This window comes from Mauremys mutica, chromosome 6 (assembly GCF_020497125.1).
Source record: "Mauremys mutica isolate MM-2020 ecotype Southern chromosome 6, ASM2049712v1, whole genome shotgun sequence".
NCBI classification, from domain to species: Eukaryota; Metazoa; Chordata; order Testudines; family Geoemydidae; genus Mauremys; species Mauremys mutica.
The window spans coordinates 118,921,853-118,993,505 of NC_059077.1; the positions used below are offsets into that span (position 1 = coordinate 118,921,853).

The following is a 71,653-nucleotide window of genomic DNA, read 5'->3' on the forward strand; positions in this document are numbered from 1 at the left end:
TCAGCAAAGCCACCTGACTAAATTTCACAAAACTCTGCTTCATAGAAACGTGCTCACTCTTTAAGGTCCTGCTCCCCGGGTCTTTCCATTGCCTTCTGTAGGCTCTGGGGCAGGCCCCAAAGGAAACAGCTGCTCTGACAAATTGCTCGATTTAGGGAGGGCCGGGGGGCACCTGCCCCTCCCCCAAGTTTTGTACCACATTTGGGTGAAGTTTGCAGTAGGAAGGAAGATGCTGCCTCACTGCTCACCCCCCGCCCTGCTCCACTGCCCTCTGCAGCCACAGCGCTGCCCCTGTCCCCCTCCACTGGCCAAGCTGCTGGGGACTGGGAGCCTCCCGATCTGCTGCACAGAAATGGGAGGGACACAGAGCCAGCAACTGATTTTCACCAGTTTTTGTTGTTGTGGCAATAAACACTGATAAATTCCCTGGAAAAATGAAATAAAATAAAATAAAAATTGAAAACGAAGGGCCCTACTTATAACGAATAGCTCTTCTACCCTTCCCCAGCCTCTTCTAGTCCCTTAGTCAGGAATCTGCTCTGCTCTCTGTGGGCGCCTCAGCCGACCTTCCTCAGGCTCTTCCCAGAGGAAACCTCCCCTTTTTCCTCCCTCGAGACCTTTCGGGTTTTCCTCCTTGTCCACCCCTCACCTCTGGCCCTTTCCATCGGGCCTCTGCCCCGCGAGCCCCCTGCCCCGGCCCCCTCCCCTCTAACCCAAGCCGGCTACATGACCCGCAAGTGGTTCACTTCTGAACCGCGCCTAGATAACAACTATACACGCTCGTGCTCTACACATTTCATTTCCTCATCCTTGTGTCCCACCCCAAAATTAAGTGGCAGGACCTTTTACCACCTGTGGAGGGTGAGGAACCCTGGTGGGCCAGCCTGTATCCCACCTTGGTCTCATGGCCCGCCAGGGATATCCGTTGGTGGGTCCTTCATGGAGCCATGAGCACGGGCGTGTGCCTGGCACGGTTCACCCCATCCCCGACACCTGTCCCTTTTGTGGCATGAGGGAGACCCTGGCACATGCCTATTGGGAATGCACCAGGTTGCGGCCCCTTTTCTGGCTCTTCCAGAACCTCCTTTTGAGGTTCTGGCTGCACTTTTCCCCACACCTTTGCATATACCGAAGTCCATGGCCCCACCAAGCCATGAGACCTCCTCGTCAGCCTCCTCCTGGGCCTGCCCAAAGTACCCATCTACAACACCAGGAGGAGGATGGTAGATGAGGAGGCACTCCGCAACTGTGGGGCCTATTTCCGCTCCTCCCTGGTCTCACGCATCTGGGCAGAGCTCCTCTGGGCGGCATCTGCTGGCTTCCTAGACACTGGGGAGGAGCAAAACAGGGGAGGGGTAGCTCAGTGGTTTGAGCATTAGTCTGCTAACCCCAAGGCTGTGAGTTCAATCCTTGAAGGGGATCACTTAGGGATCTAGAGCAAAATCAGTATTTGGTCCTGCTAGTGAAGGCAGGGGGCTAGACTCAATGACCAGTTCTAGGAGTCAGGTATATCTCCAATTATATATATAATCCAGGGCTCTCTGCTCTGTCCCTCACTCTGGATCCCTAATTTTGAACCTATGACCCTCACTCCCATCCCTGTTTAATCATTTGTTGTCCTACATGATCAGTTGAACCCTGGGTTTAGTGGCTTCTACCCTTACACTGGGGGAGGGGCTCTTCTGATAAGGGTGGGCTCACACCTGCCCCTTTCCCAGAATTCAATAGGTATTTCTCCCTCCAGAGTCTTCCTTCCTCTACTGAGGGCTCGGCTCTACTTAAATAGGGCTCCTCTGCTTCGCCCTATTAGTGAGACGCGTAGCAAACACACCGGAGGGTTAACTGTGTTCGCAGCTGAGCAGGTCATGTGGCAAGAAAGGGTTAAATGCCAAGTTGCTTCCAGTTCCTGAGAGCTGCATGGAAAATTGGGGGCTAAAAGGGCTGGCACATGCAGGCCTAGGAGATCGTGGGATACCATTGGTGGACTCTCTGAACATGGGTCCAGTGACCTGGGCTTCTGCTACATCTACACTGCAAAGTGAGTGGGTTTGGACCTGCATACCACGGACTCAGACCCATACTGCTGGGTGAATCTGCAGGCCCACATCCCGTGAGAGGCTTCGTGTCTGGACAGTAGTGGGGTTTGGGTTTAAGCCTGACTCAGAGCCCAGGTTTACAATGCCCTTAGGCATATGCCATTTCCCTGCATTACAAGGGATGTGAAAATCCACCCTATAATGGGAGTGTGGTACTTTACCTCCCCTTCAACATACAGAGTACCCAGTACATAGGTCTCTGCTCTTTGAGCTAAAGAAAGCTGATCAAAGCATGCTACCAGGGAGCTGTATGCTACTCCTAAGCTGCCACTAGCCAATGTGTTCTCCCACACACGTTACCTAATCTGGCTGTAAGGGAAATCGGTTGTAAAAAACCCCTCCAATGGAATGCAGGATCCTGACGTTCTCACTGAAATCAATGGAATGGAACTGGGCATTCCAAAGAAAAAACATTAATAACTCTTTAATTACAGCCTATTTTCTTCAAAAATGGGTGGTGTATGAGATTTCAAGAACATTTAACTCTGTGGAAAGCTTGAAGGGGTAGAATCAAGCCTCTTCTAACCTAAAGGGTGACAAGAAATATTACACACAAATCAGAATCAGACTTGCCAAACCCATAAAAAAAACCCACAGAAATTGGGCTTGTTTTTGGCTTAATTGGCTCGTGAGTTGCTTGTTGGCTAGTTTTTGGCTAGTAGCGTGTTGCTTGGTTGGCTTGTAGGTTGTTGCTTCTTTTCTTTGATCGGCTCCCGGCAAGCAGGGGCAAGGCGGGGAGAGAGTCAGGGGTGCACAGTGGGCCCACCACAGCCCCAGACTGCACGCCGGGGGGATCTAGTCACATAGAGTGTTGGGGTTCTTAGGGACTGGCTTGTTTTGAAACGGGACTAGCTTGATTTTTGGCTTATTGTGAAAGTCGGGGTGCTTATTAACTGCGTGAAAGTTGGTAACTGTGCTCAAGATCCTTTCTGAACATCCTGTAACTCATTGAATAACGGGCCTACCCTGTCCTTGGTCTTCCCCTTGCTTCTAATGTATTGGTAGAATGTTTTCTTATTACTCTTTATGTCTCTAGCTAGTTTGATCTCGTTTTGTGCCTTGGCCTTTTTAATTTTGTCCCTGCAGACTTGTGTTATTTGTTTATATTCATCCTTTGTAATTTTACCTAGTTTCCATTTTTTGTAGGACTCTTATTTGAGTTTTAGATCATTGAAGATCTCCTGGTTAAGCCGGGATGGTCTCTTGCCATACTGCCTATCTTTTCTACGCTGTGAGATAGTTTGCTCTTGTGCCCTTAATAATGTCTCTTTGAAAAACTGCCAACTGTCTTCTATTGTTTTTCCCTTAGACTTGCTTCCCATGGGATCTTACTACCAACTCCCTGAGGCCTTGTCTACACTACAAGACTATTTCGAATCTACTTAAGTCGAATTTGTGGATTCGACCTTATGAAGTCGAATTTGTGTATCCACAGTAAATACACTAATTCGAATTTTTGAGTCCACAGTAACGGGGCTGGCGTCGACTTTGGAAGCGGTGCACTGTGGGAAGCTATCCCACAGTTCCCGCAGTCCCCGCTGCCCATTGGAATGCTGGGTAGAGCTCCCAATGCCTCCTGGGGGAAAAATGTGTCGAGGGTGCTTTTGGGTAACTGTTGTCATTGAACCGTCAATCACGCCCTCCCTCCCTGAAAGCTCCGGCGGGAAATCTGTTCGCGCCCTTCTCTGGTCGGTTACAGCGCGGACGCCACAGCACTGCGAGCATGGAGCCCGCTGCGATCATCGCTGCACTTATGGCCGTTGTCAACTCCTCGCACCTTATCGTCCACCTCTTCCACAGTCAGCTGCTGAGAAATTGGGTGAGGAGGCTCCAGCAGCGCGGTGAGGACAGGAATTCACAGAGTGGCGCAGACCTCTCACAAAGCAGGGTACGCCGCGCCGTGGAGATCATGGTGGCAATGGGTCAAGTTCATGATGTGGAACGGCGATTCTGGGCCCGGGAAACAAGCACAGACTGGTGGGACCGCATAGTGCTGCAGGTCTGGGATGAATCACAGTGGCTGAGAAACTTCAGGATGCGTAAGGGCACTTTCCTTGAACTCTGTGACTTGCTGTCCCCTGCCCTGAAGCGCCAGGACACCCGGATGCGAGCAGCCCTGAGTGTGCAGAAGCGAGTGGCCATAGCCCTCTGGAAACTTGCAATGCCAGACAGCTACCGGTCAGTAGCGAACCACTTTGGCGTGGGCAAATCTACCGTGGGGGTTGCTGTGATTCAAGTAGCCCACGCAATCGTTGAGCAACTTCTCTCAAAGGTAGTGACTCTCGGAAACGTCCAGGACATCATAGATGGCTTCGCCGCGATGGGATTCCCAAACTGCGGTGGGGCTATAGATGGGACTCACATCCCTATCCTGGCACCAGCCCACCAGGCCAGCGAGTACATTAACCGAAAGGGCTACTTTTCAATGGTGCTGCAAGCACTGGTAGACCATAGGGGACGTTTTACCAACATCTTCGTTGGGTGGGCGGGCAAGGTTCATGACGCGCATGTGTTCAGGAACTCTGGTCTGTTTAAACGCCTCCAGGCAGGTACTTTCTTCCCGGACCACAAAATAACGGTTGGGGATGTGCAGATGCCTACAGTGATCCTCGGGGACCCAGCCTACCCGCTAATGCCCTGGCTCATGAAGCCCTATACAGGTGCCTTGGACAGAGAGAAGGAACTCTTCAACTACCGGCTGAGCAAGTGCAGAATGGTGGTGGAGTGTGCTTTCGGACGTCTCAAGGGGAGATGGCGGAGCTTACTGACTCGCTCGGACATCAGCGAAAAGAATATCCCCGTAGTTATTGCTGCTTGCTGTGTGCTACACAATCTCTGTGAGAGCAAGGGCTAGACCTTTTTGTCCGGATGGGAGGTTGAGGCAAATCGCCTGGCTGCAGTTTACGCTCAGCCAGACACCCGTGCCGAGAGAATATCCCAGCGGGAAGCGCTGTGTATCTGGGAGGCTTTGAAAGCAAGTTTCCTCAGAGAGCAGGGTAACCTATGACTCTCCACTTGCTTTCAAGAGAAACTGACCCTGGGCCTGTGTCTGTATGTGTCAATTTCGATCTGCGGTTACATACCCCGTTCTCCAAGTTTCCCCCACTTCCAAAGCACGTTTTAAAGCAAATTAATTGTTACACTCATTATTAATAAATCTTTGTTTTACTTTGCATTTCTGTTCAGGTGTTGAAACATGGACGCATACTGTGCTGGGCACGGTGTGCACTGATGTACAGACCGCTTGTTCCATAGAGGAATGACATCCTCCTGCTCCTACATAGGTCTCTGGGGTGGGGGACGGTTGGAAGTGGTTGTGCATGAAGGGGAGGGATTGCAGGAAGGGGTGGGTTTGCAGGAAGGGGCGAGTGGTGCCTTCTTTGGATAGGGGTTTGGATGACGGCAGTGGGCTGCGGGTTTGGGCGTAGGAAGGGGTGAGGGGTGTGGGGGAAGGGTGAGTATCTGTCTGTGGATGAGGGCTCTTGTTGGGGCTCAGGGCAGCGGAGAGGCTCGGTGCTACGGTGGAAGTGCATGGTAAGGGCAGCATGCCTTAACATTAAGGGGGTGGCAGGCGCTAGGACCCTGGACAAGCATACACATCACAGAATGACCCGGGGCAGCATACACCACACAGAGTGACCCTGGTGCCTACTGACTGCAGTGTGTGTGTGCCCTGCAGTTGATCATGCCCCCAAGTCTGTACCCTGGTAATGTAGGCTATACCGTGCAATTATAAATCCCCTCCCCCCCCCATACACAAAAAAATCCTCTGACACGAAAGACGTGACCGAAACAGTGAATAACAGCAAACAGCTTTTAATAATCTAATACACAGTGGGGGGATGAAACTTGGATTTGGGACTGGGTGAGCCTGTAAGGGAAGCACTTCTACAAATGTATAGCGTGAGAGGTGTGTGGTACATTAGCGCTATGCAGTGGTGCAGTGACAGTTCTCACGGCCCCTACCGCCCCTCCGTCTTGTACTTTTGGGTGAGGGGGGGGCAGGACTTCTTGGCGGGGGAGGGCGGTTGCAGATACACTGCAGGGGGGCTCTGTCCTCCTGCCTGCGGTCCTGCATAACATCAACAAGGCGCCGGAGCGTGTCCGTTTGCTCCCTCATTAGGCCAAGCAGCGTTTGAGTCGCCTGCTGGTCTTCCTGCCGCCAGCTATCCTCCCGTTCGATGTGTGTGCGATGCTGTTGACATAGGGTCTCCCTCCACTGTCTCTGCTCTGCCGCCTCGGCTCTGGAGCAGGCCATCAGTTCCGCAAACATCTCGTCCCTAGTCTTTTTCTTTCGCCGCCTAATCTGCGCCTCTGCGAGGGGGATGCCGGGGCAGTCCGGGAAAGAGCCGAAGCTGTGTGATGGGAAAAGTAACTGATTTCCTTGAACAGATACATGTTTGCGAACAGTGAACACAGTCTAGTCAGTTTCTCTGAACAAGACCATGCAGGGCAACAAGTCTCACGAGATCTCAGGACAAGTTCGAGATTTCGGAATACGCTCTCATTGGCTGCGGCATTGCACAGGAGAGCGGACAAGTGGGGAGAGACAGCTGAATCCGTCTAGCAGACAGTTCTGGTAAGCCTTACAGTACATTCTGCTTATCAGTTAATGGATAGCTGTGCCCTCCCGCTAAAGGCAATCTGGAAATCATATACTCTGACCCTTTTCCAGCCACTCCCGCCAGTGCACGGGAAAGATCAATGTATGCTTTTCCTATGTGGCCTACAACACGTGGCTGTTAAGCGAGGGTCATTGTTATGCAAAGAAAAGGCAACCATTCACAACAGTAACAATACACTAATTGCCCTAATTAGTTGCAGCATTTCATGAACGAGATCACCCTGATGCGGGTCCCTCGGAGTCACAAAGAGCGGATGCTAAGGGAAGCCCTGCAGAGACCAGGACCATATGCGGCCATGCTTGTGGAGGTGATGATTCCCATCTACATAAGGATGTCCTGGCGTGGAAGAGTGTGCTTCCACGGAGCACCCAACAAGGCACCTCTCCCCAGGAACCTCCTGCAGAGGCTTTTCGAGGACCTAAATGAGACCTTTCTTGAATTGTCCCTGGAGGATTATTGTTCAATCCCTATATGTGTGGACCTACTTTTCGTATAGTTTTTCATTGAAAATTTTATATATAGCATTTCTATTTTTTTATACCTGTTTTATAAAAAATAAATGTTTACATGTTTATAGCACTTACCGCCTGATCCTTCCCCTGATTCAGAGTCCGGGTTAACGGCCGGGGAGGGTTGGTAGGGGATCTCTGTGAGGGTGATGAAGAGATCCTGGCTGTCAGGGAAAGCGGTTTTGTGTTCGCTGTTCGCCTGCGCCGTCCTCCACAGACCCTTCCTCATCTTCCCCATCGGCGAACATCGAGGAGGAACTGTCCAGGTTCACTATGCCATCCACTGAGTCCACGGTCACTGGTGGGGCAGTGGTGGCAGACCCACCTAGAATGGAATGCAGTGCCTCGTAGAAGCGGCATGTCTGGGGCCGGGCTCCGGAGCGTCCGTTTGCCGCTCTGACTTTTTGGTAGCCTTGTCTCAGGTCCTTGATTTTCACGCGGCACTGCATTGCATCCCGGCTGTATCCTTTCTCTATCATTGCTTTGGAGACCTTCTCGAAGGTCTTTGCATTCCGCTTGCTGGAGCGCAGCTCCAACAGCACAGACTCCTCGCCCCACACACCGATCAGATCCAGGACTTCCCGGTCTGTCCATGCTGGGGACCTCTTTCTATTCTTGGATTGGGCTGACTCCTCTGCTGGAGAGCTCTGCATCGTTGCAGGTGCTGCGGAGCTCACCCCGATGTCCAGCCAGGACGTCAGATTCAAAGTGCCCAGACAGGAAAATGAATTCAAATTTTCCCGGGTCATTTCCTGTGTGGCTGGCCAGAGAATCCAAGCTCCGACTGCTGTCCAGAGCGTCAACAGAGTGGTGCAGTGTGGGATAGCTCCCGGAGCTACTAAGTTCGATTTGCATCCACACCTAGCCTAATTCGAGCTAGCCATGTCGAATTTAGCGCTACTCCACCTGTCGGGGTGGAGTACCGAATTCGAACTAAAGAGCCCTCTAGTTCGAATTAAATGGCTTCCTGGTGTGGACGGTTGAGCGGTTAGTTCGAATTAACGCTGCTAAATTCGAATTAAAGTCCTAGTGTAGACCAGGCCTGAGTTTGCTAAAGTCTGCTGCCTTGAAATCCATCGCTACAAACAATCCCCTGCCACTGGATTAGCAAACTCATTCTCAACAGATGAGTAGAGTGGGTAGCACACTTGCACTGGGGTCAGACCTGCAGTAGCACAGCCAGGGCTGGTGTACAACTCAGATGGGGCTGTGGCAAAGATACTGCAGCTTTAAGCAAAGGTGCCAGGGTGAGTGACTCGTGTATTTTTCATTCGCTAATGTGCCAAGCAGGCAGTATCTGCCATGACTTGAATTAAGCAAAGAGAAATTCAGAAATAAGAAAGGGTATTTTGGAGGGTGTTTCTTGCAGTAGGACTGAGAGATAGTTTTGAATAGATATGCATAACCGTTACCAGAAATCCACAGACATCCAAGCTCGGTGCTGCAGCATCTGTGTCTGTAGCTTCCACTTCCACTCCTCCTCCCCATCCCATTTGTGGCTTGACCCTGGATTCCTTCTGTGCCTCCAAGTCTCATTGATTCAGTGGGACAAGGAGTGGAACCATAATGCAATTGAGAAGGAGACTTCTTCCTATTTAAATAGGCCACCAGCTTCCCGTAAAAAGCTCGACCTTCATCCCACTATAACTTTGCATCAGAGCATTGAATTGTCCAGAGGATTATTGCATTTACTCTGAATACAGAGGGGAAAGTTTCTGCAAAATTCAAAGAAAATGGATCAAAGCATTTTTAGTAAGTAGTAATTGGAGATGTACCAATCTCCTAGAACTGGAAGGGACCTTGAAAGGTCATTGAGTCCAGCCCCCTGCCTTTGCTAGTGGGACCAAATACTGATTTTTGCCCCAGATTCCTAAGTGGCCCCCTTGAGGATTGAACTCACAATCATGGGTTTAGCAAGGCCAATGCTCAAACCACTGAGCTACCCACAGAGAGCAGAGTAGACCAGACTCCTGACTAAGGGACTAGAAGAGGCTGGGGAAGGGTAGAAGAGCTATTCATTATAAGTAGGGCCCTTTGTTTTCAATTTTTATTTTATTTTATTTCATTTTTCCAGGGAATTTATCAGTGTTTATTGCCATGACAACAAAAACTGGTGAAAATCAGTGCAAAAAGCTATTTTATTAATTTTTCTGGGTAAATATCAGGGTTTATTTTGGTGGATGGAAAGACGGGGGAGAGTATTCAGTAGATTTATGCTTTGAATTCTGTTAATCAATGTGGGTTGCCGCAGAACTAGAACAGAACTCAAAATACAACGCCACCGCTGAGTTTAAGAACATAATACATCTCTAATCCCCAAATACAACTTTTCATTTTAAAAAACAGTTTACTGTTGTAGGCTTAGAACTATTAGCCTATAAATATTTACCTGTAATAATTGGATCACCCCATTTGCAGCACATGCACTCAACTTCATCCTTTTCTCCTGTTGTTGTTTTTTAAATTTTGACTTCCTTGTGTTCTGAAACAAATTCTGACACAGATTTTCATTTTCTTCCCATTTTACTGTGTCAAATCTTTAAACGGTTATCTGCTAACAGCTTGAAACGTGCCTGTGGTGGGCGTGAGATTCATCAGTACGTTCAGATGCACGCACAGTTCAGAGCTTGCGTGCTGCCTGTTTTATTGGATGTATCTTCTAGATTAACACAGAACCTGACTTCAACAGGCAGCTTTGCATATCCACACAGACTAATGTGTTATCGTAAAACATATATCTCATGCCATGTACTGTATTTTCCTAATAAAACAAGTTATTCTTATATATTTGACTGATACAAAAGTAGAGGAAAAATCAGAAAAAAACTGAATAATACTTTTTGTAAAACCCAGGGAATTTTGTGGTAAAAATCGGTGTAAACTGAAAACAAAGGGGCTCTGCAGCAGGGAGACGACCCCCCCCGGGGAAGCTGTTGGAATCCCCGTGGAAGGAGAATCCTGTTGAAGAACACACAAGCTGGGAGAAACTGCAGGGGCCAAGAAAGAGGGGACTTTAGGGAAGCCCATGAGGGGCAGAAGGCTTATTAGTTTGGGTATTTTATTTGGACTTTGAGTTAGACCTTTGGTATCCTGAGAAAGGGATCAAACCACTGTGTGTGGGGGCCAGAGGGCAAAACCACAGAACACCCAGGGAGTGAGTCTGGGGAAGAAACCAACTGGGAGTGGTCACTGTGGCTGAGAAAGTGGCCACGACAGGGGGTGTGAGAAGGGAAGCCCCCTGCAATGTGTCCAGGCCTGATGGGGCATGGTAGAGGTGAGGACATGTGGTTACAGGGCTCTTCAATCTAGCAGAGAAAGGTGTAATGTGATCCAATGGCTGGAAGATGAAGCTAGACAAATTGATGCCAGAAATGAGATGTAAATCTTTAATGATGAGAGTAATAAACCACTGGAGCAACTTGCCCAGGGTCATGGTGGATTCTCCATCACTGACAATTTTTTAATCAAGATTGGATGGCTTTCTAAATGATATACTGTAGAAATAATTTTGGGGTAGCTCCATAGAGTCTGTTATGCAGGAGGTCAGACTAGATGATCACAATGGTCTGTGAGCTGTTCGTTTTAGGTGACAAATCTGTGGAACTGTCCCAGATTGAGGTGTCAATAGAGGAGGTTTGGGAACAAATTGATAAATTAAACAGTAAGAAGTCACCAGGATCAGATAGTATTCACCCACGAGTTCTGAAGGAACTCAAATGTGAAATTGCAGAACAACTAACTGTGGTAGGTAACCTATCATTTAAATCGGCCTCTGTCCCAGATGACTGGAGGACAGCTAATGTGATGCCAATTTTTGAAAAGGCTCCAGAGGAGATCATGGCAATGACAGGCCAGTAAGCCTGACTTCAGCACTGGGCAAACTGGTGGAAATGATAGTAAAGAACAGAATTATCTGACACACAGATGAACACAATTTGTTGGGGAAGAGTCAACACAGCTTTTGTAAATAGATCGGTGAGGCATGATTTCCATTAGAAGTCTCTCCGGGGGTCAACAAATGTGGACAAGGGTGATACAGTGTACTTGGACTTTCAGAAAGCCTTTGACAAGGTCCTTCAAAGGCTCTTAAGCAAACTAAGCAGTCATAGGATAAGAGAGAAGGGATATGACAGAGATCTATAAAATCATGAATGGTATGGAATAGGGTATCAATTAATTGCAGCTAACACCTGTGATTAAGAGAAAACAAAATAAACATGTTAATATAAAAATATTAATTGCATACCCCTGGGGGGGAGGGAGGCATTGGCGGTAGGGGGCTAAAGTCCCAGCCCACAGCTCCATGGGTGCCCCAAGCAGGGCTGGAGCCCAGAGCCCCATGCCCCCAAGAGGGGCTGGAGCCCCCCACCCTGAGGGTAGAGGGGTCACAATTTTTTCTAGTGGGGGGAGGAGGTCACAATTTTTTTTAAAGTCAAAATGGGGTTGCCAGCACAAAATGTTTGAGAAACACTGCCATAGAGAATGGAGGCCTGGCAAGCTCAGACCACCCTGCACTAGCCTCTCCTCCCCTGCCACACACCAAGTCCCTGAGGTAAAATCCATCTTCATTATTATACAATTATTAGACAAATAATAATTCTACATTTGTAAGTTCAACTTTCATGATAAAGAGATTGCACTACAGTCCTTGTCTGAGCTGAATTAAAATACTATTTTGTTATCTTTTTTACAGTACAAATATTTGTAATCAAAACTAACAAAGTGAGCACTGTACACTTTGTATTCTGTGTTGTAACTGAAATCAATATATTTGAAAATATAGAAAACATCCAAAAATATTAAAATAAATGGTATTCTATTATTGTTTAACAGTGCAATTAAAACTCAGTTAAGGAGTCATAGAATGACAGGGTTGGAAGGGATCTTAGGAAGTCATCTAGTCCAACCCCCTGCTTAAAGCAAGACTAATCCCCAGGCAGATTTTTGCCCCAGATCCCTAAATGGCCCCTTCAAGGATTGAACTCACAGCCCTGAGTTTAGCAGACCAATGCGCAAACCATTGACCTATCTTTCCCCCCAGGACTTGCTTAGGCTAAACCCAAACATTTTACTGTCTTGCGCTGCCCAGAGATCTGTACAGTGTAAGCCCATACAATTCGCCTCCTTCCTCAGTGTGGAGAGGAATACACACAGCTTTCTGCCCTGAGTTATGATTCCACACACACTGGATTGGACAAAACAAAAACAAGTGTATTAACTACAAAAGAGAGATTTTAAGTGATTATAAGGGATAGCAAACAGATCAAAGCAGATTACCCAGCAAAAAAAACAAACACACAATCTAAGCACAATATACTAAAGAAACTGGTTATAAATAGCAGATTCTCACCCTAAATGTCGATTTAGGCAGACTGCAGAGATTTCTGAAGGCAAGCTGCACTTGCTTGCAGTTTAAAACTCCAGTTATTCCTTTCACAGGCCAGACAACCTCCAGCATAGGCTCAGTCCTTCTCCCCTAGTCCAATCTCTTTGTTCCCAGGTGTTTCCAGCGGTCCTCTTTCTTGGGCGGGGAGTGAAGAATGAACCACAATGATGTCACTCCCCTGCCTTTAATAGTTTTTGCATATGGCAGGAATTCTTTGTCTCCCAGTTTGATCCCCACCCCCAGTCAATGGAAAAATACTAGTATTGTCATGGAGTCCAGAACCAGGTGACTTGGTCACATGTCCCTGCAGCCACAACTCAGAGGCTGTTTGCAGCATCCCCAGGAAGGTGAAAAATTAGCATCTTCAAAGACCTATTGTTTTTCCCTAATGGCCCTTTCCAACCGGCCATCCAGACTGATTGCATTCTGTCTAGTGGGCGTTCCCCAGGTGTAAACACATTTGTAACGGATGCATAAACAATATTCCTAACTTCAGATACAAAAATGATACATTCATACAAATAGGATAATCAAATTCAGTAAATCATGACCTCTCCAATGACATCTCACATGACCCATCTTGCATAAAACACATCTTAGTTATGCCATAATAATATCATAACAATATCTCTCTGAAGAACATGGGGCGTAGTGTCACATGGGGTATTTGTCTTATAACACATCCGGCCACCCTGGACTGTCTTCCTGGCTCAGCTGAAATGTCCCAGGCTGCCTGTTTTGTCAGTTCAAATGGTAGCAGCGGATGTTTTCAGTCCAGGGCTACCAGTCTGGGCTGTGCAGAAATGCAGGGTGATTGTAAAGAATGTGTCTCCATCCTACATCCGCATCTTATTGACTTTTGTCTCGAGTTTCTGGCTGGTGATGTATGTGAACTTCACCTGGGATAGAAACTCTAGATGGTCAGTTAAATTCCAGGGCAGGGCATACTGATTACGTCTGCCTCTCTAGCCCACGACCCCACTGCATACAGAGATGTGCTGGTCAGATACCAGACACCAAAAAATCTCCTGAGCACAGGTGGATGGTTGTCCTCCATTAGCCTGGAACAGAAGTTCTCATTCCCACTCAGGTGCCCTGCGGATAACAATGCTTCCAGAGCTTGTCCGGCCTGAAGGGATTGTAAAGCCAAAGTTAGTAAGAGGGGCCTTGAGGAAAGAGGGGAAATGAGATTGATGAAGTATGAGAAAACTGACATACCCAAATTAAAATTATGTGCCTTGGCTTGCTGGAGCTTCTGAAGAGGCCAGTGGATAAAGTCTGAATAAAATAAAATTAATCATAAAAAGTCTCATCCTGTGACCTTGAAGAGAGACAGCCTCTGGAAAAGGAGAGAAATCCTTTTTCCTCCTGGTCCGACAAGGACCACGGCAGGCCCACCCCTCTCTGCTGGGCTGAGACAGGAGCCAGGGGGAGTGAACTGTCACCCAGCGTGGGAGAAGGGAGAGAATCAGGGCCGAAATGATGCAGGACGTTTTGGCCAAGGCTGAGGAGGAGGTGTCAGAGAGCCAAGGAGCACCCCAGCATGAGGTGAGATTGGCGGCGCCGCTCCTGGGGCAGACGGCAGGTTGAGGGAGGAGGACAGAGCACAGCAGAAGCAGCTAGCTCTCATGCACACCAGGGCTCCCTGCCGCCCTTCTCCCGGCCAGCTTGCTGCAGCTCCCTGTACTTCCAGCTGTTGCTGAGCGAGTCCCGGTGCGGCAGAGCGGAGGGAAGACAGGCTGCTGGAAGTGGGTGAGGCCAGCTCCTGGGGGGAGCCCTGGTGCAGGAGCCAGCCCCATGGCAGCAGCCTGATTGCCTGTCCCATTGCCCGGTCAGGTTGGATCCTGGGGCTACCCCATCCTGACAGCAGGGCTGCTGGGCCAAACCTGAGAGGGACTGACCCCTCCCCCTGTGCACCAGGCTGCAATGCCACTCACTGACAGTAGGTCCTGTGCTGCCTGCCCCCATCCTGGCAGAGGGGCTGCAAGGCTGCAGCTGTGTGGTACTGGGGCAGCCGGCACTGCTGCTCCTTGCCACAGCTGTGAGGAGGGCCCAGTGCTGATGATTTGGCACCTGCCCTGCCTATAGTTCACATCGTGTGTAACGTGCATATAGCTGCAGGTGCCACTGTGCTGCAGCCTGTGCAGCCCTGCGACTGCATATGGACGCCATGGCCCATGCAACGAATGGTACGCGGAACAAGCAAACTCATGTTCTTCTTAACCTCTGAGGATAGGACAAGAAGCAATGGGCTTAAACTGCAGCAAGGGAGGTTTAGGTTGGACATTAGGAAAAACTTCCTGTGTAGGTGGCTAAGCACTGGAATAAGTTGCCATGGGAGGTTGTGGAATCTCCATCATTGGGGATTTTTAAGAGCAGGTTGCACAAACACCTGTCAGGGATGCTCTAGATAATACTCAGTCCTGCCTTGAGTGCAGGGGACTGGTCTAGATGGCCTCTCGAGGTCCCTTCCAGGTCTATGATTCTATGTACCCCGTACATCAGTCCACTCCTGTTCGACCACAGCCGAGCCTGTGAAGTGCTGTAGAACGGCCAACGAGAACAGGAAGACAGGGAACACACAGAAACACAGGGGGCAGGCTGTCCCTGCCTGGGGCGGGGGGGGGGGGCGCAGGGGCTGGGCTGTGGAGGGGGGGAAGGGACCAGGATGTGTGTGGGGTGGGGCTGGGCTGTCCCTGCCCAGGGTTAGGGGTGGGTGGCAGGGGACTGGGCTGGGGGGGGGGGCTGGGCTGTAGGGGGGGGCAGGAGGTGGGCTGTCCCTGCCAGAGTTAGAGGGGGTGGGCTGGGCTGTAGGGGGGTTGGGGGCAGGCTGTCTCAGCCCCGGTTAGGGAGTGACAGGGGCTGAGCTGTGGGGGGAAGGCAGGGGCTGGGCTGTAGGGTGGGCAGGGGACGGGCTGTCCCGGCCAGGGTGGGGGGAGCAGGGGGCGGGGGCTGTCACAGGCAGGGTGGGAGGGGACGGGGGGGACTGTCCCAGCCGGGGTGGGAGAGCAGGGGGCTGGGCTGTGGGGGGGGAGTAGGGGGCTGGGCTGTGGGGGGGGAGGGGGCTGGGCTGTGGGCTGTTCCAGCCGGGATGGGGCCGCCCCCGGCCCCTGCCTGGCGGCGCTGTCCAGCGGCTGCCGCCGGTGCCGCGCGCTCCCTGCCCAGCGCCATGGCCCGGCTGGTGCCGGTGCTGCTGCTGCTGCTGCTGCTGGCGCTGGCGGCGCGGCGGGGCGCGGGCGGCGGGTGCGGGCCCTGCCGGCCCGAGCGCTGCCCCCCGGCGCGCTGCCCGGCGCCCGAGCTGGCGGCGCGGGACGAGTGCGGCTGCTGCGAGCGCTGCCTGGGCGCCGAGGGCGAGCGCTGCGGCGGGCGGGGCGCCGGGGGCCCGCGGGGGCCCCGCTGCGGCCCGGGGCTGGTGTGCGTGAGCCAGGCGCGGGGCGCGGGGGCGCCCGAGGGCACCGGCCGCTGCGTGTGCAAGGAGGACGGGGCGGTGTGCGGCTCCGACGGGCGCTCCTACCCCAGCGCCTGCGCCCTGCACCTGCTCGCCGGGCCCCGGCGCGTCCGCAAGGCGCACGACGGCGAGTGCCGGCTGGGTGAGACGGGGCTGGGGCCGGGGCCGGGGCCGGGGCCGGGCGCGGGCGGGCGGGCGGACTGACGGGCCGGGCTGTGTCCAGCTGGAGGGGACGGGCGGACCCCGGGACTGCTGCGCTCCGAGCAGGGTCCCGCTGCCTGTCGCTAGCGGGGCTGCCAGGTGCAGCGCGCGGAGCGGGCTTGGACCGACCGGGCCATGGGGTGGGGAGCAAATGCGCCGGCTGTCCAGGCCTCTGTGCCCTGCTCCCCTCCTGGGCAGCGCCTGGAAACCCCCGGGCTCAGGGGTGTCTTTCAGCCCTTGTGCAGGACCCGGCTCCCTTTGTGTTTCTAACGAGAACAGTGACACTTTCAGCACCGAGCTCTAGGCACTTTGCAAACGAAGGTTCATTCCCGTGGCTGTTTGTTTAATGTTTGAATGGTTTCCGTATGATTTAGTGTAGGTTTAAACCGGATTGTCCTTTGAGGTACCATTTCAGCCCCCAGCCTGTGTGCACTGGAGGTACAAACGACTGCACGTGCGTTTGAACAAGTCTAAGATTTTACTCACAAAAACCCATTAGGACAAGGGGGGTTTGCAGATACACTTTTCTGCCCCTGTGCGAGTGGTCGAAGTGTTGTCCTCAGCGGGGGCACATGTGTGTGAGCCCAGTCTTGCACAGGAGGCCAGGTGGAGTCTGGGGGGAGAATTTGGCCGTGTTTGTGCGGCCTCTTGTCAAGGTGAGCTGGGCAGGATGCCTCACATGTACTAGTGTGTTCTTAAGAATTGACTGTCACCATTGCGATGCCACACAGCAGCACAGCTTGGGGTGAGCGTTACAGCAGCTGGCCGGCTCACTCATACCCGTCACATGCACTGCTGGCCCCCAACGTGAGCTGTGTGTGAGGGCCAGGGTGCTGTGGATTTGTCTGAGGCTGTGGAGGTTGCAGGTTCCAGTCTCCCTTGAAGGAGTTGTTTTAATTGTACTTTAGCTCTGTGGGTGGTGGCACGGATTGGCCCTGCAGCATGCTAGGGGGAGCGGGACAAGAGCTGCAGGCTGTGGATGGGTTTGGTGGGTCAGCAAGGGGGCTGTGCTCCTCTCCTCAAGATACCCATGGGGGAGCAGGAGAAGCCTTCCTCCCCAGGGAGTAATAGCTAGAGGGGAGATTGAGGTGGGCAGATTGAGGCTGGATGGGCCAGGGAGCGCTGTGACAATGCTCCACGGGGCTCGTGGTGGGAGAAGTGGTTGTGGATACAGTCTTATGAACTGATGGGCAGGGGGCTTGATTCACCCTGTGGCTGCAGGGAGTGCATTGTGTTTTCCCCGGCGGCCAAGGGCCTCTGAGGTCCTGCCGGAGGGGAGCAGCTTTAAATCCCGCCATAAAGCTCCAGCCGCTGGCTCTGTGAAGCATTGGGATCCTGCTGCCCCTCCCAGGCCAGAGCCCCTGCTAGTCAGCCACTCTCACTGCCCGGGCTGTGCCACCCCGCTCTGGGTCCCCCACAGTGGAGTGAGAGTTACAGATGGCACAGGCCAGAGCAGCCTCTGCTCTGGAAGGTGTTTCCAACACAGGGAGCCCAGAGCAGGAATTCTGCATTGGTGAGCGGAGCCCATTCACCCTTTGTGTTTTCATCCCCCCCTCCCTTCCCAGAGCCATTAACGGAGAGAAAGGCAGCACTGCGCTTCTGAACTGGCCAGAGACATTTACCAACAAATAATAAAGCTACTTGTCAGTTCAGTGTTCTGGGTTAGATCCTGCAAGGTGCTGAGCACTCATGGCCCGATCCAGCAAAGCACTTCACCACGTGCTTAACTTTAAGCACATATGATGGGACTTACTCATGTACTCAAAGCTAAGCATATGCGTAAGTGCTTTTCTGAATCGGGGCCAGAGTGAGAAAATAATACTGAAAAGGCCAACTGAGACTATATGATCTTGAAGTATCAGTTATATGGTCTGGCAATGAATGAGTTAAGATTAGGTGCTGGTTCATTCTGTGACAATGTCACAATCCAAAAGTTTGAAGTTCTGTACCTCTAGTGCTAATTCTCTGTTCTGTTTTGCATTCCTAAAAAGTAATTTTCTGGGTTTCTTTTTGAAATGGTTCACCGGAGGGATATAAGCACATTTCTCAAAATCCTTTTCTCCAAATGCGCATGCAGGATTATTCTGTTCCTTGACTGTAACTTACTCTTCAAATAAACTAATAATACAACTAATGCCTCCGAAAGGCAAAGGTTGGTTTTTGAGCCTTTAAGTGATGAGAATTGTAGAGACATTACCTAGAGCATTAGAGAATGGAATTCCAGATTAGACATGCTCGCTTTTAATATTTTTTTAAAAATGGCTCTCTGCCTTCATATAATCAGCTTGTTTGGACAGTTAACTCTGTTAATGTTTCGGTAATTAACCTGCATTTTCAGAGTTGATAACTTGGTAATAAAAATTGACTTGGAACTGGAATTTGGCATACAAATTCTTGGCATGCTAAAAACAAAATAATTGCCATGGATTTAAAAATAAAACAGAACCATTTTGGCCACTTCAAAGTTCCTTTAGTGTTTTAAGAAAAAACAATAGAAGTTTACCAGATTTAGAGACTTTTTTTTGCACTTGAGTAACCGGAAATTTTGATTTAAATGAACTGCGGTTGGTTACTAATCTTATGAAGCTCTAATCACGTTCGGTATTTCAAAAAGGAGTTTAGATTGACCAGGAGATTTCAGTCCTTAAAATTTGACACAAGGGAATCTTTTCTTAGCAGATTCTTAATGTACAGTTAAATATGTAGATACTCAAAACGTAAAACTTTCCATGAAAGTAATGCCTAGGATAATTTTCCCTTCCTCTCCCAGAAAACTAAATACACCCCAGTGAGTCAAATCCTAAACCCTGCACAAAGCCAAAAGCACAGAGGATCTCTGCCAGAAATGCACTCTGCTCTCCACCCCCACAGCCCCAAGAAAACTGCTCCCCACCTGCTCCTGCAGCCCCAATGTTGCACTAACCTCAGAGACAAGTGCAATTCCCCTATATTGTGTAGCTGCAGACTCACTGGGCGTGCCCCTTCTGCCCCCCAAAACACCCCTGCCCATTGCTGGGGGTGGAGCCCTTTGGATTCTGCACCCTGGAGCTACAGAACTCCCTTTGCAGGCTCCCTACATGTCATCCTGCTGCATATTGAGCCTTCTGCCCTGCAGACAGATAGAGGATGGGGCGAGATGCAGGATTTGCTCCTATCCACATAATAAAATTAAGGCCCTGAAAGGTTGTCTGTGGCCCATGTGGAGTTGAAGGGGCCGGCCTGCCTGCAAGGATCCAACTGCAGGATCAGGGCCTTAATGTTGTTGTAGTTTAGGGGCAAATCTTAAGCAAGGTCACCGCGTGGGTGCCAGAGTCTGTCTGTGGATCTGATTGCAGGACCAGGGGTGCTGAAACAATTTGTGTAGTTCGGACGCTGAGAGCCATTGCACCAAACTGTTAAACCTATATACGATGGAAACCACTTGAAGCCAGGGGGTGCAGCAGCACACCCAGCACCCTTAGTTTCAGCACCTATGTGCAGGACAAAAGCCAAGCAATTCTGAGCATCCCATAAGCTATGCCAGTCTCCCTGTCCGCAACAGTGTGATCTGAGGACTGTCAGCCTTTGCACTTCCAGTCACTGGCAGATTTGTGTCACAACCACATCGTTACTGAACAATGGTTGTTAGAATAAGGCAACATTTTGTTGCATCTTCCTCTTTTTGTTTCCATAATGATGAAAATGCAACAAGGAGGGGGCATTTCTGTATAAGTGAGCACCTCATTATAGTATGACCCTAGGGCACTAATTTATTCAGCTGTAATCAGAGGGATCATTTTTAACAGTCCCCCCTGGGAGATGGGTTGTGTGCAGACTAGGTAAGCCTGGGTACCAGCTGCTTCCTTTCCTATTTGTAATCAAACCATCCCTGTGAGTTTGTTTAGTTTTTAATGAGCGTCCCTGAAGCCCAGAGAGGGAAAGGGCTCCTAAATTAAATGTGATTTGGATTCTCATTGTGTAGCTGGCACATTTCTGAGACAGAATGGTGTGCACGGAGATTGGTTTAAAATACACTTCCCACTCTGGCTTTTAAACATCCTGAACTGTAGCGGGGAACACTGGGTTATTGAAGGTTTGGACCCTGGGTGTACACTAACGGTGCTTCCTTAACTCCGCTGCCTGCCTTTTCATCAACACTTTAGTTGGGAACAAACACGTTGATTAAAAGGCTTTACCCCCTTTTCCAGAGACAAGCCCAGGTTCTTGTACAATCCTGCGGGGGAGGCTGCACTTTTACAGCAAGGAATCTCCTGTCAGATGGAACAGTCCTAAGAAGCCTTTGAGCCACTGTCACCCAGAGTGTTCTTTACAATACTCTGAATATATCAAGAATAAATGCCTGATCTCCTTTCATCTCTTCCAGCGCTTTTCATACTCCCTTTAATCCTCTCGCTGACTCAGCCAGTGAGAGATTAGGCAAAAGCTCTGCTAAATTCAGTGCCAATGTGAGCACATTTTGATATTCATAAATTAGTCTTGTACCAGTAGATCCCAGTGAGCTTGGCTTTGTCTCTACAATATTCTCTCCTCGTGATCTGTTTTAGTACTGGAATATGCAATAACAGGTGCAGGTCACGCACGCTGATTTAATGCAAATCAGATTCCATTAAAACTTTGTTACTTAAACTTTTACAAAATAGTCAACTTTGGGGCGGATGTTTTTCATGGTAGGTCTGTGCCTGAAAGTGAGTATTTTACTTGTTTCAGAGTGTTTTAAAAGTATCTGAGAAAAATCCCTCTGGCTATTTTTGAGTTATATAAAGATGGGGAGGGGATTGCATGGTTGTTCAGTGCAAACTCCGAAATGGGCCCTGCCCCTTTTTTTCCCCCACAAAGGCTGAAATGCTTTGTGCAGGCTATATTCCTCCACCAGGGTTTGCAGGTCAGAGTCAGAACAACTTGTGTTTATAACCTGATGGAGGAATATAACTTGATTTCAGCTTTCTTGACTTGTGGAAGTTTGTTATATGGGAAGGTGCTGTCAGTTGCGACTACAGCATGAGTTATTTGCCTGTAAATTTTGTGTGAGAATTTGAGTTGGCCTTATGCTCAGGGTGTTACTGAGGCCCTGGGCTTGCAGGGCCGCCCAGAGGATTCAGGGGGTCTGGGGTCTTCGGCGGCAGGGGGCCCCCGCTTCGGCGGTAATTCGGCGACGGAGGGGTCCTTCTGCTCCGGGACCCGCTGCTGAAGTGCCCCGAAGACCCGCGGCGGGGGGCCCCCGCCACCGAATTACCGCCAAAGACCCAGCACTTCGGCGGTGGGTCTCGCTTCGGCGGTAATTTGGTGGCGGGGGGTCCTTCCGCTCCGGAATTGCCGCCGAAGACCCGGAGCGGAAGAAGCTCCGGGGGCCCCGGCCCCATGAGAGTTTTCCGGGGCCCCCGGAGTGAGTGAAGGACCCCGCTCCAGGGGCCCCAAAAAACTCTCGTGGGGGCCCCTGTGGGCTTGTCCTGGTTAGCACAGATGAGCATTTTAAGGATGAAACTTATCAGTAGAAAATCTGTAAAATCTGAAATGCCACTAAAATACTTAGGAATCTAAAGAAACCAGGACAAGCATCCACTTCAGCAGTTTAAGACTACAGAAGGGAAGAAAGCAAAGAACTGACAAGCTGTAAACCAAACCAGTTGTTAGGCCCTGAGTTCTCATCTCTTCTCAACGGCTGACTGAACTTAATACCCTGGATTCTACAGCATTGTACAGTCCTTATTTCAGCCTCCCGCCCCAGATGCAGTTATTTGCCCCCAGTTACCAGATGGGTAACCGAGGCAGAGAGTTGAAAGTTGGTGTCTCGGTTTTTGTGACATGGCGATTCACCTGGATATCACAAAGGACGAACAAGCGAAGGTTAGTTAGCAGTCCCAGAGGAACACCCTCTGGGGAAGGGTCATTTGTGAAACGTTGCAGGAAAAATGCCTTCTGCCCACACTATTCCCCCCCCCCCCAGTGAATCCATTTCCTTGCCATGATGCTCCAGTGCTCTTCTTCCCCCCTGCCCACCAAGGCATCTCTGAGGGAGGGGAAATCTCTGGGCATCAAGGAGGAGCATGGAAGGATGAACTTCCTCTGGACCAGGGCCGGCTCCAGCTTTTTTGCTGCCCCAAGCAGCGAAGTGGAGAAAAAAAAAAGATAAAGCCGCAGTCGGCGGCACTTTGGCGGCAGCTCTACCGCGCCGCTTCATTCTTCGGTGGCGGGTCCTTCACTCCGAGAGGGAGTGAGGAACCCGCCGCCGAACTGCCACTGAAAACCCAGACGTGCCGCCCCTTCCCATTGGCCGCCCCAAGCACCTGCTTCCTTTGCTGGTGCCTGGAGCCGGCCCTGCTCTGGTCCCAGGCCCAGACCACTCCAGTCTCAGCATCCGACATCACTGCCTACAGGAGAACAAACATTCCGCTCTCTAGCCTACCGCTGCAGCCTCACACAGAGCTTGGAAGTGGCATGGGACACACACAGGGTATATCAACTAACATACTATGGGAGCTAGGGGCGGGTTGGTAGAGGCATCTCCTGGGGAAAGAGAAGGTACCCAGAGCAGCATACACCAGGCTTGATTTAGGTTAGGAACGACCAGGCAGGGGTGGTTTAGAGATCTAAGCATCACCTTTGGTGTTTAGTCTCCGTGGCTCTAGGATCACATCCGGAGAGGGTGGGCTCAGCCACACGTCTCCAGGAGAGAGAAACAGCTCCATTTGGTTTTCCACGCGAGCCCTTCGGACGGGAAGCTCTGCGTGTCCTGTGTGGGTAAGCTGGGGAGCAGGGCTCCTTGGAGGGCTTTACAAAGCGGGCTTTGAAAGTGTGTGACTTGGCAACGTAATAGCCTCTAAGCCTTGGGGTCGAGAGGGGCCAAGCCAGATACTTTGCAGTTGGGAATGATCATGCTCCATTTGCACTTTTCCCTTAAAAATAAAATACTCAGACTAGGTAATTCCATGCCAAAATCTGACATGAATGCAGATATTGACGTTGTATAGCCCAGCCCTCAGCGCTAGGGATTGGAGAGTGCAGACTGAAAGGGGACAGGGAGCATTTTGGCTTTATCTAGTGGCATGAGCTTGGAGCGGGGAGGTCCCGGGACTCTCATGCCATCAGGAAGCAGAGCATGGAATGCAGCTGTACAAAAACGGGCAGCTTCCATGACATCCCCCCCAAATGGTAGCAAGTGACAGTGAAATCCTGGGGTGCTCCTGCTCACGCCTCACCCTTACTGAGCTGCTGTGCACAAGTGTGAACCCAAGGAAAAGGGGGCGTGAGCCCTGGCAAAGCAGGTGTGTTTGCAGAATCCAGGCGAACATGGCATGGTCTCCCACAAGCCATGCCTAGCTCCGAACGAAAGGACTCTGCAAACCAAAGCAACTAGAGGCTGCTTTAAAGTGCTTGGCTCAGTGCTAGGACCAATCGAGCATGTGGAAAGGAAGCAGCCACTGGCAGTGATATCCAAAGATAGGTTTTTTTGCTTGGCTGCTATTCCTGATCCCTCTGCCACCACTGATGTGGGTCACCTAGACGTGGAGAGGCTTATCTGGTGCAGTGGAGGTTACCCCAGGGCCCTGGGCTCTGAAATGCTCTTGGAATTTGCTGGTGGTTCGTGGCATGACCCTTCCCCCTCACCTGGGAGATTTCCCTTAGGAAATCCATGCTGGAGTTAATACTCCTAAAGGCAGCGTCAGTACCCCTCCATGCCCTGTACTCTCCTGGGCAATGGGAGGGGAAGGGAAGGCCCAAGCAGGGAATGGGGAGCCAATGACGGCTGGAGGGAGGAGCCCTGTTAGCACATACTGCTCCCCACACCATGGTTCCAGGGTACGTGGCAGCACAGAATGGTTTCCCATGGAGCCTCACCCCGGTGAGAATTCTGAGCCACAGCCCACGCGCTCCTCCCCACAGGCAAGGTCTGAAACTCCTCCTCCAGGGTGGGGAATGGGGGTAACCCCTGGGGTGAATCTCAGTGTTTACAGCAGGAATTTCCTGTGGGAGGGAGTGATTGGATCCTTTTGGCATCACTGGGAGCTGTGGGGGCCCATTGCCTCTGACAATAAATCAAGTGTGGGCGCCTTTCTAAAAGAGACTCTAGCTCCGGCACCAGCTATGGGCTTGAACCAGGAATCTCTAGGTGGGGTTCTCTGGCCTGGGCTAAGCAGGAGGTCAGGCTAGATGGTCATAATGGTCCTCTCTGGCTTTAAAATATTAAATCAGGCCATGTATTCACGATCCTAAATATGGAAACATGCCCAGATCTTCCAAAGTATTGAGATGCCCATTGATTTCAATGGGAATTAGGTGCCCAAATACTTTTGAGGGTTTGGCCCAGGCGTGGAATATTGGTCTCTGGTTTAGTAAACCTGGCCCTAAATGAAGCGTTATCAGGCGTGCCGAACAGGCCGGCCCCAGGGTTAGTCAGTAGGAGCTGCAGGTGCCCAGTGCTTTTGCAGATCAGGACTTCCTGACTGTCTCGTATTTTTTTTAAAGGTTGGAAGTGGATTAGATGCTAGTGTTTGAAACGTTACGGCTGTCACACAGCATTACTCGGCTGCCGCATTAAGGTCTTTCAGGATTTATAATTTCTCAGCTATTTGTGAGTGTTTCTTTAAACTCTTATTCTAAAGTCTTTATTAGATCAATGTGTTGGCTGCTGAGTTTACTAGACAAGAGCGTTTTGTTATGCTAAGCGCTCCATGGCAATTCAGCCTATGAAAATCTACAGAAATTCTTTCATATCTCGGCATCTGCATGTAAAGCTTCTTGAATGTGTCATATAAAGCAAAGAGAACAATGCGCCCAGGGAGCTTGAGAACTGCCCTCCCCCACACCACCCCCCAAACTCCCAGCATTCATAGCATGGAAATTAAGGAAGGGATTGTTGTGGCTGTGAGCATGGGCTCACGTTCACCCAGGAGCGGTTATAATAATCCCTGCTTAGTAGAGGCAGCTCAACAATGCTTTAATAACATTATTCATAGCCACTTTTGGTATTGCATGTGTATCCTTAAAGAGACACCGCTACCCAAAATAGACAACATTTTCCACCTGCCCCGGAACACACTGCTAGCTGGAATCGGTGCCAGGGTCACAACTGGGAGTAAACATTTGACAGTAGCTAGATGTAAAAATAGCCTATGGGGCAGATTTGTTCCTTACTCAGGTTTGATCTGCTGGGAGTTGGCAGAAATCAAGAGTGCCTTTGTCACTCAGTAACGTAGTGCATTGTTATAGGACTTCCATTTCTTTGGGTATAATTCTCTATAACTCAGCCCTTTTATTAAGGGGAATCAAAGTAACAGGGGGGAAATAATACTATGGAATCCAGCGCTGATATTCACAGCTTATTTGTGACTACACATCACATAGAACATCTGCAGCTGAGGTTGTGCCGTGTTTCCATTATAACGTCCTAGTTTTAGAGTGTGTCAGTTTGCATGGAAGGACTCCAGGCTAAGCTCTGGCATGCTAGCTCGTGTTTGGGAACGACATCCACTCTCCAGAGCTCAAAAGAATCGATTGAACTCGCTGGCCCGCAGTCCTTCGTTTCTCCATTGCACACAGATATGGCTGTGGTCTGAGATGAGTGAGTGACCTTAATTTCCACGTGTCCTGCGTTGGTTGGTTTGAATTTTGATTGGTTTGGGCTTTTCACGGCTAACAGGTCCCACAGAAGACGTGTGTAACACAGCTTGTTTTCGGTCTGGTGTTAAAGCAGAGCGCTATTTTGCACATCTCCTGTAGGACTTGTAGACTGTTAAATGTTGTCATTTCCATAAATACACCGGGAACGGCTCATGGTTCTATTTTTAAGCAGAGTAGCTGTAACTTACTGTGTGTAAAATCTGATATTTCCATTTGCATTAAGTTGGGAATGTGACATTGAATGTTGTGTCCTCTTAGCTCTCCAGCCTGAGATGCCTTTTCATAGAATCATAGAATCTCAGGGTTGGAAGAGACCTCAGGAGGTCATCTAGTCCAGCCCCCTGCTCAAAGCAGGACCAACCCCAACTAAATCATCCCTTTTACACTGCTTTACTGGTGAACAGCAACCCCTCCAGGCTCTGCTCACTCACAGCCACTAGCATATAAAGTCACTCCCAGCTGAGTACATCAGTGCTATGCCCAGCCAGCCACAAATAGATACAGGGTGACACCCGCATATCCCTCAGTGCCAGCCGTGCCTCCCCCCAGAAGTGTGCGTCTTGTACTGCTCAGTAGCCCACTGGACAGTACAAGCTCATAGATAGCTCATCATTCCAACACTGGGTAATGATTGTGCATCAGCCCTGTTGCCCTAAGCAGAGATTCCCAAACACTTCAACCAAAACACACTGGTTTACATAAAACAATAAAACAAGTGTATTAACTGGAGAAAGATAGATTTTAAGTGATTGCAAGTATAGATGCATATAAGTCCGGATTGGTTACAAAAGAAATAAAAGGATAAACACGCAAGCTAATTCCTAAACTTTACCCAGGCTAGTAGGTTGAAAAGCAAAAAAAGCCTAAAAGCCTACAGTAGTCTGTACTGTCTGAAAAACCTCCAAGCTCGGACCACTCCCCCAGTTCAGTGATGCTTCTTTTGTCTTTCAAGGGATCTTGCTGCCGTGAGTAGAGATGGAGGGGGAAAGGTGAGGTGGAAATCACTGTCTCCCATTATATGTCCCACTCCCCTCTTTGAGGATTACCCTCCACTGGAGTGCAGACAAACAGTCTCCTGTATGTGTGAGGTCTGAAGCGTTTCTGAGATTAAATGTAAATTCTTTGTTTATACCATCCTCCCTCCTGGTGGTTGGCCAGTTAAGTAGGTATTGGCTCCTTAGCACATTGCTGGCATGCTAGTGTGCCTTTGTCTCTGAGAAAATGGTTTGTGGGTGTTACCCAGAACTACAACATCTTTCAGTAATAATCATATAGCAAAATCACATAATTTTACATGCAATGATGTTACACACATTTCAACTGGACAATAACATTCAGTAAATTATGAGTTTTCAAATGATACCTCACACGGCATACTTTGTACAAAATATATCATAACCATATAGAAGTGGTGAACATGGGATACAGGGTGTCATATGGGGTACAGGGTGTCACAGGGAAGCAGTGTCAGGTAAACTTAAATTGAAGACAGGGAAATGTCAATATTTTTGCAAAGGTAGCTTCCTATAAATGGACATTTGAAAAGACAACTTAAACCCAAACCTTGCTGGCCATTATAGTAACTGGCAATCTTGATGGACAGCTATCTGTTTTCATTCAGTTGAGTAGTTAAGTAAAGTTAGTTGTAACTACTCCCTGTGACCTAACGCAAAAGACTTCATTAAAGACAGAACTCTAGTGGTGTAATAGAGGGAATGCTATTGTAAGATACAGGCAAACCGGCACTGGTGTTGAAATGTTTTTAGAAATACGAGATGTTGTTTCTTTCTGTATCCCTCTTTATTCTGATAACGAGCATCGGGGTTCACATTCTGCCTGTTTAACTTGCTTAAACAAAGTCAAGGTATTCCCACCCGGCTGTGAAGTCTTCACAAATGTTTCATGATGGCAGTACCTCAAAAATCGGAAGACTTGTCATTTTAAAGAGTCTAGGGGCTTGTCCACACTACCGGCCGGATCGATGGGCAGCGATCGATCCAGCGGGGGTCAATTTATCGTGTCTAGTATAGACGCAGTAAATCGACTGCCAATCATTCTAGCATCGACTCCGGTACTCCACCTCAATGAAAAGTGCAAGGGGAATCGGTGGGAGAGCGTCTCCTGTCGACACACTGCAGTGAAGACACCGCGGTAAGTAGATCTAAGTACGTTAACTTCAGCTACGTTATTCACATAGCTGAAGTTGCATAACTTAGATCGACATCCCCCCCCCCCTTTAGTGTAAACCAGCCCTAAGTCACAGTGATGGGGGGGAAAGCAGCCCGATTCACCATAACCTCCTGGCAGTTTTGCACCACTCTGACAATGCAAAGCAGCTGTAAATCTAGCTTGGGGTGGTTGAAATTCCAATCCAGCTTCAATCCTGAAGAGCCAGTTTGTCCAATGCAGTCACAGAAAGCCACAGAATAAGGTCCTGATGTGTGATTGTGTCAGTGCATTACGTTGCACCAGTAACGATGTGAGTCATGGGACTACACCTTCACACTGCAAAGATGACAATGCACTCTGAAGTTGTTGGCTCTCAGTTATTTGGTGTCTGTGTAGTTAGAATTGTAATGGACTAAACAGTGATGGTGCACCTTGGAAATAAGTGAGACGTGCAGGGTGTGTCGGAGTGTATGAGGAAAGTGCATGTGCTTTCTAATGCAAAGGCCCTGACAGCCAAACAGGGGAAATGAATGAATATTATGCATGCCCTCCAGCAAAAAATTACACTGAGGGGGAAAGGATCATTCGTACATGAATAAAAAGGAATCTGGGTTAGAAAGAAAACACAAGTGAGGACTAAAACCATGTGCAGAATGAAGAGTATAAATGCTTTACTGGATGAACACAAGTGTGGAATGGAAGGACTTGACCTCAGAGGTTAAATAAATATATTTTAAAGTACGGGTAACAGGGAAAAGAGCTAGTGTAAAACATGAAACCCATTCCATGACTTGGTGCTCGGTGGTCCGGGGAGGCTGCTATCATTCTAATGTCATGGCCTAGTTAAGTTAACAGAACTATGCCTGTTTACACCATCTGAGGATCTGGGCTGATGGCTGCAAAGGATACAACCAAACCTAAATTCTCCCTTGCTAGACAGGAGAAATATTAGAGGGAATCTGGATAATGCTGGAGCAAGTGATCAAGAAACTAGAACCATGGGCGGGGGGCATTAAAGGCTGGGGGAGACTAAGTCTCCCCCTAATCCAGGCCATGTCCCCACCCACACTCTGCCCAGAGGCTCCGCCCTTGCTCCCCCTCTCCCTTGAGGCCAGCAGAGGGTCAGCTCCAGCTGGCGGCCTGGAACTCGGGGCTCAGGCTGATGGCCAGGGGCAGGGTTGGGCCAGAGGCAGCCTGGGGCGGATGGCTGGGATGGGCCAGCCAGGGCTCCTCCAGCCAGGGGAGGGGGTTCGGGTCTCCAGCAGGCAGGGGAGCAGGGCCTCAGGTGGAAGGGGCAGGTCCGGGGGGCTAGATTCCCTGAATGGGGGGGGGGTTCATCTGCCACCCATGACTGGAACATATGAAGACTGACGACTGGCATTGAGGAAGTGAACAAGAACAGGAGCCTTTAACAAGTTTAATTAAAGCTGCTCTGGAAATGGAACAGGAGAGAACTATCAACTGAAGAGAAAATAATGGAACTCTTCCATCGAGGAACAGAGAGGAAATCTAGGTCACTGGAGACTGGTAGCTGCACACTACATTCTGCCAGTGGAAGAGATAGCTGAAGTAGTTGGGTCTTCACTAGAGCTGAGCAAATACTTGATAGTTTGGTTCAGTAGCCAGACTGAAAAACGTCCCCCCTCCTGGCCCCCAGTGTGGTTTGTTTCAAAGCAAAACTGAATTTTTCTTGCTGAAACAAACAACCAAAAAGGTTGTTCAAGTCAAATGAAATGTTTTGAACATCATTTTGAAACGAAATGTTGATTTGAAATGCAATGTCAGAATGAACTGACATTTCAAAAGATAGAGGTTTTCCAAGTTATTTTGGCTGAAAATGTTCCTGAATTCACAAATAGTTTTGAGGCCCTGAAAAATGCATTATTTAGCAAATGTACTATTTGCTGAAATGTTTTTGCCCAGTTCTGTGCATCTCTCATGTGTGATGGGGCCCAGGTGGGTTAGTAGCTTGTGGCACAGTCTTGTAAAATACTAGTGGAGTGCCACAAGGACTGGCACCGAGACAACTGTGCTGGCTTCAAATATCCGTGCTGGCAAGAAGGGTCGTGCAACAAGGTGGCAGAATTAGCAGATAGCGCTCTGCCTGGAGTCTCACGCAGAGACTGTGGGTTTAGGAGCACGGAAAGATGGTGACACCTCAGACCCTGCCTCTCTTCCTTCCACACATGCCTGATTTGACTGACCTTGATTAACCCCTGCTGTGCTGCACAGATGCACCCAGCTTGTGTACATCGGAGTCTCCCATTAATCTCCATTGCGAAGATCTAACAGATGGATAGTGGCTAGTCGGAGAAATCAGAGTGCTGCACCAATTGACGGCCTAGGGCCACCTCCCATATGCCAAGGAAAGTGTCCTGCTAGCCCCTGGTGACTGTGAAGTTCAGGGCCTGTGGTAGGAGACAGTCACCACTGCAGTCTGACATACAAAACGTGTATTACATCCAGGGGCGGCTCTAGACATTTTGCCGCCCCAAGCACAGCAGGCAGGCTGTCTTCCGCGGCTTGCCTGCAGATGGTCCTCCGAAGCCGCGGGACCAGCGGACCCTCCGCAGGCATGCCGCAGAAGGCAGCCTGCCTGCCACCCTCGCAGCGCCGGCAGAGCGCTCCCCGCGGCTTGCTGCCCCAAGCATGCGCTTGGCGTGCTGGGGCCTGGAGCCGCCCCTGCTTACATCACCTCTTTTGCTTGAAGGCCTTTTATTAGGTCCTGCCCAGTTCCCATAGTTTGAGAAGTTGGAGGATCCCAGGCCATGGCAATATTCATTTATTTCATTATATCCGGCGTACCTAAGACACCAGCCATCTGTAAAGAACACCAGAAATATCACACACACACAGGTCAATCTGACGATACAGGATTTCTCAAGCCCTGAAAATAAGTGTCACTGTCAGTTCAACCCCAATCACACACCTCCTCCTAGAGAAACAGACAGTGTTTTGCATCAGACACCTGGAGAAATGGCTGGTTTAGCATTGTGTCATGAAGGCCACAAAGTGTGTCAGAAAACAGGCAGGGGTGCGTATTCATTACCCATTGTTGGAATGGCTGACTGACTATGAGTTTGTACGGTCCAGGGGGCTGCTGAACAGGACAAGATGCACATTTCTGGGGAGCCAGGCTGGGACTGAGGGACATGCGGGTATCGCCCCATATATAGTTCATGGATGGCTGGGCCCTAGCCCCGTATATAGTTCATGGATGCAGCCCTTAGCGTTCATGTATTCAGCTAGGGGCTGCATGGGGTTTGCTATTCACCAGCAAAGCTGTATAAAAGACATCCCCAGGCTGGTGGCTTAAGGGGACACTACTGTTCAACAGTCCAGATTGTACCCTGGGAAATGTCACAGTAGGTCGATACCATCACCTAGAATTGTTTGCAGCACTGCATTCAGGGCTGGCTGTGACACACCGTTAAATCTGCTCCTTGAGAGAGGCACTGCTCAGTAAGCCGCCGAAAGACTCCATTCTGTACTCCCTGAAGTTTCTGAGTGGTTCAGGTGTAGTCCCCAATATACTGCATTGAAGTAATTCAGTCTGGACATGAGAAAGGTTTAGATAAGCATAGCAAGGTTCACATCCACCAGGAATGGCTCCAGCCTGCTAGCCAAGCACAGAATGATAAAAGCACTGTTGCTATCGGGACGTCTGGAAGCAGCTGAGGAAGCAACAAGACCCCTCCAGGTGTGTAACACAAGTTGAGCAGCCTCCCTTGGGGAAAAGAAGCCTGTATTGCAAACTTCATCTCCATTGTCTGCTCAAAACAATGGCTCTTTCTGGCATGAAAATAGGGGTTAGAAATGGAAGTGCCAGCTCATCCGTAATTACATAGTTGCTACTGAGATGGGATAGTACTGATGGTGCTAAACACTTTCCAGATGTTCATTTACCAGATGTGCAGAGGGGCTAGGGAGAGTCAGAATTATTTGAAATAATCTGTTTCAGGCAAGGATCAGATAGGAAATATTGTTATCCAAGAATTTTAATGTTGCCTTTAAAGAAGCTGTTTGAATGTGAACTGGAAATATCTTTTGGGTTTGTCTGTCTTTTTCTCCTCCTTTTCTGTTCTGAACTGCTGAGATTCTGTGTTGCAAGGGATCATGGGACATGCCACATTGCTTTATTCTGACTGAAAATATTTAGAGGTTCATCCTCAAGGCCCAAATAACCTTTGGGTTTTAGTGTAGCTTGTAGTATGGGATTATTTCTGCATTAAGCTGCTCGTTCCAGAAAAGATCTCAGTCCATCTCTCTCTTAGACGGTTTTGCACTTGCCCCCGTCAGCACAGTATCGGCATCCCTCACACCTTAATTATGTTGACAAAGGGGAATTCCTGGAGCCTTCTGCCTGTCTGCTTTTGTTCATGTGGGCACTGTTTGGGGTTGTGTTGCATTGTGAATGTCGTTCCGGTTATGGTGTGAAGGCTTTATCAAAGGGGAAGGCCTGACAGCTTTTCCTGACGATGACCAGACTCTGCATTGAGCGAATCTCTTTTGAAGTTGGTGTCACAGCTAGATCCTCTCAGCTCTGAACCCCCTATCTCTGGCTCTCACGTGCGTCATCCTGGGTTCTCTGAGCCACGTTTTCCCAGAGGAGCGGCGCTGTCTTGGCATTTCATAGATGGAAATGCAGCCTCGATAATGAAGCTGGGACCTGGTCCACTAATGACTCCGACATTCAGGACATTCTGGTAGTGGAAACGACGTGGGGCCACTTTAGGGCTCATAATGACCTAGGCCAGGCAGGAGGTGGACAGCTGCATTGTTTTAATCTGCTAGAGCCTTTGCATTGCTTTCGTCGTCAGCACCAGCTACAGCAAGTTACAGGCATCCTGCATGGCCAGCGATGGATCGCCGTGGGCGGGTCCTTGTCTGGCAGGCAGAGGTGACGTTTCTGAGCGAGCTGGAGATGGAAGAAGGCATTTTGAGTCATAGATTCTCTCGGATCACATGAGCTCAGTGATGAGTTAGATAGGACCCCAAGCCCTCACGCTACGTTGTTGACCGTGGTCTGTTCGCGTTCAGTGGGAGAGGGGAACAGCATCTTGGCTACTTGAAAGCGTTTCCCTCTTTCCAACCAGCACATCTGCAGTTATGCCCAGGCTGAGTTAAACCAGATGCTCGTCCTCTGGGACCTGCTTCTTGGGGGCATCGTGACAATAAGGTGTGCGCTCCTGACAGGTTCATGTCATGTATGGTTACATTCTTCCAGCCGGCTTGTCTCCGCAGTGACTCTCTGAAGTAATCCTAAGGGAAGGATAAGTGAGAGAGTCGTGTTTGGCAAACTCAGTGACGGTACTGGGCCAAACAAAATTACCAAGTGTTTGGGATTCCAAACCGACTGAACCTGAAGGCTGCCCCAAGACACTCTGTCAGTAACGAAGCCTTTCAGCTCAGGTTTTGTCACTGCAGAAGTTTAAGTAACAAGGGCATAAAAGAGACAAAGAGAAAGCCTTCACGCATGAGAGCAATTCAAATGCTATTCAGTTTCAAATGCAGCACTGCAGTTAGCCGAATTAAGTTACTTCATGTTTGGCATTAGAACTGTAATTTCAATACTGATTAGCACAGATCATTAGCATTTGCCTTTTTATTCATGTGTCTGATTATGAACAGAATCTGTTTATTTTTCCAGATTGTATATATTATAGGTTAACAATATCTTGAACTTTACAAAACTCTGAGGTTTCCCATAATTATTTTTTGTTATGTTTCATGATAAAACCATCACCACCATATTAGGAGATTATAGCAGCTGCTGCTATTAACCTAAAAATTCCCTCATAGACTTAAAGGCCAGAAGAGACCATCATGATAATCTAGTCTGACCTCCTGCACATCGCAGGCCACAGAACCTCATCCACTCACTCCTATAACAGACACCTGACCTCTGGCTGAGTTACTGAAGTCCTCAAATCTTGATTTAAAGACTTCAAGTGACAGAAAATCCACCATTTACTCTAGTTCAAACGAGCAAGTGACCCCTGCCCCATGCTGCAGAGGAAGGTGAAACCCCCTCAGGGTCTCTGCCAATCTGACCCTGGGGGAAATTTCTTCCTGACCCCCCAATATAGCAATCAGTTGGACCCTGAGTATGTGGGCAAGACCCACCATCCAGACGCTTGGCAATGAATTCTCTGTAGTTTAGTGCCCTATCTCCAGCCTTTGGAGATATTTGCTAAAAGCATTCACAGATGGGTCATATGCCATTGTAGGTAACCTCATCGTACCATCCCCTTATCAAGTTCAGTCTTGTAATTTTTCCCCCCACAGCTCCCCTGGGAAGGCTGTTCCAGAATTTCACTCCTCTGCTGGTTAGAAATTTTCATATAATTTCAAGCCTGAACATGTTGATGGCCAGTTTACATCCATTTGATCTGGTGCCAACATTGGCCTTTAACTTAAATAACTCTTCTCCCTGCCTGATATTTATCCCTGTGATGTATTTATAGAGCGCAATCATATCTCCTCTCAGCCTGCTTTTGGTTAGACTAAACAAGCCAAGCTCCTTAAATCTCTTCTTGTAAGGTAGGTTCTCCATTCCCCTGATCATCCTTGTAGCCCTTCTCAACCTGTTTTGGTCCAGTTTGAAATCATCTTTCTTAAACATTGGAGACCAGAACTGCACACAGTGTTCCAGATGAGGTCTCACCTCTGCCGTGTACAATGGTACACTTCCCTCTCTCTACTGGAAATACCTCGCCTGATGCATCCTAGGACTGCATTAGCCTTTTTCACGGCCACATCTCATTGGCAGCTCATAGTCATCCTGTGATCAACTAATACACCCAGGTCTTTCTCCTCCTCTGTTGCTTCCAACTGATATGTCCCCAGCTTATAGCAAAAATTGTTGTTGTTAGTCCCTGAGTGCATGACCTTGCACTATGATCTGTTCAATTTCATCCCATTTCTATCACTCCATTTTTCATGATTTTCCAAATCATCTTGTATAATATTCCAGTCCACCTCCATATTGGCAATAACTCCCAGCAGTGGGTCATTCACAGATTTTATTAGCACATGCCCACTTTTTGTGCCAAGGTCATGAATGAAAACATTAAATAAGATTGGTCCCAAGACCGATCCCAGAGGAACTCCACTGGTAACCTCCCCGCCCAGCTGGACAGTTCACCTTTCAGCATGACCCACTGTAGTCTCCCCTTCAACCAGTTCCTTATTCACTTTTTGAGTCTCATATTAATCCCCATCTTCTCCAATTTAACTAATAATTTCCCATGTGGAACTGTATCAAATGCCTTCCTGAAATCCAGGCAGATTAGATCTGCTGCTTTTTCTGTGTCTAGAAAACTGGTTATCTTCTCTCAAGTTGGTCTGGAACGATCTACCTTTTGTAAAACCATGTTGTATTTTATCCCAATTACGGTTTACCTCTATATCTTTAATTAGTCTCGCTTTCAAAATTTGTTCTGACCTTGTGCACAATTGAGGTCAGATTAATGAGCCTGTAGTTTCCAGGATCATTTTTTCCCCCTTCCTTAACTATAGGTACTGTACTATATTTGCAATTCTCCACGCATAGGATACGACCCCTGAGTTTATGGATTCATTAAAAACCCTTGCTAATGGGCTTACCATTTCCCTATTAAAACATCAGTCAAAAGCTTTGCCCAACAAACAGCTCTTGGATATGCCCAAAGTCAGCACCATTTTTTAATATTTTTCATTCCGTCTTTCAAACAATTGAGTGTGCAAACAAGCTGTATTCGGTATTCTCCTCCCAGTCCCATGAAAAGCTTTTCTCTGCCTTCAGCTGATGGCCTTATTCTGCCCTGAGGTGCAGGTGCAGAACTGCCATTGCTGTTTAATGTTGTATAGGACTTTCCATGGTGCTCATTTCTATACCTGAGAACCTGGGGTACCTTGTGAATACCCCATAACAGAGGGGAAATCTTCCTTCCTTTTTACAGCTGGGGCTGGAGGCAGAAAGATAGAGTATCTTTACATTGCAGTCAGGCATGCCCCAGCTGTAGACATACCCCAGCTACCTTTGATCTGGCTAGCGCAAATAACAATGGCTGTTAAGCCGTGGCAGCATGGGGAACCACTCGAGTGCACAGCCAGAGTCCTGTAAGGAGCCAAACACATCACTGGTCTTCCACCAACATGCATACTTAAATCCTGCCCAGCGTGGCAGTGTGCCCCAGGTGACCTCTTGAAGTCCCTTCCCGCCCTACATTTCTATGATCCAGGGAGTTTGTATCTGTGTTCTTTTGTTTAAATAACAAAGGATACAACAGCATGTCCTAAATATATGTTCATTGCCGTGTTTTTAGAATATTGGATCATAATTTGCACATGATTTAGTGGCTACTTTTTGGTTATTTTTTTTTCTTGCTGTGACTTTACACCCTGTATTCTCCATAGAAATGTGCTTATGATATGAATATGGCATAACTAAGATATGTTTGGTACCAGAGATGGCTTTAGGCCGATTCCCCGATTCCTGTGAACCGGGCCCCACGCCTCAGAGGGCCCTGCAGTGTCCGGAAGAGGGGCCCCACAAAGTAAGGCCACGGAAGACAACTGCTGCCGAGGAAGGACCCTCCGGCGAAGTGCTGCCGGAAACAGCGGCAACTGATTGAGCTGCCACTGAATTTCCACCGCTGTCTTCTGTGGCAGCAAAAATCGCTGCCGCTGGCTTTGGCAGCAGCTCTTTCGAATCGGGCCCCGCAAGTCCCAAAGCCGACCCTGTTTGATACAACATGGGTCATGCGAGATATCATTGGAAAGGTTCTGATTTACTGAATGTGGTTATCCAATCTGTAGGCCTGTATCATTTCTGTATCTAAAGTTAGGAATATTGGCTATGTAACAATTACAACTGTGCGTGTACCTGGGAAACACCCGCCAGGCAGCAGGCCATCAGCCTGGATGGGCCATTAGGAAGAAAGAGTTGAGCCCAGGCTGGAAAAGGGATCTGGTCTGTGAATATGGTGTCTGAAGATTTAAGCTCCAAGCAGGGTAGCTAACCTTCAAGAATTTTTACATCCTGCCCAAAAGCAACATTTAGGGTGAGAAATTACTTTTTGAAACCAGCCTCTTTAAAATCTTAAGCTTAGTATGTGTCGAAGAAAAACTCAGTTCTCGCTTTTTGTTTGGGTGCAGCAAAATCAAATACTTTATTATTTCTCCAGTAATTACAATGGAGGGAGAGAGTGCCATAGGACACAGGGTCACCCCAGTCCCGGACAGGTCTCTCAACTGGTAAACAATTACATCAAGCCTTTATACCTTTGTTACAGACAATTTCTAGCAATCATGGAGACAGTAAAAAGCAACAAATACATTTTGTTTATACATAGCAGAAAGGCTTATCTTATTTGTCTCACTCCTAAGAAAAGCAAGCCTGCATTTTGGTTAGTGACTGCAAGGTTGTAATAACTTTGTACACAGTTCTTGTCCTGTCGCCTCGCACTATCTTTGCTCCTACAAGTCTCACGTCATTAGGGTTACAGTATGGCCTGACTCTTGCTAACTGACTGACACACATTAAAATCCCCTTCAAATCCTTATTGAAGCTTTCCCTGCTTCCACATATGTGTGTTGTGTTTTATTTGCTTAGTAATCTGCTTTGTTCTGTTTGCTATCCCTTATAATCACTTAAAATCTGCCTTTTGTAGTTATTAAGATTGGTTTTGTTTATTATAAAACCCAGCTTGTGCCATTTATAACTGGGGGAGACAAGAAGTTGTGCATATCTTCCTCCACATTGAGGGAGGGGACACATTTCTGAGCTTAGCTGGTATAGATTTCTCTACAGTGCAGGACAATCTTATTTTGGGTTTACACCCCAAAGGAGGTGTGTGCTGGGTGAATCCCCGAGCTGATTCTTCCCACACAGCTGATCTCAGTGTCTCTCTGTCCATTTGCAGCTGGGTATGTCCCTACCTGTGCGTGTGCCGGAGAAGGCTTGAGGGCCTGGCACAGCTAAGACAGGGTGAGGAAACCCAGGCTAGTGGAATGGGCAGAACCAGTGAAACCCTAGCACATCAGGTGGCATCCTGGTTGAGGGGTCCAGCCTGTCACAGGCATGTTTTTAGAATATTGGATCATAATTTGCACATGATTTAGTGGCTACTTTTTGGTTATTTTCTTCTTGCCTACATGAGGCATAAATAAGAACTCATTGATAAGGAAATAACTAAAGTGTTGCACTGAGAAGGATTTTAAAACTGTAACCTTTCCTGCCTTGACACTTGCATATTGAAAATCTTTTATAAACATTGATGAACTAAAAGCAGGCATTAGGTGCAGTACATCAGCTACGCAGTGGACTCCTGACAATTCATCCTGAAAGCCCCAGTGTATCAGAAATCACTTATCGTAATACTCCCGATTCAGTTCTGCAATCTATCATAATGTGCAACTTTTCTCCCCAAAAGCTTCAATTTACATGCAAGGATAACAGTATCTTAAAGCAGATGTGTGCCATTAAGTTATTAGAGCATCAGAATGCTTGGAAGCAGAAGGGACTCAGCAGGTATTAATCTTTGAATCCAAAGGGAATTACTCCACATTCTGTATAGGATGCTTTGTCTTCTTACAGACTCAATTAAGTAGCATTACTGCATAGATTCATTTGTCAATGGTAATTTTAAAGATGGAGTACCTTGTAACAGATGGTCTTTTTTCCTTTTCTTTTATTTTCCAAAGAGTGATGTGTCCTATGCCAGCTGCCAAAGGGAAAAAATAGCCTATGTTCATACCAGCTGAGTTCACACAGTATTCAATATTCTGCATGCGTCCACGTACTGAATAGAGATCAAAAGTAGTATCAGGTGCCAAGCGTGATGGGTCCACACAATGGGATCCCATGATGTGAACTCTGGAGATCTGAGCTTTAATTTGGCAGGCAATACTAGAAATCATAACTGGAGTGACAATGAGTTCCTGGATATTGACAGAGCTCAAAGATTTTCTCCTGGGCTAATTGTCTTCTGAGGAGGAGGAGTGCTGCTGGTGGGGAATCCAGGGTGACTGTTTCTAAATTACCTTTCTTTGTACTGGCAGTAAATGCTAGTGGAAAATTGGCTTACTTTGGCAAGGGTGCACCCTCTGAGGATGACTGCTATTGTTCATAAATGTTGCTATAGATACTGATAAAACTAAAAGAAAAATGGGAAATATGGTAAAACTAAAACACCTGAACCTCACTAAGGCCTTGTGTTGTAAGTCCCTTCCTCTCTTCTCTCAACAGATGTAAATCTTTGTTCTGTGGCCATTCAAAAGACTTGTTAGATAGTGTTAATTAGAAATGTAGTCCTGAAATACTATTCTTTATATTGCACATTTGTTGGCATTGCGATATTTTGTCAATGGCTTTTGTTTAAGACGCTGCTACCCATGATAAGAGATTTGTCATGACTGTGTTTTAAAAAGCTAAAATAATAAGTTTGTACTGCTAATGGCTGTACGGCCCTTAGGTCATAATCCTGCAAAGATTTGCATGCATATTTAATTTTATGCCTGTGTAAGCCCATTGGTTTCAATGGGCCTACTCACTTGTGTAAAATTAAGCTTGTGTCTTTGCAGGATCAAAGTACAGTTTTAGGTAACTGAGAGCTCTGAGAGCACCGACAGTGATCTCTTTCAGCATCAGTGATACAGTCCACAACAACAACAATTCATGAAATAGCTTCTTTTTTCAAATGCCCCCTCTGGGAGCATTGTTCTGTGTGAGATTGTCTTTAGGCCTGCCTGAAATGTGGCGCTGTACGATCCCTGCTGTGCTCGGAAAACCTGGGCCAAATTCTCCTGCGAGATGGCCATTACTTTGAACAGGAATATTTTGAAAACCAAAGTAAATTTGGATTATGTCGCATATAGAACCCTGTAATCCTAAATTTACCAAAATCCGTTATATTCTTCTAGCCTGTTTTAAGCATACAATCTGCAAACAAAGTGGGTGAGGTAATTCTCTCTCTCACCAGCAGACGTTGGTCCCATAAAAGATATTCCCTCACCTACCTTGTCTCTCTAATATCCTGGGACTGACACGGCTACAACGGCACTGCATTCAATCTGCAAACAAATCGGTTGCTCCAACTAAAGGGGTAGAAAATGGTTTAATAGAAATCTGGATGCAGCCTTAACTGTGCCATCTCCAGGATAACCTAACATCTGAAATGCATTCTTTCCATTTCCAAATTATGTGTAACTGAGTTCAGGGTTTGGTGTAGTTTGTCTCACAGTGTACTTCCTTCCTAGGAATACAGTAGCTGTTCAGTGGTCAGAACTAGGCATTTAAGGCCCTGATCCTGCAGCGAGGTGTATGTCCCATTGACTTCCGCTCACACACACCTCACTGGAGGACTGGAACATAAACAAACTAGGGAAATACAACCTAGATGGAGCTACTATAAGGTGGCTACAGAACTGGTTAGAAAACCGTTTCCAGAGAGTAGTAAATGGTTCACAGTCGTGCTGGATGGGCATAACGAGTGGGGTCCCTCAGGGATCGGTTCTGGGTCCAGTTCTGTTCAACATCTTCATCAGTGATTTAGCTAGTGGTATAGAGAGGACACTTATAAAGTTTGCGGACGATACCAAGCTGGGAGGGGTTGCAAGTGCTTTGGAGGATAGGATTAAAATTCAAAATGATCTGGACAACCTGGAGAAATGGTCTGAAGTAAATAGGATGAAATTCAATAAGGGCAAATGCAAAGTGCTCCACTTAGGAATTCCTATGAGTCTATGATTAAGGTTCCATGTTTGTCACAGAGGTCAAGGATTCCGTGACTTTCTGTGACCTCTGTGACTTCTGCGGCGGCTGGTGTATCTGCCCCTGAGGCCGCCTGAGCAGCTCAGGCAGCCCCCGGGCCAGGTGCCCCAGCTACTGCTGGGGCACTCTCAGGGCCCTCCCGGCCCCTCGTAGCAGAAGTTTGAGAGTGGGGGGTGGGAGCTCAGGGCTAGGGATTTGGGTGCCTGGTGGCGCTTACCTGGAAGGGGGGCTCGCCTCCCTCAGCTCCTAGCTCCATGTGCTGCCACTGCCAGCAGGCACCGCCCCCGTATTTCCCATTGGCCATGGTTCCCAGCCAATGGGAGCTGCAGAACCGGGGCTTGGGACAGAGTGGAGGCAGCACGTGGAGCTCAGGAGCTGGGTAGGGAGCCTGCCCCAGCGCCACCAACCCTCCCCCCCAGCACCCGCGATGCCCCCCTGCCCCACCTGAGCACCCTTGGCAGGCCCCCTCCCAGCACTCCCGGTGCCACCTGCAGGCTGTGCCGCCCGAGCCACAACCCGCCCCCCCCTCCCCAGCACCTGCAGCATCCCCCAGTCAGTCTCCCAAGTTCCCCCACCACAATACACAAGTTTTAGTCAGGGATAGATAGCAAAAGTCATGAACATGTTATGGGCTGTGAATTTTGTTGATTGCCCGTGACCTGTCCATAACTTTTACTAAATACCCGTGACTAAAACGTAGCCGTATCTATGATTCTATGTAGCTAAAAGGAATGGGCTAAATTCCATCTGTTTCAATTTATCTGGTGGCAGATGGAGTAAGACGACAGTGCACTGATTTCTATAATGAAGCCAGCTTCCCAAGTAGAAGCACTAAAAGCTTTTTAAAATAAAAGCTCAGAACCATTTCTGTGGCCTCTGGTTTAGAGAAAGATCCAAACCTTTGCTACTGAATCATCTCTGGCTGGATGGGGGAATCTGTATGTTTGTTACATTTAAAATTGGCACATAACATTGAGAACTATTAGTGGTCCCATGTAAAGGCACTAAAATTGAAGTGTTCTTATTATTTCCAGCTCCTGTGATTGTTGTACCACCAAAAAAGATCCATAATCTAACTGGTGCCCAGGTGTACCTGTCCTGTGAAGTGAAGGCAGTTCCCACTCCCATCATCACATGGAGAAAGGTATGCCAAAAGCGGATTCCATTTTAGCCAAGAGGTTACGCAGAGTCTGATGTGTGTAAGACAGAGAAACTGACATGGGGCCAAATCCGCTGTTAATGTAAACGGCCAGTGGAACCAGTTTTCACCGGGAGAGAATGTGGCCCATTTCTTTTGCTCTGTGGCCATACCTGATTTCAGATTATTATAGTCATAAATAAAATGGCATTACTTAAAAATGAGACTTGAGGGCAGTCATTCCTTCAGCGCGTTAGCATGCCCCGTCTGCAAATAGGGGCTATGAACACCTGCCTCCCTGAGGGGCTTTGAGAGCTGAAGTGTTGGTCTCCCCAGTTTTGAGCAGCACTGAGCTCAGGAGAGCATCTCTGACTTACAGCAGCCCAGGGCCTGGCCTCAGCACATCCCTGCGGGGGAGGAAGGGAATTAATAACCCAAACCCCACTCGGTGCTCAGGTTGAATATTGGACTGGCTTGGCTGGGGGTGATTCTGGGCTGAAGGCTGGTCTGACAGCGAGACTGATGACATTTGTATAAGGAGTCCTCAGAGCAGCACCAGGGGCGGAAAAGAAGAGCCTCAGCCTAGGGACTCTGGCTGTGGGATGGAAATCTCTCTCCCCCACCTCCAAGGAACCAGCTCTGAGGCTAAAAGGGGGGCTTTGGGGATGGCCAGAGGAGTGGGATGCTACGCTCCTGGGAGCTAGGAACAGACCTTGAACAAAGGCAGCTAGGCACTTCTGCCAAAACATTCAAACTAGGGTGCCTATAGTTCGGCACCTAAACAGAAGGGGCGTGGCGCACCCAGCAATTCCTATCCCAAGGGCTATGTTGGGAGAATGGGGACACTACCCCTCATCCTGCACACCCACCAGTTACTGACGGATCCAAATGGAAGGGGCAGGAGGAGCCCCAGGCTGTGACACTGGCTGGATGTGTGCAAAGAGAAAAGTCAGAATCTGCCTGCAGCAAGCTGGGGCAAGCAGGGCTACAACCAGCTGCAGACCACCATGTAAGAGGGTGGCACTGCCTCACGTTGGCTCCTGGCCCTTGACTAGGATCTGCCTCTCGCTCCTCACGGTAGCTGCAAGAGGTTCCGCTCCATACTCCTTCCCCTCAGTGAGAGCATCACTCTGAGATGCTCAGGGGAAGATAATGGCATGTGTTCTTCTATTATAGGCATCTCTCTGTGGAGCACAGGTGCACATTGCAGAAGCTGGTTGTGACACGTTGGATCACAGAAACCCCCTTGGGAACTGCCAACCGATGTGCCTAGACTACTTCTGCCCCTGCTTTCCCTGCCAGCTTGAGACTCCACCACCCTGTCTTGTTGAGCCAGACACTCCCGTCTGCTCCAACACAGACCCAGGGTCTGAATTACTTGCCCCAAAGCTGCAGACTTAGCTGAAAGCAGCTGACAGAAGTGTTCCTGGCTTTAACACTCAGATGCCCAACTCCCAGTGGGGTCCAAACCCCAAATAAATCGGTTTTACCCTGTATAAAGCTTATACAGGATAAACTCATAAGTTGTTTGCTCTCTATAACACTGATAGAGAGAGATGCACAGCTGTTTCCCCCCCCCCCCGGGTATTAATACACACTCTGGGTTAATTAATAAGTAAAAAGTGATTTTATTAAATATAAAAACTAGGATTTAAGTGGTTCCAAGTAATAGCAGACAGAACAAAGTGAATTACCAAGTAAAATAAAATAAAATATGCAAATCTAAGGCTAATACAGTAATAAAACTGAATACAGATAAAATTTCACCCTCAGAGATGTTTCACTAAGTTTCTTTCACAGACTGGCGCCTTCCTAGTCTGGGCACAATCCTTTCCCCCGGTACAGCCCTTGTTCCAGCTCAGGTGGTAGCTAGGGGATTCCTCATGATGGCTGCCCCACTTTGTTCTGTTCCACCCACTTATGTATCTTTTGCATAAGGCGGGAATCCTTTGTCCCTCTCTGGTTCCCACCCCCTCCTTCTCAATGGAAAAGCACCGGGTTAAAGATGGATTCCAGTTCAGGTGACGTGATCACATGCCACTGTAAGACTTCATTGCCCACTTGCCAGCACACACGTATACAGGAAGACTTACCACTGAAACAGCCATCTACAGACAATTGTCCTGGTTAATGGGAGCCGTCATCAAGATTCCAAACCACCATTAATGGCCCACACTTTGCATAACTACAATAGGCCCTCAGAGTTATGTTTCATATTCTAATTTCAGATACAAGAGTGATACATTTATACAAATAGGATGACCACACTGAGTAGATTATAAGCTTTGTAATGATACCTTACAAGAGACCTTTTGCATGAAGCATATTCCAGTTACATTATATTCACACTCGTTAGCATATTTTTATAAAATCATATAGAATGCGTCACACTAGTAGAGGCAGCAACATGTTGAGCTCATACCTGCCAAATGCAGAGGCAACGCACCGAAGAGCATGATGCTTTTAAAGTATTCCATACCTACGTTAACAGTATGCCAATGTCATAAAACCCCACAGGTCACAGAGTCACCCAAGGGAATTAAACTCCTGGAAGAATTGCCTGGAGACAGAGTAAACGTGGCTGTCCAAGTTCGTGGTGGTCCTTCTAAACATGAGAGCACAGGGTGGGTTTTGGTAAGTCCAACAAAGCAAACTGTACTGAGGGCAGAGGTGGGGAAAGAGAGGGGCAGGCTGATTTTTGAAGTTTTTCCATACAGAAAATACAGTACATTGCAAGCATGTGATGGTACAGTTCCTAGGGGAGACATTTTAAGAGATTGAGCAGAGTTTAAAGTAGAATGAAAGTTCCTACAATCTAGCAGACTGAATTTAAACCAGACATTTTAGTCCTTGTTTTGAAGGAGGAAATCTAAAATCCTTCCGATTTTTCATTCTTATCAAGAGTTGATTTATGGCTTCCCTTTTGTGCTTACTGTTCACGTGTTGATAGTGTGATGTTCTCCTCTTTCGTTTTGCCAGATTAACCCGCTGATGAAGGAAGATGAGGGCGTTTACCAATGTCATGCTACCAACATGGTTGGAGAAACACAGGCAGAAGGGAATATTAAAGTCACTGAGCAAAGTAAAAGTAAGAGGACTAACTTCCTAGAACCAGATGACATGATATAGCAGGGTAAGTTTAACATTACAAATCCACTTCAGTACCGCAGAAACCTGTTACCTTTTTTTGCATTCACCTACTCTTGTTGGTCGAAAGATACAGATGTAGAAGCAGCATGGCCTAGGAACAGGGAATCTGGAGGAGCCTGGAGATGGTTAGAGGTTGAAGCATTGGCTCAGTACTATCTTGAATAAGTCATTTTCTTCTGTCTACCTTACTAAACCCATGCTGACGTGTAGGAAGATGAAAGAAGGGCATTGCAGTATGCTAAATACCTTAGATTTTCAAAAGCAGATACTGCTGCACTGAACATTTCTGGGTAGATACGCTTATAAATATAATTGCTGTTTTTAATTCAGCATTTAATGACTGCAGTGTAAATACATATTGTACATGATCAGAATGCTTGACATCTTCAGACCAAAAACCAACATTTGGTCCCATATTCTAAAAACGATGCTAATGTCACATGCCAAGGAGACAGAGCAGACTTCCCTCATCTATGACCAGTTCTTCTCAATCATCTCCTCTCCTCTGTAATATCTTCTCATGTAAATAGATGCAATTCACCCCAGGGCAGAAGGCCAGCACAATACCTGTGCTACACTTTCATCCAACTTAAGTCCTTCAAGTGGGATGTAAGCGGTGCATATGCTTTGTGCTGACTCTTTTGCACCCTCAGGGTGAATCTCACCCAGAGAAAGGAGAGCAGACACCAAGCAGATAAACAAGTGTGTGGCCGTGATTTAAATAAAACAACCAAAAACGTCCTTCCGCTGATAGCTTCATCATCCCCAGAAGTGTTAGTATAAAGGCCTGATTCCCCACTGCATTACTCCAATTCTACACTGGTGCGACTCAATGGATTTCAGTGAACATTTGAATAACTGGAGTAACATAGTGGAGGAGAATTGTGCCCAGTACGTGACTCTAGCAAAGCGAGACTGCGAAGCAAAAAGGGTGAACAGTGATCAGTGTCTTCTTGTGCAGCTCTGTGCAGGAAAATTAATGCTTATTTCTGGGAGAGAGACCCTATGTTTTAGCTGAAAGAGTGTTTTTATGAAAAAAGATACATCCAGTTTAGCAAATACATTATTCAAAGATATATATTTTGTTCTAGTTGCAGCCATGACCATGTCTCCATCACAGTTCAGTTTTCTATACAAGTTATTACAACTCCCTGGATAATAATCTCTCAAACTGTGCTTTTTTTCCCTTCTAGGGAGAAGTGATTCAATCTTCACTCCAGGGAAACAAAGATTGTCGAGCACAGGCTAAAAACAAGTCAATTAGTGGCTTCCTTGGCTATCTTACATTATAGAATTAGGAAACTGCATTAATATTCTTGTTATGTGGTTAATGACATGTTTTTTGTACATTTTCCTATTTAGATCAATTAGATTAATATTAAAAATCTGTAGTTTATAACAGGAAAAAATGAGCAATAAAACGCTTTTCTTTTAAACCATTTTAAAGATACATACTGTCTCGGCATTGCTTTTTATTGGCACTCTCAACTGTAACAGTAGGGGGCGGCAATTATGGAAGAGACCATTTAGTGTAATTTCTGCATGTCAGTCTTGGCCCGAAAGACAAATCACAGCAATATTACAATTGTCTTTATTTTTAAAGCAAGCCACTTCTTATGAAAAAAAAAACTGAACGTTTAATGGAGCTTTGGCAATTGTTGCTTTTGGGTGCATTCAGTCACTAGAACATAACTTTAACTAGGACACCGTGTTTTGAAGAGATTTATAGTCAGAAATGGATAGCTTCCAATGTCCAAAACAGATATGGGTAGCCCTGATTTTATGAGCCCAGTACTCAGTCTACTGAGAAGGGAGCAGTGATTCATTAGATTCCAAGGCCGGAAAGGACCACTGTGATTCTCTAGTTCTGCCAAGGGCAGCAGAAATAATGTGTTTTCACTGCACTTCTGACCAAAGCAGAGATTCTGAGCAAATGGACTCCACCCCAACATACTGTGGTATGAGAGAGCAGTGATGGGTTCCTACACTACAGCCACATCCCCTAACCCTTTTCAGATAACCCTTATGTGTTCTCTGTCTCACACGAGTCAGTAATTAACACTAGGTGGCCCAGTCACTAGTAAGTGACACTGGCCCTGTGCAGAGCTTCTGCACTTGAGTAATGCACCACATGAGACTTATGTGATGCATGAAATCCATGCTGTACATCAGTAAAGTCCAGTATAAGTGATGCACAGGCTGCATGCTGACTCTCTGCACAAGGACGGAAGTCACTCTGGCCTGCGTTAGCCAGGGTTTTAAAAATCCTCTAATACAGCACATACAGCAGTACTGATATCCCCAAGTGTTGTTCAGAAACTCATGAGACAGAATTACGATTTTTAAGTCACTTTTTCATTTGCCAGCTGGATTCTGAGCCTGTGGGGACACTTGTGTCACAACGTAAAGCTTTTCTCTGCAACCATAAGGGCTAGAACATTTGATTTTCAGTGGAGGCTGAGGTTCCTAGAGAAAGGCCTCTCAGAAAAACAGCAGGTACGACAAGTGCTAGCAACAAGTGCATGCAAGGGCTGTGCCCAGCCATTGGAGGGTCCAGAAGATGCTCCCATGGCTCAGCCGTGGTAGGAAGGGTCCTTTCCTCACCTGAGCGCATTCCCCACTATGGACGTGGCAGCTGGGGAGGGGGTTACTATGCCCAACCTCTACCACTGGGCCACCCATGCACCTCCCACACCCTGCCTCGGGGCCACACATCCCCATACCCTGCCTCCGCCATGGGGCCACGCTAGGGTTGCCAGCCATCCAGTTTTTGACTGGAACGCCTGGTCAAAAAGGGACCCTGGCAGCTCCGGTCAACACCACTGACCAGGCCGTTAAAAGTCCGGTTGGCAGCACAGCGGGGCTAAGGCAGATTCCCTGCCTGTCCTGGCTCTGCATAGCTTCCAGAAGTGGCTGGCATGGCCCTGCGGCCCCTAGGTGCAGGGGCAATCAGGGAAGCTCTATGTGCTGACCCAGCACCAGCTCTGCAGCTCCCATTGGCTGGGAACCGCAGCCAATGGGAGCTGCGGGAGTGGCACCAGCCCCCTCCTGCACCCCAACCCCCTGCCCCAGGTCAGAACTCCCTCCCGCATCCTAACTCCCTCCCAGACCCCACACTCCAACCCCAGCCCTGAGCCCCCTCCCACACCCAAACACCCTCCCAGAGCCTGAACCCCAAACCCCTGTCCCAGCCCTGAGCCCCGTCCCGGAGCCTGCACCCCAAACCCCTTATCCCTGGCCCCACCCCAGAGCCCACACCCCCAACCGGAACCCACACCCCAAACCTCCTCCTCCACCGCACCCTCCTGCCCCAGCCCTGAGCCCCCTCCCACACCCAAACACCCTCCCAGAGCCTGAACCCCAAGCCCCTGTCCCAGCCCTGAGCCCCGTCCCGGAGCCTGCACCCCAAACCCCTTATCCCTGGCCCCACCCCAGAGCCCACACCCCCAACCGGAACCCACACCCCAAACCTCCTCCTCCACCGCAACCTCCTGCCCCAGCCCTGAGCCCCCTCCCACACCCAAACACCCTCCCGGAGCCTGAACCCCAAACCCCTGTCCCAGCCCTGAGCCCCGTCCCGGAGCCTGCACCCCAAACCCTTCATCCCTGGCCCCACCCCAGAGCCCACACCCCCAACCAGAACCCACACCCCAAACCTCCTCCTCCACCACAACCTCCTGCCCCAGCCCTGAGTCCCCTCCCATACCCAAACTCACTCCCAGAGCCTGAACCCCAAACCCCTGTCCCAGCCCTGAGCCCCGTCCCGGAGCCTGCACCCCAAACCCCTTATCCCTGGCCCCACTCCAGAGCCCACACCCCCAACTGGAACCCACATCCCAAACCTCCTCCTCCACCACAACCTCCTGCCCCAGCCCTGAGTCCCCTCCCACACCCAAACACCCTCCCGGAGCCTGAACCCCAAACCCCTGTCCCAGCCCTGAGCCCCGTCCCGGAGCCTGCACCCCAAACCCCTTATCCCTGGCCCCACCCCAGAGCCCACACCCCCAACCGGAACCCACACCCCAAACCTCCTCCTCCACCGCAACCTCCTGCCCCAGCCCTGAGTCCCCTCCCATACCCAAACTCACTCCCAGAGCCTGTACCGCAAACCCCTCATCCCCAGCCCCACGCCAGAGCCTGCACCCCCAGCCAGAGCCCTCACCCCTTCCTGTACCCCAACCCCCAGCCCCAGGCCAGTGAAAGTGAGTGAGGGTGGGAGAGAGCGAGTGACTGTGAGGGAGGGGGGGCTGGAGTGAGTGGAGGTGGGGCCTTAGGGAAGGGGCGGGGCCAGGGTGTTTGGTTTTGTGCAGTTAGAACGTTGGCAACCCTAGGCCATGCACCCTCCACATCCCACCCCAGGGCCATGCACCTCCTACCCCATCTCATCCACAGGCTGATTCCGGGGCGGGACCTGCCGTGGGATCCTCCGCCCTCCCCCCTCCCATACATGAGCATGGCACGCGCAGGGGGGAGAGGCAAGCCTCAGGCTCCTCCTGCCGAGTCCGCTATAGGGCGGGGTCCCAGGCGCAGCTGGGCGGAGCCAGCCGCGGAAGTGACTCCGCACCTGAAGTACCAGGATCTATGTCATGTGGCCAGCGCAGGCGATAAAAGGGGCCAGTGGGGCCCTGGCACTCTGTCTGTCAGCGGCTGCCTGGAGCAGGGCGCGCAGGTTGGGATGCTGGCCCCAGACTCTGGTAGGACCGAGCCCCGGGCACCTTGGAAACAGGGGATAGGGGGGAACGATCTCAGCTCGGGGCTGGGGGCGGTTGTAGTGCACATGCACTGGGGAAGGACGTGCTCGGCATGGTGGTGGTGGGTGGGGCACATGCGCTGTGTTGCATTCTTGGGTCCGTTCCTGCTCCCATGTGCCGGCCGCATGCTGTGCGCACAGAGCAGGGCGAGGCGATCCTACCAGTGCCTGGGCTGAGCAGTGCGGCTCCAGAAGCAGGTGCACAGCCTGGGGACCACGCTGGACAGCTATGGGGCATGGGGTTGGCTCCCCAGCCCAGGGCCCACAGGACCTGTCCCTGGAGAGGGTGAGAGCATGTTCAGTGGCTCCTTCCCAGGGATTGGCACAACTCAAAAGTGCCTGGGATAGTGGGCTCCAGCATGGGCCGGGGACGTGATGTGCATCTCTAGCGCATTCCCACGGGGGTAGTGTCCTAGCAATGAGAACCTGTTAGTAAGATAACTCCCTTCCCTTCTCTTCATGTGCCAGTACATTTATGCCTGTATCTGTCTGTAATTTTCACTCCATGCATCTGAAGAAGTGGGGATTTTACCCACGAAAGCTTATGCCCAAATAAATCTGTTAGTCTTTAAGGTACCACCGGACTCGTCGTTTTTGTGGATACAGACTAATACAGCTCCCCCCGATACATTCGTAGCACACTGTCATTATCCCGTTCTGGACCAGAACCACTTTTTAACACCAAAAAACCCCAGAACAGTCGGTTCCAAAGTGGCGCCCGCAATGAGATGTGTACACGTGGCTTATTGCCTTCATATTTTAGCAATGAAAAAACGATCCGCTAGCCTGTTCCAGCTCAGAACTACTTTTTTGAGACTAATAAGGATCCAGAACACCAGATTCTGAAGTGCCTCAGGATTAAATTTGTACTTATACACCAATACCTTGTGGATGATATTTAAATAATGAGAACTGATTAGTAGTACACTGTCATTAACCTGACCCAGATCCACTTCTTAACACAAGTAAGGACCCAGGACTGTCGGTTCTGAAGTGGCTAAGGGTGACCAAAATGATTCACATAATACAAATGAGAATAATGCTATACTTTCAAGTGCCCGTTATGGGAAATAATACCTTTATGAATAGATGTGCCTGGAACACTCTGTTCCAAGATAGCACAGGGGGCCAGAATGATACACATAATACAACCAACTGAGAATAATGCTATAGTATGGAAATCCTCCTCTGAATGCACCTTCAAATGGCCATTCTGTGTAATTAATTCCCTTTATGAACAGAACCACCCAGAACACTTTGTTCCAAAGCAGCACAAGGAACCAAAAGGATGCATGTAATACAGTTAAGAATGGCATAATATATTGAAGAAAAAAAATGACCAAATCAACCTTTCTTTACATGTTCCAGTCCATAAAGTAACGTATAATTGATTCAAAACATCTGGAACTGTATATAGCTGAAGTGAAAGGAGAATAAAAAGAATGCGTAGGTCTATAGAATACAGAACCAAGGTAGAAAAATGTAATCCTTGAAAAACGCAGCTAAAACCGACTTTTAATGCTGTACCACCTTCTGTGAAATGAAATGTTGCATATTATTTGCAATTTGTAGAAGTATTAGCCTATTGTTTTTTACATGATTCCTATTGTTGGTAGTAGTAAGAGTAGTAGTTTATACAGTATTTCCATATTGTCTAAAAAAGGGGGGCTAAAAAGGCTTTACCCTAGGTCTTGGTGTAGATATGAAATATTTTCCTGATGGACGCATTTCAAACATATTTTTTTGTTTTCTTTGTATAGGAGACCGTATTATATAGGTTCTATGCAACAATCTAATTGTTGTTGTTTTTTAAATCAAAACCATTTTTAACATTGTTTTCCTTTTTCATAACAGTGGAATATAGTGAGGCCTAAATTGTATTTTGAACACAAGAAAGTGCTAAACTAGCTTTATTTTCACAAGTAGGCCTGTATCACAAAAGTTCTGGAATTGCTGTTTGTTCACTTCAACTGTTTGCTCTGATTTTAAACAATGTATCACTAACACACAAGTACAGAGCAAAAAAAGTTTCACAACTTTTCTATCAGCCCACATCTACTGCCTTGTTAGTGTAATACAATATTTTTACTTGCAATTCAAACAACTTCTGTACAGAACTAGCAGTGAACCTGGTGAAAGAGTAAACAGCCATAAATAACTACTGAAATCTTGATGGCTTAACAAAGAACCGCAAAGAACCCCTTGTTTACCATCAAAAAACAGTTTTTATTAGACATCTCAGGGTGACAGATGTCTACAGCTGCCTGTGGAGAGCTGGGAATTGAGTTGCATAAGAACTATATGTTTTCAAGTTGAAATGGGTCAAGTAAGTAGGCCTGCCTGTAGAACAAATGCATAAGATCATTCATGATCAATTTCTTAGTGTTTACATCAACTGTTATTAAATCAAAAATGGTCAAAAACCTGAATTAGTCACTTTGAAAATAAAAAACATTGAATTAAATGGCAAAAAAACTTCATTGACACAGAGTTAAGGTTGCCCAGAATGGAGTCCAGTCCTAGCAGCTGAGGCTACCGAAGTGCCATCTAGCAGCTGCTAGAGCTCAGCCCGAAACCCTGAGCTACCAGGAACAACAGTGGTAAATGGTGCTTCCCTGGCACATGCTAGTGCCTCCCCTTGGAGGAGCACCCACCATTTGAGAACCTCTGCCTTATTCCCTTCCAGGGGATCAAGAGACACCCACCGTTCCTGAACACTGTGATCTGTAACAAACATGAACTAAGAGGCAGGTTATAGTGAACTGGGCAGAGCGTGAACAAAGCTACTTACAAGCAGGTATTGCAAATTGATCACTTAGAGCTGAGCACCAGGCAAAACACTGACTGGAAAGCAGGGCACCTCCTGATCAGCTGTTTCGTGGCATGCAGGAGGCTGGGGGGGAGGGAAGAGGGCATGGGCATGGCAGGCTCAGGGGAGGGGGCAGGAAGGGGTGGATTGGGGGTAGGGCCTGGGGCAGAGCCAGGGGTTGAGCAGTGAGCACCTCCCAGCACACTGGAAAGTTGGCACCTGTAACTCCAGCCCCGGAGCCACATATTAACTTCTGAAGAGCCGCATGTGGCTCCAGAGCCAGAGGTTGGCCACCCCTGCTATAGCTGAACTGCTCAGTAATAGTGACCATAATGTAATTACATTTAACATCCTGGTAGAGGGGTGTAGTGAGGCGGCCTGGCTCCCGGCAGCCCCTGAGAGAGAGGAACTAGAGCAGCCACCCCAGTGAGCGGAGCTGCCGCCACCTGTTCCCGCCCCCCGGAAGTCAAGGGGCGGGACAGGAAGTATAAAAGCCCGGCCCCAGCGCTCAGTTGGAGCCCAGCGGCCGGAGAGGACAGACGCTCCTACTCGGGCTCCTGCCGGACCGAGCCTGCCCCAAGCCAGGTACCCTGACACAGACGGACCGAGCCTCCCTCAAGCCAGGTACCCTGACACAGACAGACTGAGCCTCCCTCGAGCCAGGTATCCGGACGTGGACCGCCCGAGCCTCCCTCGAGCCAGGTACCCCGAGGTGGACTGGCCGAGCCTGCCCCGAGCCCGGTACCCCGAGGAGCGGCCCGAGCGGCCCCTTGACCCGAGTCCGGAGGAGCGGCCCGACCTAGACAGCCCTCAGCACGCCAAGGAGCCCATGGTGTGGGACCCCGCTGCCGAGCCCCGCGATGAGCAGGTACCCATGGAGAGGGGGACGGGAAGTAGCCCGGGGGTAGCTGACCCCAGTCTGGCTACGACAGAGGAAGAGCCGATGTCGGTGTGTTTCGGTCAGGACCCCACCGACACAGCAGCAGACTGACTGCCGCTGGTAGGGCCCCGGGCTGGGACACAGTGGAGTGGGTGGGCCTGTGTCCCCCCTGCCACCCCACTTACGGGTGGCAGTCTCCCCTTCACACCAGCGTTCAGGCATAGAAGCCTGCACGCACCTGCTGTTGCTCAGCTCCTGCCCGAGGACCTGAGCCCTGAACTATCATTGCTGCTCAGTCCCTGCTGTAAGGACCTGAGCCCTGAACTATCATTGCTGCTCAGTCCCTGCTGTAAGGACCTGAGCCCTGAACTATCATTGCTGCTCAGCCCCTGCTGTAAGGACCTGAGCCTAGAACTGCTGTGTTGCTGCCCCGCCCTGACTAAGGGCTTGGGCTTCCTGACTTTGTTAGGGCTCAGCTCCTGCTGCAAGGACCTGAGCCCCCATGGACTCTTGTGTGTTGCCCCGCCCTGACTAAGGGCCTGGGCTTCCTGACTTGGTTATTACTGCTCAGCTCCTAAAGTAAGGACCTGAGCTCTGAGACTAGTGCTACTGCCCCACCCCTGGGGCAAGGACCGGAGCCCTAAACCTAGCACTAAGTGTTTGGTGCCCTGCCCTGATTGAGGGCCGGGGCTTAGCGTATTGACTGTATGGGTGCTCAGCCTGCAGACAGGATCTGAGCCCCTGGACTCTTGTGCGCTGCCCCGCCCGGAGCTAGGGTTAGGGCTTATTGACTTGGTGTTTGCTCAGCTCCGGCTGCAAGAACCGGAGCTTAGAATTGGTTTGCTGCCCAGCCCTGACTGAGGGCTGGGGCATTGCAGTGACCGTGTGCCTTTTGTTTAGCCCCTGCCTGAGGGGCAGAACCCGAGACCTTCAGAACCCGAGGACTGATTTGGGGCCGTGTAGTGAGGCGGCCTGGCTCCCGGCGGCCCCTGAGAGGGCACGGCCCCCGTACCGGACTATTACAAGGGGATAATGCCAAACAAACCCACCACATTTAACTTTGAAAAGGGAACTAAAGAGAAATGAGGACATTTGTTGGGCAGAAGTTAAAAGGAGCTGTCACAAGGATTAAATGCCTGCGAGCAGCATGGGGACTACCTAAAAACACCACACTAGAGGCTCACACGCCATGAATACTCCAAATCAGAAAAGACAATAAGAGGATCCAAAGAACGCCACCATGGCTAAATAGTGGAGTGTAAGCGTGTGGACTCACCCCTGTGGCGCCTCCTGCTGGTCTCTCAGGGAATTAGCTTGATTTCCAGCCCAGAGCGCCCTCTGCAGGCCAGTGATCCACTACCACTTGGCTCCCATGTGCCTCTCTGGACTCCAGTGCCCTGTTAGCTGGGGTGCTGCTCGCTGGCAGGAATCCCTTTCTCTCAGGGTCTCCCCTCCCCAGGGATCTCCCACCCACTATCCTTGCCTCAGTATCAGGCTACTGCCAGTCATTGTCTAGCCCCCATGCCCTGGGGCAGACTGCAGTACCAGCCTACTCATCCCTGGCAAGGTTTGGTTAAATAAATAAATTAATGGAGATATCCTGTCTCCTAGAACTGGAAGGGACCTTGAAAGGTCATTGAGTCCAGCCCCTTGCCTTCACTAGCAGGACCAAGTACTGATTTTTGCCCCAAATGGCCCCCTCAAGGATTGAGCTCACAACCCTGGGTTTAGCAGGCCAATACTCAAACCACTGAGCTACCCCTCCCCCCTGTTGCCTTTGCCTACCCCTGGGCTGCCCTCTGCAACCCCCAGCATCCCCTGGCCTTCTGCTAGGCCACAGCCTGGGGTTTTCCAGGCTAGAGCTCCCCAGCTCCTCTGCCTTTCCCCAGCCCTTCTCCACTCAGGTACCCTGTCTCTAGCTCCCTGCAGCCAGGCCCTTCTCCCTTTGCAGGCAGAGGGAGACTGTTTGAGCTCCTGGCTCACAGCCTCTTTATACAGGCCAGCTGTGGCCAAATTGGGGCGTGTCCCAGCTGCGGCTGCTTCCCCCATCAGCCCAGCTTTTAGAGCTGCAGCCCTCTCCAGGGCTGCTTTCCAGCCCTCCCAGGCAGGAGCGAGTGTCCACCCCGCTACATGGAGTAACGGAGGCCATTGGAGGCAAAAAGGCATCCTTTAAAATTTGGAAGACAAACCCTGGTGAGGATCATAGGAAGGTAGACAAACACTGGCTGGTTAAGTGTAAAAATATAATAAGGCACGAAAGAATTTGAGAGGCAGCCAGCTAAAGATACAGAGATTAACAGTAAGATTTTAAGTACATCAGAAGCAGGAAACCTGCTAAACAGGCAGTCGGGTCACTAGATGAACAAGGTGCTAAAGGAAGACCAGGCCATTGCAGGGAAGCTAAATAAATTCACTGCAGAGGAAGTGGGTAAGATACCCATATCAGAGCTATGCTTTTGAGTGACAAATCTGGAGTACTATCACCCACTGATGTGTCAATAGAAAAGGTACTGGAACAAATTGATAAATAAAACAGTAACACATTACTAGGAGAAGATGGTATTCACCCGCAGGAGCTGTTGTGACAATTGGGCCTACACATTTACCCAAATAGTGAGCTCAAGTCTAAACAGTATGTAAAAGTTCAGAAGATGTTACAATAACCTATAACAACCAGTGCGGATGCAGAAAAGGCAAGAAGGAAGCCAGAATAATAAATTAGTCTGAACAAACAGGCCAAGTTGATATGCTTCAAGGACTGTGTTGAAATAATGCTTGTTAAAAACAGGAGATGTGGAGCGAGAAGTTAATGAGCCAAAATTGGTAAGTTGGCTTTTAGGCCTAATAGCTGGACAAAATAACGAGGTGATGGACTTCTTTGTGGGGAAAGTACAAAAGAACAAAAACAAAATAAAGAACATTGAAAAGAATGGAGGGAGGCACCTGAGGCGGGCGTCACCATTGTAGATGCAGCCCCCACCTGGGACCTTGGGCCTTCATCATCCTCATCTTGAGAAGTATTCTGACCACACCAGAGAGAGGGGCCCAGGTGACATCATCACCTCCTGGCTCCAGCTGAGTCCCAAACCCCCCTCAGTATGAAAGGACTTCAGCAGCAGCAGTTCATCTCAACTCACTTATTCTCTTTTTCTAAAAAATGACGGTTTTTATCATCTTAAAGCTTGTCAAATGAGGGTGTTTGTCTTTCTAAAATTCTCTCCAGCTAACAAGAAAGGGACCAGGGGATGCTATTAAAATGAAAGCCTTATTTAATGCTTCAGATTTCAAATGTTTTAACTTTTTTTAAATGTCTTTTCTTCTTTTTCTGTATCTTTAATAAAAAGGTTAGAAAGATGGTTAATGGTGTGATCGCCATAGTGCTAAGCAGGCTGAGGTCTTTGTACACCAAGCCCTGAGTTTTGTTTACCACTGTTCAGTGTGAGACAGTGACTGGGTTACGTTACCACTGCTGGCCCTGCACTGGAGTGTCCCCCCCATACCACTCTTGAAAGGGTTCATGAGGTTGAGAAGGGGCCAATTAACTTGAAAGGCTGCACTGGAGGGAGAGCCAGGCCGGAAAGGCTGACTGGAGGGAGAACCAGGCCGGAAAGGCTGCACTGGAGGGAGAGCCAGGCCGGAAAGGCTGACTGGAGGTGGAGCCCAGCTGAGATGGAATGGATGGGGCTGGTATAAAGACAGGAAGTTGACAGCAGAAAGGGGCTTCAGGGAGAGAAACTGCCGTCACTCTCAAGGGGAGAGAAGGCAAAATAAGAAGTAGCCCGGGGATACAGACAGCATTAAGGTCTGGGACTGTGCAGACACTGACTGCTTGTGGTAGGGTCCCTGGGCTGCAGCCCAGGGTAGAGGGCAGGCCCGGGTTCCCCTACCAGCCACTGGTTGTTCAGAAGGCTGCAGACAGGTTCCTGATTTACACAGATCCAGTGGTCCTACCACCCATAACACACACTTCTTCTGCTGATTTCCAGGGTTATCCGGGGCCAAGACCCTGCACAGAAGTGCAGGTATATTTGCTAAGTCACCCTCAGGAACTAGAGACAGGTGCAAAAGGGTCCAGCAGGCAGGGCTGGCGCTTCCATTTAGGCGGCCTAGGCGGTTGCCTAGGATGCCAGGATTTGGGGCGGCGGCATTTTGCCGCCCTCGGCGGCAATTCAGCGACGGGGGGTCCTTCCGCGCTCCGGGTCTTCGGTGGCAATTCTGCAGCGGGTCCTTCACTCGCTCCGGGACCCGCCCCCAAAGTGCCCCGAAGACCGGGAGCACGGAAGGACCCCCCCCACCACAGAATTGCCGCCAACGACCAGGAGCACGGAAGGACCCCCGCCTAGGGCGCCAAAAACCCTGGCGCCGCTCCTGCCAGCAAGGAGACAAATGCTACTCTTCGCCATCCAGTGAAACCCAGGAGGAAGCGTAGGTTGAGGCTTATGTTTTGCTGTTCCTAAGGACTAAAGGAAACCCGCTAGTAAATGAGGCAGGGAGTGGCAGGGGCATGTGGACATGCCTCCATTTGGGGTCTAAATAGACCTGCCAAAACTACTGTCTTTCTGCTGCAAACTACTGTTGCCCATTTCTCTAGGGTATGTTGATCAATCTGTTTTTTTCCTGATGTTGAATTCAACAAGGCCTCGTATGGGCAAAGCTCCCATGAAATCTGCCAGGGACTGATAGATGTGTGTTTCAAAACAGTTGAGGCACAAAAACACTGAGAGAGAGCTTCTTTTCCCCTCGTCTCGGAATACAGACAATCCACATCAGGATGCCCCCAGAACTGGTTACTGACTGCGTGCAATTAATCCAGTCACGATTAAAATATCGTTCTCAAGTTTGTCTAACGCTGTTGTTGGTTTTTTAAGAGTTTTAGTGTCAAAATGGCATTCCCAAGGCCACTTCAGCTTGTTCCAGCATATTTTTGTTCTCTGTGCTGCTTTGGGAGTGTTCCAGGTGGTTTTAATAAAGTTGTTTAGAACCCCCAACTGGCACTTGGAGGTGGGTTTGAAACAGGGCTTTTCCCATACAGTGTTGTGCTCAGTTGGTTGTACTATGTGTATAATTTTGGTCCCCTGTGCTGCCCCGGAACTGTGTGTGTTTTTGGTGGTTCTACTCATAAAGGTATTTATTGCCTAAAACGGGCACTTGAAGGTGGGTTCAGACAAGGTTTTCTGTAGTACTGTGTTATTCTCAGTTAGATCTATTCTGTATATCATTTTTGTCCCCTGTGCCACCTCAGAAGTCTGTGTCCTTGGTTCTTTATGGTGTTAAAAATGGCTCTGGGCTAGAACAGGATAATAACAATGTCATTAGTTCATTCCCATTCCAAAAATATTGTTAAGTGTTTTTAACAATATCAGCTGTGTTTCACGACAACTTTATTTATTAAAATGTCTTTCTGGGATGTTCCAGAATATTTTTGTTCCCTGTACTGCCTCAGAACTGAGTCTTCACCAGAACCTGGTGCGAAGGTTGCAGATCTCTTAAAGCATCTAGACAGACTTATGTGTAGTGCTGGGCAGGAGCCAGTGGTCGTGGTACATGTAGGTACCAGTGACATAGGAAAGGGTAGGAGAGACGTCCTGGAGGCCAAATTTAGGCTGCTAGGGAAGATTCATTAGGAACTGGGGAAACTTTGGGGATAGGGGGAGCCTATACAGGAGAGATGGGCTCCATCTAAACCAAAGTGGAACCAGACTGCTGGCACTTAACATTTAAAAGGTTGCAGAGCAGTTTTTAAACTAAGAGATGGGGGAAAGCCGACTGCTGCAGAGGAGCACATGGATCGGACAGAGACTTATCTTAGAGGAGAGTCTATTGATAGAGATTCTCTAGGTCAGGGGTCTCAAACATGCGGCCCGCGGAGCTCCCCAGGGCCGCCCAGAGGGGGGGGCAAAGGGGGCAATTTGCCCCGGGCCCCCAAGAGAAAAGCGGAGGCTCCCGCCTCCGCCCCTCTCCTGGAGCTCCGTCCGAGCGCCTGAGCCGGCCCCGGCGGCTCCCGCTTTCCCCCCCCCCCTTACCCGAGCACGTCTCCGTCCGAGCGCCTGAGCCGGCCCCGGCGGCTCCCCCTTCCCCCCCCCTTACCCGAGCGCGTCTCCGTCCGAGCGCCTGAGCCCCGCCCCGATCCGAGCCGCGTGGGGAGGGGGCGGGGCTGGGAGCTCTGGGCTGAGCGCTGCGCTCGGCGTGGAGCTCACAGCCCCGCCCCCTCACCACGCGGCTCTGAGCGGGACGAAGCTCAGGCCTCGCCGGAGACGCGCTCGGGTAAGGGGGGGGGGGAAAGTGGGAGCCGCCGGGGCCGGGCCGGGGCCTGGGTGGGAAGCGGGAGCCGCCGGGGCCGGGGCCGGGCCGTGGGGGGGGAAGGGAAGCGAGACCCGCCGGGCCGGGCCGGGCCGGGGGGTGGGGAAGGGAAGCGGGACCCGCCGGGGCCGGGCCGGGCCGGGGGGTGGGGAAGGGAAGCGGGACCCGCCGGGGCCGGGCCGGGCCGGGGGGTGGGGGAGGGAAGCGAGACCGGCCGGGGCCGGGGTGGGAAGCGGGACCGGCCGGGGTGGGGAAAAGAGGGACCCGCCGCCGCCGAAGCGCAGCCCAGTCTTCGGTGGCGGGGGGCCCCTTCCGTTCCGGGACCCGCCGCCTAAGTGCCCCAAAGACCCGCGGCGGGGACCCCCCCCCGCCGCAGGTCTTTGGGGCACTTTGGCGGCGGGTCCCGGAACGGAAGGGCCCCCCGCCGCCGAAGACCCCGGGCCCCCGGAATCCTCTGGGCAGCCCTGGAGCTCCCCCAGTTACTTCCTGTCACCGCCAAACTCCCCTCACCCCCGCCCCCCTCCCCGAGTTATTTTCTGTGCCTAAGCTCCCCGCGCGCTGCTCCCCAATGTTTGGGGCCGGGTCTCTCCCCTGGCCCCACCTGCCACCCCCACGCACCTCCCCCCAGTGTCTCCCGGCCCCCACTTGCTGCCCCCTCACCGCCCGGGAGCCTGCCCGGGAGCTCACGCTGACTCCACTCCTCTGCTATGCCAGCTTCCGGCATCACCTGCTGCCACAGGGTCCTAGAGCCCCCCTTCACTAGGGCCAGGGCAGGCTGCCCTTCCCCTGCCTTTCTGCCCTAGTCCTGAGACTCTCCAATGCCCCGAGCCTCTCCAATGCCTCAAACCCCTCACCCTCAGCCCCACAGCCCTCACCCCTGCACCCCCTCCTATCCCCAAACTCCGTCCCAAAGCCTGCACCCCCATCCCCTGCCGCAGCCTGGAGCCTGCACCGAGCACAGAGCCTGCATCCAGACCCCCTCCCTCACCCAAACTCCAGCCCAGGGCCTGTACTCCAAACCCCCTCCCCCACCCAAACTCCCTCCCAGAGCCTTAGGCAGTAAATCTAAGTGCGTGTTTTGTCCTTTGAGTGAGGTGCATTACTGAGTGTATATATTTATTAAAACAGCTTGGAAATGACTTCGTCAAAAAAAAGAACACTCATGGAAGAAAAGAGAGTTTTCCAAGACAAATGGGAGAATTTATATTTTTTCACAGAGGTAAAAGATAAAATTCAATGCCTTATTTGTCAGCAAATGATTGCTGTTCCCAAGGAGTATAACGTGCGTCGGCACTATGACACGATGCACCGTGAAAAATATGATGCATTCACCGGAAAAATCCGAGAGGAAAAAGTTCAGCAACTTAAAGCAGCATTTGCCAAGCAAAGAAATTTATTTTCAGGGATTAACAAGTCTAGCGAAGATTCAGTAAGAGCAAGTTTTGTGATAAGCGAAATGATAGCTAAATCATCGCGACCTTTTACAGAAGGCTTATTCATAAAAGAATGTCTTATGAAGGCCAGTGAAATTTTATGTCCTGATAGGAAGAAAGTTTTTGAAGGCATAAGCTTGTCTGCAAATACAGTTGCCTGCAGGATAACAGATTTAGCTGATAATGTGCAAAAACAATTGATTCAAATGGCAAAAGACTTTGAAGTATTTTCAATTGCTCTTGATGAGAGTACAGATGTATCAGATACCGCACAGTGTCCAGTGTTCATTAGAGGTGTGGACTGCAATTTGAATATAACTGAAGAATTGCTAGACTTAATACCACTGAAGGGTACCACAACCGGATGTGACATATTTCAAGGATTGGAAGAGTGCATTGAAAAAGCTGCGCTGCCATGGAACAAACTCGTATCTTTGGCTACGGACGGTGCGCCATCAATGTGCTCTGAAAACATTGGTGTGGTTGGATTATTGAAGACCAAACTGAACAGCCTCAATATACCAGGAATTAGCTTCACCAGTATACATTGTATTTTGCACCAAGAAGCCCTGTGTAGTAAAAGTCTACAAATGAAAGAAGTTATGGATGTAGTTGTTAAAACTGTTAATTTTATACGTGCACGAGGGCTGAATCACAGACAGTTCACTTCTTTTCTAGCAAGTATGGACAGTGAATATGGGGAACTTCTGTATCACACTCAAGTTAGATGGCTGAGTCGTGGAAATGTTTTGAAGCGTTTTTTTTGCACTTAAAGAGGAGATTGATTCCTTCATGAAAATGAAAAACAAGGAGGTTCCACAGCTTGCTGATTCCACTTTTATCTGCAACCTTGCTTTTCTAACAGATGTAACTGATCACCTGAATGCACTGAACTTGAAACTTCAGGGTAGAAAACAGGTGATAACACAGATGTATGACAGTATTAAGTCATTCAAAGTCAAGCTTACTTTATGGGGGAAACAGCTGACTGCTGGCAATTTGGTCCATTTCTCAACTCTGAATTCCTTAGGAAAAGTTGAACCCAAATCCTTGAAAGAATATGCAGAGATCATTTCTAACTTACACCAACAGTTTGATGTGTGGTTTAAAGATTTCAAGCCACTTGAACCACATTTTCAACTTTTTTCCACACCATTTGCTGTTGAAATTGACAATGTTGCAGAGGAAATGCAGATGGAGTTAGTGGAGCTTCAGTGTGACACGATTTTGAAGCAGAAGTATACAGATGTTGGAATTCCAGAATTCTACAGGTTTCTTTCACAAGAAAGATTTCCGATGTTATTCTCTGCTTCTGCAAGGATAATGGCAATGTTTGGAAGTACATATATATGTGAACAGTTTTTCTCTTCCATGAAGATTAACAAATCTGTGTTAAGGTCAAGGCTCACTGATGAACATTTGCAAGCAACACTGAGATTGGTTTCGTCTCAGGATATCAAACCTAATATTGATGCTCTGGTTGATGCAAAACGCTGCCAGCTAAGTGGCCAAAAATGAAATGACTGTCAAAATTAGCACTGACGTTTCACATTACAGTTAAAGAAGTTAATAAAAAAGTTAATAAATTGACTTTTAATAGCATACTATATTTTAATACTATACTACTATATTACTCTTCATTTTTTTTTCTGCCTACCTCCAGGCGCTTCCCGCCGCCAAGCCACCAAACAGCTGTTGGTGGCGCTTAGCACTTTCCAGGAGGGAGGGGGGAGGAGCGGGGAGCCGCGTGCTTAGGGGAGGAGGTGGAGAAGAGACAGGGCAGGGGCGGGGCCTCATGGAAGGGGTGGATTGGGGGTGGGGCCAGGGGCAGCAAGGGGGCGTGTCAGTGATGCGGCCCTCGGGCCAATGCACTAGTCCTCATGCGGCCCTCGGGGTCATTTGAGTTTGAGACCCCTGCTCTAGGTTATAGTCAGGAGCAGAAGATGGAAGAGGATAATCTAGGGGCCAGATCAGACAAAAAACTTTCACATAAAAAAGAATCGGACACATCAGAAAAGGGCAAACAAATGAACAGTGACAATTTTTTTAAGTGCTTGTATATAAATGCTAGAAGTCTAAATAATAAGATGGGTGAACTAGAGTGCCTTTTGGTAAAGGAGGATATTGATATAATAAGCATCACAGAAACCTGCTGGACTGAGGACAATCAATTTGACACAATCATTCCGGGGTACAAAATATATCAGAAGGACAGAACAGGTCATCCGGGGGGCAGAAGGGGTGGCAATATATGTGAAAGAAAATGTAGAATCTAATGAAGTAAAAATCTTAACTGAATCCTTATGTTCCATAGAATCTCTATGGATAGTAATTTCATGCTCTAATAAGAATATAACATTAGGGATCTATTATCGACCACCTGACCAAGACAGTGATAGTGACGATGAAATGCTAAGCGAAATTAGAGAGGCTGTCAAAATTAAGAACTCAATAACAGTGGGAGATTTCAATTATCCCTATATTGACTGGGAAAATGTCACCTCAGGACAAAATGCAGAGACAAAATTTCTCGATACTTTAAATGACGGCTTCTTGGAGCAGCTGGTATGGGAACCCACAAGGAGAGAGGCAACTCTCGATTTAGTCCTGAGTGGAGCTCAGGAGCTGGTCCAAGAGGTTACTATAACAGGAGCACTTGGAAATAGTGACCATAATATAATAACATTTAACATGCGGTGGGAAAAACACCTCAACAGCCCAACACTGTGGCATTTAATTTCAAAAAGGGGAACTATGCAAAAATGAAGGGGTTAGTTAAAAAGAAATTAAAAGGTACAGTGACTAAAGTGAAATCCCTGCAAGCTTCATGGACACTTTTCAAAGACACCATCATAGAGGCCCAACTTAAATGTATACCCCAAATTAAAAAAACACAGTAAAAGAACTAAAAAAGAGCCACCATGGCTTAACAACCATGTAAAAGAAGCAGTGAGAGATAAAAAGGCATCTTTTAAAAAGTGGAAGTCAAATCTTAGTGAGGTAAATAGAAAGGAACATAAACACTGCCTAATTAAGTGTAAAAGTGTAATAAGAAAAGCCAAAGAGGAGTTTGAAGAACAGCTAGACAAAAACTCAAAAGGTAATAACAAAATGTTTTTAAAGTACATCAGAAGCAGGAAGCCTGCTGAACAACCAGTGAGGCCCCTGGATGATAGAGATACAAAAGGAACGCTTAAAGACAATAAAGTCATTGTGGAGAGACTAAATGGATTCTTGGCTGAGGATGTTAGGGAGATTCCCAAACATGAACCAGCTTTTGTAAGTGACAAATCTGAGGAATTGTCACAGATTGAGGTGTCACTAGAGGAGATTTTGGAATTAATTGATAAACTTAACAGTAACAAGTCACCGGGACCAGATGGCAGTCACCCAAGGGTTCTGAAAGAACTCAAATGTGAAGTTGCGGAACTATTAACTATGGTTTGTAACCTGTCCTTTAAATCAGCTTCTGTACCCAATGACTGGAAGATAGCTAATGTAAGGCCAATATTTTAAAAGGGCTCTAGAGGTGATCCCAGCAATTACAGACCAGTAAGTCTAACTTCAGTACCGGGCAAATTAGTTGAAACAATAGTAAAGAATAAAATTGTCAAACACATAGACAAACATAAATTGTTGGGCAAAAGTCAACATGGTTTCTGTAAAGGGAAATCGTGTCTTACTAATCTATTAGAGTTCTTTGAAGGGGTCAACAAACATGTGCATAAGGGGGATCCAGTGAACATAGTGTACTTAGATTTCCAGAAAGCCTTTGACAAGGTCCCTCACCAAAGGCTCTTACGTAAATTAAGTTGTCGTGGGATAAGAGGGAAGGTCCTTTCATGGACTGAGAACTGGTTAAAAGACAGGGAACAAAGGGTAGGAATAAATGGTAAATTCTCAGAATGGAGAGGGGTAACTAGAGGTATTCCCCAAGGGTCAGTCCTAGGACCAATCCTATTCAACTTATTAATAAATGATCTGGAGAAAGGGGTAAAAAGTGAGGTGGCAAAGTTTGCAGATGATACTAAACTGCTCAAGATAGTTAAGACCAAAGCAGACTCTGAAGAACTTCAAAAAGATCTCACAAAAGTAAGTGATTGGGCAACAAAATGGCAAATGAAATTTAATGTGGATAAATGTAAAGTAATGCACATTGGAAGAAATAACCCCAACTATACATACAATATGATGTGGGCTAATTTAGCTACAACGAATCAGGGAAAAGATCTTGAAGTCATTGTGGGTAGTTCTCTGAAGACGTCCACGCAGTGTGCAGCGGCCATCAAAAAAGCAAACAGGATGTTAGGAATCATTAAAAAGGGGATAGAAAATAAGACGGAGAGTATCTTATTGCCCCTATATAAAACCATGGTACACCCACATCTCGAATATTGTGTACAGATGTGGTCTCCTCATCTCAAAAAAGATATACTGGCACTAGAAAAGATTCAGAGAAGGGCAACTAAAATGATTAGGGGTTTGGAACGGGTCCCACATGAGGAGAGATTAAAGAGGCTAGGACTTTTCAGTTTAGAAAAGAGGAGATCAAGGGGGGATATGATAGAGGTATATAAAATGAGTGGTGTGGAGAAAGTAAATAAGAAAAAGTTATTTACTTGTTCCCATAATACAAGAACTAGGGGCCACCAAATGAAATTAATGGGCAGCAGGTTTAAAACAAATTAAATTAAGTTCTTCTTCACACAGCGCAGTCAACTTGTGGAACTCCTTGCCTGAGGAGGATGTGAAGGCTAGGACTATAACAGTGTTTAAAAGAGAACTGGATAAATTCATGGAGGTTAAGTCCATTAATGGCTATTAGCCAGGATGGGTAAGGAATGGTGTCCCTAGCCTCTGTTCATCAGAGGATGGAGATGGATGGCAGGAGAGAGATCACTTGATCATTGCCTGTTGGGTTCACTCCCTCTGGGGCACCTGGCATTGGCCAGTGTTGGTAGACAGGATAGTGGGCTAGATGGACCTTTGGTCTGACCCAGTACGGTCATTCTTATGTTCTTATGTTCTTCCACATGGCTCTATTTGTAAAGGTATTTATTGTCCAGAACAGGCCCTAGAAGGTAGGTTTGGAAGAGGTTTTCTGTGGTATAGAGTTATTCTTAGTTACTTGGAAGCTGTGTATCATGTCGGTCCCCTGTGCTGCCTCGTAACGATGGTCTGGGTCATTATTGCTGTTAAAAAAAATGGTTCTGGGCCAGATCGAGTTAATGACTGTGCTACTAATCAATTTTCATTACCCTGAGGACAATATTTTAGTAATGAAAACCGATTAGTTTTTCTTTCATCAGTTCTGGCCCAGAACCACTTAACAATGTGTTTTTAGTTTGGTCTCATTACTAAAATATTGTTCCAAGCTGTGTAACAGTATCTGGTTTGTTTGTTTGGTTTGGGGTTTTTTGCAAGAATTCTATTATTAAAATGCCATTCCAGGCTGATCCAGCTTTTACACCATATGTCAATGCAGTGCCTTTGCTGATGACTGTCAGTGAATCCGAAACTTCGTGTTCTCTGAGTTCAAGGGCAGCATCATTTTTTTACTCTTACTTACTCCCTCCTCTCTGTTGTCACAGTATCCCCAGAAGTTATTTAAACTCATTATTTTAATAGAGAGAAATTTGCATCTCCACAAGAATGGTTCCTAGGGGGCTATCCTGTTATAAGTTTATCTCCACTCCCAATGTTATGGATATGCAATTCAATACTCTGTTGATGGACACTATAGAGTTTTACCAAGGTTAAAACATTCTTGGGTCTACATATCTAAGGGTTAAGAGTTCAGGAACCTGTAGTGAGACATTGCGTCATCTGAGCATGTAGTGTCCCTATATTGACAAATGATTAGTGATCTGCAAGTCAGGCCTGTCATATTGGACAATTTTCTAAGCTACATAAGTGTGGTAGAGAAGACACTATTCTCTTTTGATTTGCCTCTGTTTGCTCCATTACCACCTCGTGTCTCTGACCCACCTTGTGTCTCTGAAGAACACAGAGGCAGATGAAGTTGTGTTGACAAGTGCAATGTAGCGCATGTTGCAAGGGATAGTTTGAACTACTGACGCACATTTCTAGGTCATAAAAACTAACTGCACAATAAGCTGGTCACCAATAACATACAGCAGGATTCTGTCATAGTAAGAGCTTTAGCCACATGACTTCCAGTTAGATCAGGGGGAGTCGATAGGCGGACCCTGGACCAAATCCAGACCTCCAGATGCTTTAAGTGGACCCCAAAATCTTTTTATTTACTTATAATTATGTTTTATTATTTGCTCTGGAATCTGGACCTTGACCAGGACATTTGGACCTTGACAAAAAATAATTGACTAACCCTGAGTTAGGCCTGGTCTACACTAGGATCTTAAATCGAATTTAGCAGCGTTAATTCGAACTAATCGCTCAACCGTCCACACCAGGAAGCCATTTAATTCGAACTAGGGGGCTCCTTAGTTCGAATTTGGTACTCCACCCCGACAGGTGGAGTAACGCTAAATTCGCACTTGCTAGCTCGAATTAGGCTAGGTGTGGATGCAAATCGAACTTAGTAGCTCCGGGAGCTATCCCACAGTGCACCACTCTGTTGACGCTCTGGACAGCAGTCGGAGCTTGGATTCTCTGACCAGCCACACAGGAAATGACCCGGGAAAATTTGAATTCATTTTCCTGTCTGGGCACTTTGAATCTGACGTCCTGGCTGGACATCGGGGCGAGCTCCGCAGCACCTGCAACGATGCAGAGCTCTCCAGCAGAGGAGTCAGCCCAATGCAAGAATAGAAAGAGATCCCCAGCATGGACAGACCGGGAAGTCCAGGATCTGATCGCTGTGTGGGGCGAGGAGTCTGTGCTGTCGGAGCTGCGCTCCAACAAGCGTAATGCAAAGACCTTCGAGAAGGTCTCCCAAGCCATGACACAGAAAGGATACAGCCGGGATGCGATGCAGTGCCGCGTGAAAGTCAAGGACCTGAGGCAAGGCTATCAAAAAGTCAGAGCGGCAAACGGACGCTCCGGAGCACAGCCCCAGACATGCCGCTTCTACGAGGCACTGCATGCCATTCTCGGTGGGTCTGCCACCACTGTCCCACCACTGACCGTGGACTCAGTGGATGGCATAGTGAGCCAGGACAGTTCCTACTCAATGTTCGCCGATGGGCAAGACGACGAAGGGTCCGTGGAGGAAGGCGCAGGCGACAGCGAACACAATGCCGCTTTCCCTGACAGCCAGGATCTGTTCCTCACCCTCACAGAGATCCCCTACCAACCCTCACCGGCCGTGAACCCGGACTCAGAGTCAGGGGAAGGATCAGGCGGTAAGTCGTATAAACAAGAAAATATTTATTTGCTCGAAAACATGTATACCAAAAATATAAATTCTATCTATAAATACTATATCTAAAACTTTTTAAAGGGAAACTAAACGAACAGTAGGTCTACACAGATTGGGATGGAACAATAGTCCTCCATGGACAATTCCACAAATGCTTCAAACAGTTCCTCAAATACCCTCCGCAGGAGGTTTCGAGGAAGAGGTGCCCTATTTGGTCCTCCGGTGAAGCTCACTCTTCCACGCCACGACATCCTCAGATACAGGGGAACCATCGCCTCTACCAGCATGGCCGCGTAGGGTCCCGGTCGGTGAAGTGCTTCCCTTAACATCCTTTCTTTCTGCACTCGAGAGACACGCCTCAGGGTAATCTCGTTACTGAAGTGCTGCATCTAATTAGGGCAATTAGCGAATAGTTACTGTTCTTAATGGTTTACTTATACTTTGCATAACAAAGCCCCGCGCTTAGCAGCCACGTGCTGTAGGCCACACAGGAAAAGCATACATTGATCTTTCCCCTGCAGTGTCGGGAGTGGCTGCAAAAGGGTCATAGTATCTGATTTCCAGATTGCCGTTAGCACGACGGCACAGCTATCCGTTAACTGATAAGCATAATGTACTGTAAGGCTTACCAGGACTCTCTGCTAGAGGGATTCTGCTCTCTCTCCCGACTTCTCCGCTCTCCTGTGCAATGGCGCAGCCAATCAGAGCGTAGGCCAAAATGTTGTGCTTCTCTGGAGACCACGTGACACTTGTTGTCCGGTACGGTCTTCTTCATGGACATTGACTAGACGGTGTTCACTGTTCGCGAAAATGTATCTGTACAAGGAAATCACTAACTTTCCCCATCACACAGCTTCGGGTCCTTCCCGGACTGCCCAGGCATCCCCCTCGCAGAGACTGGCAATGATTAGACGGCGAAAGAAGAAGACTAGGGACGACATGTTCGCTGAACTGATGGTCTGCTCCCGAGCAGAGGCTGCAGAGCAGAAACACTGGAGGGAGACCCTATGTGAGCAGCATCGCACACTCATGGAACGTGAGGATAGGTGGCGGCAGGAAGACCAGCAGACCACCCAAACGCTACTTGGTCTCATGAAGGAACAAACGGACACGCTTCGTCGCCTTGTTGATGTCCTGCAGGACCACAGGCTGGAGGACAGGGCCCCCCTGCAGTGTCTCTGCAATCGCCCTCACCAGCCAAGAAGTCCTGGCCCCCCCTCACCCAAAAGTACAAGACGGAGGGGTGGTAGAGGACGTGAGAACTGTCACTGAACCAGAGCAGAGCGGCCGTGTACCCCGCACTTCTCACGTTAGAAATTTGTAGAAGTGCTTCCCTTATAGGCTCAGCCAGTCCCAAATCCAAGGTTCATCCCCCCACTGTTTATTAGATTAATAAAAGCTGTTTGCTGTTAATCACTGTTTCCGTCATGTCTTTCCTGTCAGAGGATTTTTCGGTGTATGGGGTGGACAGGGGTTTCATACTTGCACGGTATAGCCTACAGTACCAGGGTACAGACTTGGGGAAAGGATCAACTGCGGGGCACACACACACTGCAGTCAGTAGGCACCAGGGTCATTCTGTGTTGTGTATGCTGCCCCTGTTCATTTCGTAATGTGTATAATTGTCCAGGGTCCTAGCGCCTGTCACGCCATTACTGTGAAGGCAGGCTGCCCTTACGATGCACTTGCAACGGATCCACGAGCCTATCCGCTGCCCTGAGCCCCAACCAGAGCCCTCATCCACGGACAGATAGTCACCCTTCTCCCACACCCATCACCCCTTCCCACGCAGAAACCCGCAGCCCACTGCCGTCATCCAAACCCCTATGCAAAGAAGGCACCACTCGCCCCTTCCTGCAAACCCTCCCCTTCATGCAGAACCACTGTCATCCGTCCCCCACCCCAGAGACCTATGTAGGAGCAGGAGGATGTCAGTCCTCTATGGAGGAAGCGGTCTGTACGTCAGTGCACACCGTGCCCAGCACAGTATGCGTCCATGTCTCAACACCAGAACAGAAATGCAAAGTAAAAGAAAGATTTATTAATAATGAGTGTAACAATTACTTTGCTTAAAAACGTGCTTTGGAAGTGGGGGAAACTTGGAGAACAAGGCATGTAGCCGCAGATCCAAATCGACACAAACTGACACAGGCCCAGGGTCAGTTTCTCTTGAAAGCAAGTGGAGAGTCATAGGTTACCCTGATCTCCGAGGAAACTTGCTTTCAAAGCCTCCCGGATACAGAGCGCTTCCCGCTGGGATATTCTCTCGGCACGGGTGTCTGGCTGAGCGTAAACTGCAGCCAGGCGATTTGCCTCAACCTCCCATCCGGACAAAAAGGCCTCGCCCTTGCTCTCACACAGATTGTGCAGCACACAGCAAGCAGCAATAACTACGGGGATATTCTTTTCGCTGATGTCCGAGCGAGTGAGTAAGCTCCGCCATCTCCCCTTGAGACGTCCGAAAGCACACTCCACCACCATTCTGCACTTGCTTAGCCGGTAGTTGAAGAGTTCCTTCTCTCTGTCCAGGGCGCCTGTATAGGGCTTCATGAGCCAGGGCATTAGCGGGTAGGCTGGGTCCCCGAGGATCACTGTAGGCATCTGCACATCCCCAACCGTTATTTTGTGGTCCGGGAAGAAAGTACCTGCCTGGAGGAGTCTAAAGAGACCAGAGCTCCTGAACACACGCGCGTCATGAACCTTGCCCGCCCACCCGACGTTGATGTTGGTAAAACGTCCCCTATGGTCCACTAGTCCTTGCAGCACCATGGAAAAGTAGCCCTTTCGGTTAATGTACTCGCTGGCCTGGTGGGCCGGTGCCAGGATAGGGATGTGAGTCCCATCTATAGCCCCACCGCAGTTTGGGAATCCCATCGCGGCGAAGCCGTCTATGATGACCTGAACGTTTCCCAGGTTCACTACCTTTGAGAGCAGTTGCTCAACGATTGCGTGGGCTACTTGCATCACAGCAACCCCCACGGTAGATTTGCCCACGCCAAAGTGGTTCGCTACTGACCGGTAGCTGTCTGGCGTGGCAAGTTT

General features: G+C 48.8%; 1 protein-coding gene across 1 annotated transcript; it reads left to right on the top strand.

Moving 5' to 3' along the window:
• The first annotated feature begins 15,707 nt into the window (after nt 1–15,707).
• Nucleotides 15,708–46,495, top strand: IGFBPL1 (insulin like growth factor binding protein like 1). The gene is made up of 5 exons (XM_045020266.1): nt 15,708–16,206; nt 41,844–41,953; nt 44,465–44,581; nt 44,927–45,080; nt 46,291–46,495. The coding sequence occupies exons 1-4, from the start codon at nt 15,708–15,710 to the stop codon at nt 45,074–45,076; spliced, it is 876 nt and encodes a 291-aa protein (XP_044876201.1). The 3' UTR covers nt 45,077–45,080; nt 46,291–46,495.
• Nucleotides 46,496–71,653: the final 25,158 nt, after the last annotated feature.

Bases quoted from the DNA above. Each gene is read 5' to 3' on its own strand.
- IGFBPL1 (XM_045020266.1), top strand. From the start codon at position 15,708: ATGGGGCCGCCCCCGGCCCCTGCCTGGCGGCGCTGTCCAGCGGCTGCC. The intron at 41,954-44,464 runs GTATGCCAAAAG...AAAACCCCACAG, and splicing joins CCATCATCACATGGAGAAAG to GTCACAGAGTCACCCAAGGG. The intron at 44,582-44,926 runs GTAAGTCCAACA...TCGTTTTGCCAG, and splicing joins AGAGCACAGGGTGGGTTTTG to ATTAACCCGCTGATGAAGGA.